The sequence below is a fragment of the Dendropsophus ebraccatus genome, chromosome 2 (assembly GCF_027789765.1).
Source record: "Dendropsophus ebraccatus isolate aDenEbr1 chromosome 2, aDenEbr1.pat, whole genome shotgun sequence".
In the NCBI taxonomy this organism is placed as follows: domain Eukaryota; kingdom Metazoa; phylum Chordata; class Amphibia; order Anura; family Hylidae; genus Dendropsophus; species Dendropsophus ebraccatus.
In genome coordinates, this window is record NC_091455.1 from 44676308 (window position 1) to 44748396 (window position 72089).

At 43.8% G+C, this 72089-nt stretch overlaps 1 protein-coding gene across 4 annotated transcripts; it reads left to right on the forward strand.

Moving 5' to 3' along the window:
• Positions 1-8515: 8515 nt before the first annotated feature.
• PEX2 (peroxisomal biogenesis factor 2) lies at positions 8516-29705 on the forward strand. Of its 4 annotated transcripts, XM_069957445.1 has the most exons (6): positions 8516-8607; positions 11562-11636; positions 11746-11833; positions 14470-14531; positions 23222-23288; positions 24492-29705. In XM_069957445.1, exon 6 carries the CDS (start codon positions 24497-24499, stop codon positions 25415-25417), a length of 921 nt encoding a protein of 306 aa, XP_069813546.1. In that variant the 5' UTR covers positions 8516-8607; positions 11562-11636; positions 11746-11833; positions 14470-14531; positions 23222-23288; positions 24492-24496; the 3' UTR covers positions 25418-29705. The 4 variants fall into 4 exon arrangements, with proteins under 4 accessions (XP_069813546.1, XP_069813545.1, XP_069813548.1 ...); XM_069957446.1 differs by lacking the exon at positions 11562-11636 and having other exon boundaries at positions 8533-8607; XM_069957444.1 differs by lacking the exons at positions 11562-11636; positions 11746-11833.
• Positions 29706-72089: the final 42384 nt, after the last annotated feature.

Here is a 72089-nt window from a genome sequence, read left to right on the forward strand (position 1 = left end):
GCCCGGACCGCCGGAAGTGTTGATGCTGACTTCCGCCCTATTCCTCTCCGGTCCCGGACACCCTGCCTATCGGTGCCTGCTGTTCCCGCAAGCTCTCCTCGCTCCTACTTTCTTCCAGGCGCCTTACACCAGAACCCCTCGTCATGTCCACCGGCCATCACAGTGACTCTGACGGGTCCGGCAGTTCGCCGACGGCCCGAAGAAGGCTTCCCGCGGCTCCCGTTGCTATGGCTACCGCAGCGGTCCCATTCTTCATTGGGCCCAACAATCTTCCCAGTTATAAAGGAGAACCCCACACGTTGGCTGATTTCAAGGAAAAAATTTCCCGCACCCTTGAACTTGTCTCACTCTCTCCCACTCAGCAGGTGCAGTTGCTGCTAGGACAACTTGAGGGTCCCGCTGCCGAGGAGGTGCGGTCATGGCCAGCTACGGAGAAAGCTAATGTACAACAGATCCTGACCCGGCTGAGTAAAGAATTTGAGGTACAGTCACCCACGGAGGTCCGCCTTAAGTTTTATGACCGACGACAAAGGCCAGGTGAGACCCTCAGAGACTATGCACTAGCACTCCAATCTGCCTACCGGGCCCTGAGACAGGTTGATACCATAGACCCCTCAGCTGTGGAGAGTATGATCACTGACCGCTTCATAGAGGGGGTGGACTCTAGACTCATCCAGAGCCAACTGCGTATGCTAGCTGCCCAAAACCCTACAATGCCTTTCCTGGACTTCAAGACTCTGGCTCTGAGGGTGGTTGGCATTGACAATCCCTGTGCCGGCTGTACTCCAGATTCGGATTGCCCGGATCCGGTGGGACCTATACCCCCACCTCCAGTGCCCACTATGGTTCCACCAGTTTCCGCTATACAAGCTGCCCAACAGTCTATCCCGGCTAATTCACCAGCGATCCCTGCTCTCCTTACGCAAGTGGTTGACTCTCTCTGCCAAGCCCTGAGGGGGCTACAAGGGGCCTATCCAACACCTCCACCACCACAGGACCCCTGCCCTGAGTATTCAGTTCCCGATCGGCCTCCTCCACCGAGACTTAGATCCCCTGAGCGCCCCTATTGCCGCCACTGTAGGCGACATGGACACTACCGCTCTCAGTGCTATCAGTTAAACGGGCTACCCCTGGGTCCGAGGGCCAACACCCAGGAGGTCGAGATCCAGGCCCGCAGGAAGCACAGTGGTTCTCAAGGTTCCTCTCACAATGCCCGCATGTGACTCTCTGGGTGGACGGAGTCCCCCTGGAGGCTCTGGTAGATACAGGTTCCCAGGTTACCACTATCCCGAGGCATGTGTTTGAAGAACATTGGGATCTGAGAACCCTAGGTCCAGTTGAGAAGTACCGTCTGAAACTTATTGCTAGTAATGGTCGTCCTATTGTGCAACTAGGTTACTGGGAACCCACTGTCTGCATAGGGAAGCGGGAGCTAGCGCGTCAGGGTATCATTGTTACTGAGGCTCAGGGAGATAGTGGGACCGTGGTATTAGGCATGAATATTATCCGCCATGTATTCACTGAAGTGTTGGATGCCTTGAATGCCTCTATGTCTTGTGCTATGTCTCCTCAGTACAGGCAAGCCGTTCAGAAGACCATAAAGGTGCTCGCCGCTCAGCGGAAATTTGCCAATCCTCGAGGAGAAATCTGCCGTGTCCGCACTAGAGATGCTCGTCCGATCACCATCCCAGCTAACAGTGAGTTCCTCATCTGGTGCAGGGTCCGTCCAGGCCTCAACAATGCTGATTATGTGGCCCTTCTGGATGCTATTGAAATTGAGGGGCAACCTCTTGTCAGGGCCGCTAGGAGCCTGGTGACCGTCTCCAATGGTCAGGTCCCTGTCCGTCTGGTGAACCTTGGAGACTCCTCAGCTGACCTACCCAAGTTCACCACCGTGGCCATGTTATACCAACTCGATCCTGAGGACATCATCTGTGAGGAGACCATCGCCTATCAGAGTTCCATCCGTGGCACTCAAAGGGACTCAAACAGGGCTCTCGCCCCTTGGTGGGATGAACTCCATATTGGCGATGCCAATACCCCACTTGAATACCTCCACGGCATCCTCAAGGTGGCCAAAAGGTATCACGAGGCCTTCAGCAAACACTCCCTCGATTTCGGGAAGACCAACCTGGTCCAGCATCGGATCAACACTGGGGACCATCTGCCTATCAAAGAGAAACATCGGCCAATCCCTCCTGCCAGCTATCAGCAGGTCAAGAAACTGCTCAAGGAGATGAAAGACTCTAACGTTATCCAAGAGAGTCAGAGTCCGTGGGCTGCCCCTATTGTCCTCGTGAGGAAGAAAGACGGTAACATCCGGTTCTGCGTGGATTATAGGAAGATAAACACAATCACCCACAAGGATGCCTATCCTTTGCCCCGGATCGAAGAGTCTATTGCTGCTTTGGGGTCAGCCGCCTACTTCTCCACCTTGGACCTCACCAGTGGGTACTGGCAGGTGCCCATGGCACCCGAAGACCGTGAGAAGACGGCCTTCACCACCCCCATGGGACTATTCGAATTCACCAGCATGCCCTTCGGTCTGTGCAACGCCCCCGCTACCTTCCAGCGGTTGATGGAAAGGTGTCTCGGCCATCTCAACTTTCAGAGTGTCCTGCTCTACCTAGATGATGTGATTGTCTATTCACGTACCTACGAAGATCATGTCCATCATCTGGCTGAAGTGTTCCAGGTCCTAATCGATCACGGCCTGAAAATCAAGCCTTCCAAGTGCCACCTTCTCAAACCCCAAGTGAACTATCTGGGGCACGTTGTGAGTGCTGAGGGGATACGACCCGATCCAGAGAAGATCTCGGCTGTGGAACACTGGGATACCCCTAAGACCGTCAAGGAGGTGAGAAGCTTTCTGGGATTTGCCGGCTATTACCGCCGCTTCATTCCCCACTTTGCCCAAGTGGCCGAGCCCCTCAATGAGTTACTCCGGGGTTGCCCTCGAGAAAGCTACAACCGACGACTCCCCGTCGAGTGGTCCGAACGGCAGGAGGTTGCTTTTCAAACCCTGAAACGCCTGTTGACCACGCCTCCTATCCTGGCCTACCCGGACTATAACCTTCCTTTCCGGCTTTACACAGACGCCAGCTTCCAAGGCCTGGGAGCTGTGCTGTCCCAGGTTCAAGATGGCCAAGAGAGAGTCGTAGCTTATGCCAGCCGGAGTCTTCGGGGTGCTGAAAAGAACGATAACAATTATAGCTCCTTCAAGTTGGAGTTACTAGCCCTAGTGTGGGCCGTCACTGAAAAGTTCAAGGACTACCTGGCTGCCACCCCTGTTACCATCTATACGGATAACAACCCGTTGGCGCATCTCAACACTGCTCGGCTGGGCGCCCTGGAGCAGCGGTGGGCTTCTCGACTGGCCAATTTCCAGTTTGAAATTAAGTACCGCAGTGGCAAGGCTAACGTCAATGCAGACCTTCTGTCCCGACTATCCAAGGGCGAAGAGGCCCCAGAGGACAGCGATTGGGAAGATGTAGAAATGCCTCCCTTCTACCAAAGGTTCGCTACCCAGAGTGCTATTGATGCAGCTAGGCCTGAAACGCCTTCGCCTCCACCTAGGGCCCCGCAAGACTTGGCCAGGTGGCAGACCATCCAGGAAGAGTCCCGCGTCCTGGGGGAGATCTTTGACTACCTCTCTACTGGTCGGGTCCCCATGCGGATAAAGAGGCCCTATCCTGATGTCGAGCTAAGGCGACTCTGGAGGCAAAGAAAGAGGCTCTTCCTACAGAAGGGACTGATCCTGCGGAACTCTCTTGACCCGGTCTCCGGGGAGAGGTGTCACCAGATCCTCATTCCCCGACGAGACGCTAAGATGGTGCTAGATGCCTACCATGACCGGTCCGGTCATTTCGGGGTACACAAGACGGAGGCCACTATCCGACAGCGGTTCTACTGGATCGGGATGAGGGCTGACATCGAGAACTGGTGTGCCGAGTGCCCTGCCTGTAATATCTCCAAAGCTGGGGGAAGAGAAGTCAGGGCCCCTTTGCATCCAATCACCTCCCACCGGCCGAATCAGCTAGTCGCCCTGGACCATGTGAAGCTAGCCCCTACAAGATGCGGGTATACCTACGCCCTCACCATGGTTGACCACTACTCCAAGTGGGTAGTCGTGGTACCTGTCAGGGACTTGACCGCCAAGACCACTGCTCTTACTTTTTACAAGGAGTATCTCAAGCACTATGGGTGCCCAGAGTCTCTGCTGACGGACCGGGGTCCGGCCTTCGAGTCGCAACTTTTCCAGGAGCTGTGTGCCTACCATGAATGTAAGAAGCTCCGCACCACGGCCTATCACCCTCAAGGGAATGGTCTGTGTGAAAAAGTTAACCAGGTCTTTATCAACATGCTCCGAACGGCTTCAGTGGCCAAGAGAGTAGAGTGGCCCCACTTGTTGGATGAACTAGTGGAGATCTATAACAATACCACTCATTGTTCCACTGGCTACTCCCCGTTCTACCTGATGTTCGGCCGCCAAGGCCAACTTCCTCAGGACCGTGCTCTTGGAGTCCAAGCTCCTGACACCTTCAACCCCCTACCTGAAACTGACTGAGTTCGGGAACATCAGAGGAGAATCCAGGATGCCCGGGAAATTGTTGACCGGAGGATGGGGGAGGCTCAGCAGCGCCAAGAGGATGCCTACAACCTAAGGGCGAATGCCACACCACTACAAGTGGGGGATAAAGTTTGGCTAAAGAAATATCATCGCTCTCACAAACTTGAAAGCCTTTGGGAACCTGAGCCCTATGTCATCTCCTCTATCCCTTACCCAGAGACTGATGTGTATGAAGTCAAAAAGCCTGGGCTAGCCCCACAGACGGTGCATCGGAATAGGATAAAACGTTGCACTAAGGAGGACCTACAGGGCCTTACAGCACCGTGTCCGGTACCTGCATCCACGCCTCCGGCTCCCCCAGCAGCTCCAGCTAAACCTCTCTCTCTGGAAGAAATGTTCCAAGTTGAACCGTTCCTCATGGCCGTAGGCTATCCAGCATTCCCTGTACCCGTTCCAGCGGTTTCTCCACTTCCAATTGTGCCTCCAACGACTCCATCTCTACAACCAGACACTGGGGGTGATCTTCCACCGGTACCTGCACCAATCACTGTTGAAGAGGATCCTCCGCTGAGACGGTCTGAGCGCTCTACCAGAGGAATTCCTCCACTTCGCTACAGAGACCAGAGCCCTTAAACTGTTTTTGTTGTTTAACTGTTTTGTTCCAGTTCCTGCAACGTTTAAGGTTCGTGCCTGGTCCTCCTGACCAAGTTCCCTGTACTTACCAGCCATGAGCTGATGGACACTTACAATAACAAAAGGTTCTCTAGTGCCTGTCCCAGAGCCTTTTACATGGACGATGTTCCAATTGCCTAAAAGAGACTCTACCTAACAGAGACACTTAACCCATTCCTTCCTAATGCACTTTCCTGTGATTGTGTGTTCCACACAGGGTATTATTGCATTTATTTCATTATTGCACTTTTCCTACTATTGTATTCCAGTGTTATCGGAGTCTTTGTATTTCCTCCTCTGAGTAAGCAAAAGGTTATTTAGATTGCCTCAGAGTAGAGCGCCTCTTTTGTAAAACAGTATATTTTCCAGTGTCTAAGTCAGATAGCTCCTCCTCTGAGTAAGAGAAGTCAGTTTACATATACCTCAGAGAAAGTCCAGTTTATGCAGGAGTGTATTTTCTCATCCAGTCTCATTATTGTGTATTATTATCATATCTATAGCTGGAAAGATTTAGTTGAGCCAGTTCGTATGCAGATTTTTCTTAGATTTTCATTCAGATTTCTCTCAGGTTTCATTCAGATTCATGTGAGCCAGTTCTCCTCAAGACCTCGCAGTATTTGTTGTCTGTTGTGTTTCCCTTCCTTTTGTTTCCAGTATTTGTTCGCCTCTGTCTTGTCCCAACACAGTAGTTATCACACATAGTCATACCTAACCTTCACACTTGTCCATTCATATCGCACCTTGGATACCTTTTCGTGTGTTTGGCCTGTGGAGTGCTTGTGTGTGTGATTGAGTGGTATGAAAGGGAGCTCCCCATGTATGTTTGCTTTTATTATTTTGTTCTTTTCTCTTCCAGGTATCCAAGACACTACTCAGACACGCCAAGGTAGTACACAGGTCTTCACGTTCTCCTCCAGTAGGGTAACACATTTAACAGAAAACCTACTGTCTAACTGGCTGGAATATTGAGGGTCACCCGCCAGCAGTTAAGTTGTCCTGGCTTACACGTCAGATGGTTCACGCACTAGCTACCTGGTCGCCAGAGTACGTTAGGCACCCCTAGGTGAAGTCCTGCCACTAGGGTTTCTCATCCTCTCTCTCTTCTCACCTGTGCCTTGGGCGTGGGAAACACACACCTCATCACACTCACTCTCATCATTCATTCCTGTTGTTTGATTGTCCAGTCTATTCATGTTTGCTGCCTTCTAGATTCGCCGAGGTCGGCTCAAATTTGCTAGGGAGGTATGCAGTGTCCCAGAACATGCAGACTACTACTCCTATTATGGCCATTTCTATTTCTGTGTCAATGCCTGTTCTGGTAAGTGTTTGCACTGCAACTGCTGCTGGTTTTCCCCTAGTATTCTCTGGTATGGTGCATTCTCATGTGTATTCTCATGTATTCCTGTGTATTATTACAGTGTACAGTGGTATGCAAGGCTGTTGATCACGTGACCTGTAACCATGGTTCCTCCAATGGCTGACTAGCTCTGGCCAGGAGCAACCATGTGACCTCCCACTTCCTGCTGACAAGTCAGTTCAGCCCCTGCTTCCAAGCAAGGAGGTTGTGTGGTTCTATCCTCTCCCACAGAAGAGTGACTAAGTCTGCTGCTATATACCAGTCTTCGGCTGTATCTGCCTGCTCAAGTGACCGGATTCTTCTCTCTCATCTGGGTGTCATTCCGTTATCTCTCCTCATCGCTGCAAGGATTCACAGCAAGTATTATTCTCAAGCTAATCCACCCAGCAACGCTATTCCTCTCATACTCCTACTCCCATCATCCGGCACGTATTCTCACAGCCTATGCAGCACCACTCCTGCTTTATTTGTCAAAGCCTGCTATATACCCGGTTGCATCCGGACAGAACTGTTGCTACTAGTTACTTCATCTATAATAAAACCGCTGTTACTGAACCCTGGCATTGGTGTCCACTAACTGGTGCCCTGACTAAGTGCAGCGAAGAATCGCATGCCCATCATCACCCGCAGATTCCTCAGACCGGCCCTACAGCTGTGCTGCCCTCAGGCCTATACCGTGACAAGTATACACCCTGCAGCTGCCCCGGTCATTGCCCGCTCATAACACCAGCACTGCGGAAGTGGCCCCCAGGGGCCAGGGCATCGCAGTAGTATGATGGGGGTCATCCCTCGCTGTGTGTTGGTAGTATGATGGGGGTCATCCTTTGCTGTGTGTTGGTAGTATGATATGGGTCGTCCCTCGCTGTGTGTTGGTAGTATGATGGGGGTCGTCCCTCGCTGTGTGTTGGTAGGATATGATGGGGGTCATCCCTTGCTGTGTGTTGGTAGTATATGATGGGGGTCATCCCTCGCTGTGTGTTGGTAGTATGATGGGGGACATCCTTTGCTGTGTGTTGATAGTATATGATGGGGGTCGTCCCTCGCTGTGTGTTGGTAGTATGATGGGGGTCATCCCTCGCTGTGTGTTGGTAGTATGATGGGGGTCGTCCCTCGCTGTGTGTTGGTAGTATGATGGGGGTCATCCTTTGCTGTGTGTTGGTAGTATGATGGGGGTCATCCTTTGCTGTGTGTTGGTAGTATGATGGGGGTCATCCTTCGCTGTGTGTTGGTAGTATGATGGGGGTCATCCCTCGCTGTGTGTTGGTAGTATGATGGGGGTCATCCTTTGCTGTGTGTTGGTAGTATGATATGGGTCGTCCCTCGCTGTGTGTTGGTAGTATGATGGGGGTCGTCCCTCGCTGTGTGTTGGTAGGATATGATGGGGGTCATCCCTTGCTGTGTGTTGGTAGTATATGATGGGGGTCATCCCTTGCTGTGTGTTGGTAATATGATGGGGATCATCCCTTGCTGTGTGTTGGTAATATGATGGGGGTCATCCCTCAATGTGTGTTGGTAGTATGATGGGGGTCATCCCTTGCTGTGTGTTGGTAGGATGATGGGGGTCATCCCTCGCTGTGTGTTGGTAATATGATGGGGGTCGTCCCTCGCTGTGTGTTGGCGGTGTAACATTACTGCCCCAAAGTACTTTTTTCTCTTCTAAATCACATTTATTGTGTTGTCACTTCAATGCCCACAGTTATGCCAAACACTGGGTATTTTAGCTGTTTTAACTGCTTCTCCTCAGGGCATTTTATTTAAGGCTAAATTTTAATTCATATACATTTTCTGTGAGAAGTAATGGATAAAAAAGGAATAAATCCTGTGACTAGGAAAACTGCTGAGTAAAGACACCAGCTTCAGCAATGTCAGGCTGTTGGTCTGTGTGAGCTTCCGTATTTAGCCTCCAGTCACGTGACCACAGAGATCCCGGAAGCAGCCGCGGCAGTGACAGCTGCAGAAGGAGACGTTGTTTACATGCCGTGGAGATGAGAGCGGCTGCTGCTGCCCTGTGAGTTGCTCCATGTCCTGCTATGGCGGCGCCTGTATTCTGCCTGCAGCAGCTTCTCCTTAACTGTGTCTCCAGTTCTTGTGTAATACCAGCCAGGTCGTCATTAGTAGGGCATTGTGGGACTTGTAGTTCCACAGATGTCGCTGAGGCACAGGTTCCCAGCCTGTTAGTGCTGGACATTAGTTGCGTGTATATAGTCAGTGCTGCCCACAGCGACCAATCAGATCTCTTATTTCATTTTTGCCCTACACTGAAATGATGAAAGCTGGAAACTAGTACAGCCACTAATGCTGCACTAAGGCTGTAAATCAGTGTTTCCCAACCCGTGGCATGATGGGAGTTGTAGTTTTTGCAACATCTGGAGAGCCACAGGGTGGGGAACACTATTCTATTTGCAATTCTGATCTCTCTCATAATAGATGACCAATACTTTTCTATTACATGCAATTGCTTAAAGGGGTATTCCAGCAATCAGCAAAGGTTTAACCCCTTAAGGACTAAAATACACAGAACCATATATATATATATATATATATATATATATATATATATATATATAATATATATATATATATATCACAACTTGTCCCCATAATATATTAGATTATATTATGTATTATTTTTTTTGCTGTTGCTGAACATTTAAAATATACTTTTTATCATTTGGAACATATCAAATTTACTGTATATAAATAAATATATGTATAATATATATTTTCTTCTCTCTTTTGGGTAAATAGAACTTCACTTTTTTAACATTTAACTCTTAACATTTGTAACATAAATCAGGTCTATTTTAGTGTCCGAATACACTGTCATACACTTTATTATGGGTTATGTATTGTTGTTCAGATCTCATCTGTTCTGTTGCTGCTTTCTAGCATTGTTGTATAGACCTGTTACCATTGGAGACGTCCAACCTACATGACCTGGTCTCTCACATTCACAGCACTAGACTTCCTTTACACATAGAGCCGTATGACTTGTATCACAGGGGGATAATATGGTAATATGAATGAAGACTGTGATCAGTGTCATATCAGAATATTAGTTGTTAGACTGAGCTGGGAGAAGCATGTGGCTTCACTTTCCGACCAAGGCCCCTACCACAAGCCACTTATTAGCGGACAGAATGCAGACCAATTCACTTTTGTGGCCCCATACACACATCCATACGTGTTAGGCCGTAATCACACGTTCCACCATGTTCCGCATGGAACACAGACAAGAAATGCCTGTAACGGACTTTCGCCCCACCTGGGCAGCATCTGTGATAAGATGCTGGGCACGGGGGAACTGTATAGATATGCGCCGCGCTGTAATGACGCAGCCGCGCAGCACTGTTATTATAGCGGGGAGTATATCCATACAGTTCCCCCCCTCCCAGCATCTTATTACAGATGCTGCCCGTGTTGGGGGGGGGGGAAGTCCGTTACAGGCATTCCTAATGGATCTGTGTTAAGGCCATGATCTGTGCCTCCAGAAACAGGCAAGCCATTGTGTGGCCCCTAGTTGTGTCACCAATCACCTATCATGAGTGAAGTGGGCCGGTGCAAATGCGGCTACAGGCCGGACTACAGATGTGTGAATTGTGTCTCGCTGAGATCTCCTTCTCCAGAACTGCAGGAGGCAGACTCTACTGTAAGTCTACAGAGCCCATGGAGAGAAACACACAGCCGGGCACTATTTAACCATCAGTGAGGGCCCCAGACCCCAAATGATGAAAACTCTAACCATGTCTCTGACATGACTGGGACACTTTAAACAAGGTTATACGTCGCTGAGGATAGCATGACAATACACCCGAAATCCTGTGTCCCCCACAGCTCCTACTGTGTCCCCTGCTTGTTACTTCCAAGACCGACTTCTCTCAGCAGTGACAGCCCACTCAGCCAATCCCTCACTGACTGAGGCGGGACACCATGGCGGCCATCATCTGATGAAAACAGATTGGTGGGGACTAGAGATTTGATTACCGGTGGATTAAGTTGGATGCAGTCCTGAAGAACATGATACAGCCTGTGGCGTATGGTCGCATCCATGTTTTCCAGGCAGCCCTAGGGCTGCATCCAACTTCTTCAGCCACCGGTAACCAAATGCTGCATGCTTACTCATTTCTAGTGAGGACCACTGGGGCACCAACCCTTCATTCACACAGAATTTAGAACGTATCTTCTGGAACCTTTTTATCATTGATTGCCTATTATGAATTCGGTGAGAACATATGAAAAAGTCACAAACCTTTCCGACCTAGGTCCCTGTGAGGTGACCACAGCTTACCGGGCGTCATAAGTTGCTAACAGTGTTATATGATGGGAAAACCGGGCTTCACCCAGTTTTTAAAAAGGGTTGTCCAGCTAAAATGTTTTTCTTTGAAATCAACTGGTTCCAGAAAGTTATATAGATTTGTAATTTATGTCTATTTAAAAATCTCAAGTCTCCCCATACTTATCAGCTGCTGTATGTCCTGCAGGATATTTTGTTTTCTTTGCAGTCTGACACAGTGCTCTCTGCTGCCACCTCTGTCCAAGACAAGAACTGTCCAGAGCAGTAGCAAATCCTCATAGAAAACCTCTTCTCAGTGGACAGTTCCTGACATGGACAGAGGTGGCAGCAGAGAGAACTGTGTCACACTGGAAAGAATACACCACTTCCTGCAGGACATACAGCAGCTGATTAGTATGGAAAGACTTGAGATTTTTTAAATAGACGTAAATTAGAAACCTATCTAACTTTCTGGAACCAGTTGATTTGAAAGAAAAAGATTTTCGCTGGATAACCCCTTTAAGGTAAATATTCATGGGTGGCAGATTAGCTAATAAACGCGGCACAGGCTTCGAGGGTCTCGTTTTCGGATTTCGCTGCACCATTTTTCTTTTATAGACAGGTGGAGATATAACTGGAACATTACAAATCTGTTGCCTGTAAACGTGTATAATTCTCCTTTTTCCTAGACAATGAAGCGATCACAGAGAATGGCTGATAGAAAGAGCAGCTGTTCTCATGCAGTTACTATAGGCTGCAGCTTGGTATGTGACACCTACTTAGGCGAGGAGGATGTGTTTACTTGATATGGGATCATGTCTAAAACTTAATACAACCCGAGCGCTTAGCCAAACTCTGCCTAATGTATTGCAGATCTGGGGAGCTGTAGAATTTGGACACAAGAGAGGAAGGGGGGAAAGTTGATGACTTGTGTATCTGAGGACGTACATCAGCTCGCTGGGTAGGTGCGATGAGTGTAAATGTATAGAACTGGAAGACCCTGGAGAGTCACGACTCATCTGTCAGATTGTTGTTGACTTGGAAATGGCCGATATAATATGTGACCCCACAAATGTGCAGAATACTCATTAAAGGGGTTGTTCACAATTTATTTTTCTTTCAAATCAACTCGTGCCAGAAAGTGCCAGATAATTTAGAGTAAATTGTAATTTACTTCTATGAAAAAAATCTCAATTATCCAGTACTTATCAGCTGCTTTATGTCCTGCAGGCAGTGGTGTATTCTTTCCAGTCTTTCAGTCACACAGTGCTCTCTGCTGCCTCTTCTGTCCATTTCAGGAACTGTCCAGAGCTGTAGCAAATTCCTATTGAAAAGCTCTCCTACGCTCCAGACTGGTAAGAATAGACCACTTCCTGCAGGTCTTACAGCAGCTGATAAGTACTGGAATTAGAATTAGCATTAGAAGTAAATTAAAAATCTCTAGCACTTTCTGGCACCAGTTTATTTGAAAGAAAAAAAAGTTTTGGTAAACTACCCCTTTAATGGGCTAGGTTATGTTCACACCAAATTTATAGTATGCATTGTCAAATATGCTGTGATATTTCCTGATGCTAAATCACTATGGGTTTCTGTGACCTTAAAAGTGTACTTTATGTATATTTTTTTTTTATAATGGGAGGCTCATAGAGTACCGTTTTATTGGTCTTATACTGTACCATTTGCTCCAGTAAATCTTAAAGGGGTACTCCAGAGGAACTGTCCAGAGCAGTAGCAAATCCCCATAGAAAACCTCTCTTTCTCCAGACCGGAAAGAATATACCACTTCCTGACGGTCAGACAGCAGCTGATAGGTATGGGAAGGCTTGAGATTTTTTAATTATAAATACATTTAAAAAAAATTATAAATCTTTGGCACTTGATTTGTAAGAATTTTCTTTTTTTGCTGGAGAACCCCTTTAAGACCCTTTTACACGGTCCGATTATCGGCAAGGAGTGTTGCAAGGAGCGGAAAAACGCCTGATAGTTGGCTAATCGCATCTTTTGTGTGCCATCAAAATTTATCTCTATCGGTGACACATCTACCTGTATAAACAGGAGATTTGCGACCGATAACAATATATTTAGACGTGATTAATCGTTTTTTGCACAACCCCATATTGGGTTTTGTAAAAGGACCCTTGAAGGGGTACTCCGGCGAAATAAGGATTTCTTTCAGAAAGTGCCAGAGATTTGTAATTTACTTCTAATTAAAACTTTCCAGTCTTCCAGTACTTATCAGCTGCTGTATGTCCTGCAGGAATGGATGTATTCTTTCCAGCCTGGAGAGCAGTAGAGATTTTCTATGGAGATTTGTTACTGCTCCGGACAGTTCCTGACATGGACAGAGATGGCAGCAAAGAGCACTGTGTCAGACTGGAAAGAATACACCACTTTATGCAAGACATACAGCAGCTGATAAGTACTGGATATTTTTAAACAGAAGTAAATTTCAAATCTCTTGCACTTTCTGGCACCAGTTGATTTGAAAGAAAACTAATTTCACTGGAGTACCCCTTTAGAGAATACTTAGAATTTTTACAAACTTTTGACTTCAGTTTAGTTTATTTGAAAGGATCTGAGTGCTAAGGCCACCGATGGCTAAAAAAGGGACTGGACGTAGAGACTTGTGAAAAGTTTTGATCTGTCATTCAGGCCCTTACCGATTGCTAGAATGAGAGGTAAGAGAGTTATGTGGCTAAGTATTCTTCTCCCCACACAACCATCTCAGTCTCATTACACAGAGCTGGGAGAGAACACGCACTGTGTAAGGGTAGGTTCACACTATGGAGTCTGCGCGGATTAGTTCCGGCGGTTTCTGCCACTCGTACCCGCTCACGGTGGCGCGTATCTCTGCCCGTCTCATAGACTCAATTCTACGCGCGGGTGGATTCCACCTTCCGCCAAAAGAATTGACTTGTCAATTCTTTTGGTGGACAGCGGAAACCACCTGGCCATAGAATGGTGTCCAAGGGACGGGTGGAGAGGTGCGCCGCTGCAAACAGGAACGAGCGACGAAATCTGCCGAATTCCATATTGTGAACCCACCCTAATTCTTGCGGATAACTTGTCATGGATTCCGCTGCCCGCTCCCGCTTGACTCACCTCCCTTTCCATGTCAATTCTTTGGGCGGAGGGCGGAATCTGCCCGAGCATAGAATAGAGTCTATGGCACGGGTAAGAAGTCAATCGGGGGCGAGCGGCATAATCCACATCAAGTTATCCGCGAGAATTCCTCAGTGTGCACATACCCTTATTGCGCACTTCCCCCGGCTCATTTTAGTCAGCTGTTTGGGTCTAAAGACCACAACTGATGAAAACTTTTGACATGCCAATTTTTTTTTGTTTTTTTAAAGTGACAGTACTAGTTAAACTTACCATTTGCACTTCTCTCTTCCATCACCTTGGGATGCACTTTCTTATAACCTTGCCTCCTGTAAGATAGTACTGACCCATTTTTTTTTATATGGAGTTGTCTGTATCTCTCACTACTTTTAACTCTCGCATTGGTTGTAAATGTGTGACACAAGCCTATTGTCTATAGATAAAAATGACACCCTGTCAGATATCCTACTTATCACCCATACTTTTATTTTTCAGGCTGTTTTTTTAAAGAAGACGCCATTGTATCTTTACAGTCTCGTCCCACGCTGTCAGCAAAGGTATGAAATGTATTCTTCTTTGAGATATATATATATATATATAAAATCCAATTTTCATTTACACTTCAGGTAGCATGGCTAAGGCTGGGTTCACACTACATTTTTAAAATCTGTTTTTGAAAAAAAAAAAAAACAACGTGCGTGCATCCATTTTTCCATTGACTTCCAAAAAAAAGGATCAAAATGCATCCGTTTTTTTTAACATACACAAGAATAAGGTCAGCTACGTTTTTGAGTACGTTAAAAAAAAAGGATGCGTTTTGATCCTTTTTTTTTTTTTATAATGGAAGTCAATGGAAAAACGGATCAAAACGGATGTACGTAAATGCATCTGTTTTTCATCTTTTTTTTTTTTTTTGTTGCAACAACCGATGAAAAAACGTAGTGTAAACCCAGCCTAACCAGACATGCAGCTTCTTAACTGCATTATGTGTTACACCCTATCGGACCATTACATTAAAGTGTCACTGTCGTTAAATTTTATTTTTCAGAAATCAATAGTCCAGGCGATTTTAAGAAACTTTGCAATTGGGTTTATTAGCCAAATCTGCCATTATCTGCATGTAAAAAGCCTTTTCCCAGGTCCCCCCTCCTCTCCTTTCTGCTGTCCACTCCTCAGAATCAGGAAATCTCGACTTTTTTTTTTTTTTTTTTATCTCTTTCATCAGTCGGATCCTGTCTGGTCTATGAAGAGGGGAGGGGGAAGGAGTGAGATTAGCGGGCAGCTGAGAGCCGAGAACAAAGGATTGCTCAGCAGGGGAGCTATTCAGAGCCCTAATTAGAGGTCAGAGAGGTCCATGGTGCCTGTCAGAGGAGAGAGCACGGGATGTGAGTGCAGGGCCGCCATCAGAAATTTTGGGCCCCATACAGCCAAAATGTCAGGGCCCCCCATAAGCAAAAGCAATAATCCCATAAATTGAAGTGGCATGTAGACACAGTTGCTTTGACAGGTCGGTGCTCGTTTTCTGTGAAGATCGGGCCTTTTAATAGGGGCTTAGTGCATTAGGCTTACGCTTTACGAAACATCAGACAGACCGGGAACAAAACAGGCAGGACAGGGACAAAAGCAGAAACCGCACAATAGTCTAAGGTACAAGCCGAATCAGAACCAGAGACAAGTACGCATAACAAGCCAAGGTCAAGCCAGGAGAGTAAAGTGACGTCCAAAACAGTAGGCAAAGGGAACAGGGCAGACAGTCAGAATCAAGGAAAAGCAGAGTATTTAAAGCGACTCCGTACCCACAATCTGACCCCCCCCAAAACCCATTGCACCTTTGGATAGCTGCTTTTAATCCAAGATCTGTCCTGGGGTCCGTTCGGCAGGGGATGCAGTTATTGTCATAAAAACAACTTTTAATCCTGCAGCGCTGTGTCTAACGGTCGGGACTTACATTTGTATATGAATTAGGCTGGCACCACCTCTCCGTCCTTCCTCCCCACCCTCCTCATCATTAGGAATGATCCAGGAACATTTACTGCTGTTTGAGCTTTGCACAGGTGTATTAACAATCCAGCCCATGTTCATTATACACACAGGTGGGGAATAGGAAGCAATCTTCCTGGGGTATTCCTAATGATGAGGAGGGTGGGGAGGAAGGACAGAGAGGGTGTGCCAGCCTAATGCATATACAAATGTAAGCCCCGGCCGTTAGACACAGCGCTGCCGGATTAAAACTTGTTTTTAAGACAATAACTGCATCCCCTGCCGAACGGACCCCAGGACAGATCTTGGATTAAAAGCAGCTATCCGAAGGTACAAGGGGTTTGGGGGGTCAGATTGTGGGTACAGAGTCACTTTAAAAACACTAAATTGCTAAAGAGGGACCAATCACAGGCGGCTATGGTCAGCAGCTGTCTGTTTAAATAGAGCACCCAAAACAGCCTGATTGGCCCAGTATTCCTGCCTTTTCATTGGCGGCTTGTTCCCCTCTTGCCCTGATGCTCGACCCTGATGTCGCCTGGGCTGGTCGCTTGGGAATCAGAAAGCCACACAAAGTATGGATTTGCTGTGGGAGTGGACGCAGTGACAGATCACTGCTTACTATAACAGAGCAGAACACCTATCAAAATAACTTACTGCACCTACTCCTTACTGCTCCTAGCTTTGTCTTTGGCTATACTGCAGTCTTTAGTAACCGTCATATGATCACTTGAGACTGCGGTGCAGAGGAAGATGCCATACAAAGAGGAGTGGGGAGTGGCTGTATTCCCACATTGTGTTTGTTAAAAACTGTGAACTTTCAGCACTTTGTGAACGTACTTCCCCACTGTGCTAGCCATCTCTGCTAGTATATGCGCTTGTAAACTGCAGGGAGACCTAGACTTGCAGGTCAAGGTCTCAACTGCATTTCACAATTGCATGCATTCTATACAGAGGTGCAACAATCTATACACATTGCTGCTTAGTGTCTTGCCCCCAAAATTTTTTAAAAAGTAGTCCAGGTTTTTTTATTTTTTTATTCTTCCCCCTGCTGCAGACACTGGCACATATACTTAGCAATGATGATCCGGTCCTACGACGCCACTCGGATCCCGCTGGCGCCCACGTGACCTCTTCAGCTTCAGTTCTGCAGCTGAGGAGGTTGGAAGTCAGGTCGCCAATGCATCACTATGAGAGCGCTGTCATTAAGATGCATTGGAGACTCTGACTTCCGGCCTTCAATAGACCTGTAGAAAGAAGAGTGGTCAGAAGAGCGGTGATGTCACCACCAGCGGGATCCAAGCTGCATTGTGGGACCAGAGCGAAGCCGCGCCACAGGACACCGATCACTGGTAAGTATATGTGCCAGCGAGCAGTGGGGGAAAAAGAAAAAAGCTGAACTGCTACATTAAGTGACAACACACAGCATCACTACTTTCCTGGCAGGCTATGCTGTAGGCAAGTAAATCCCACCTGCTCTGTTCTAGTAATAGTCGTGTCCCTGCTCAGGAGCAGAAGCCTATTGCTCTAGAGAGGGAACCCTGGTTCAGGGGCTCTAGTACAGTAAGCTTCAGGGCTCTATACATCATCTCTCCTTACACTCCATGGGCACCCTGCACCCAACTCATGGAGTGTAAAACCATCATCTTTCCTGAGAGTTGTGCTACCCAGTGCAATGGCTAATAAATTCCCTGCAGGTTTCAGAGTGTGTGAAATCTGCAGTAGGATCCGCCTGTGTGACTGTACTCTTATTGTAAATCCATAATGCAGAAAACCATTAGACTACATGGCAGTTTTTAAGCCACGGCCAGAAGTGGATCCAGCAGGAAGCAGAAGTACATGTATTTCCTTTATATTCCTCATTCCTTTCTAATCCACATTTGGCTTTGGAACAAAAACTACCGTGTGTCACCAGCCTCACCGTGACCGCAATAATGTCTTGTATTATAGATCTACAATAAAACTGTGAATTTTAAAGGAAAACTATCAGCAGGTTCATCCATATGACCATCCTGCTGATCTATCACTGTAGCCGCCTCGCTCCTCATTCCGGCGCAGTCTCCTTTTTTTTCTAGGTTCTGCTATTTTGAAGCCAAAATAAATTCAAAATAAAAATGCAAATGAGTTCCTTTAATGCACTGGGGAAGTTCCTCGACCCCTCAGTGCACCGTCCCACCTGCACGCTGGTTGTGAAATGCACGCTTACTTATACATGCACAATTATGCAAAAGCAGACACGTCTCGTTCTCACGCATGAGCTGTTCAAACTGCGTAGTCTGGATGGCGCAGGGACAAGACGTGTCTGCTTATGGATAACTGAGTATGTATAAGGCCCGATTCACACGTCCGTGTCAGTTTGTACTGTCAGGAAATCCTGATCAGGAGGCCTCAAATGGCATCAGGAAAGTATCAGGATTTCCTGATCAGAAGAAAAAATAGGACATGATGGGAGATGTAGTTCTGCAAACTGTATTGTCACAGCTTGCAGAACTACAACTCCCATCATGCTTGGCTGACAGGTCAGGATGGGAGTTGTATATCTGCAGCCTGGATGAGCAAAGGCTGCAGAAGTACAACTCCCATCATGACCTTTCAGCAGGACAGTATATCGGTTGTTCCAGCGCTGAATTTGCAGATCGGGCGGCGCTGCTCAGGTCCGGGGAGGAGGAGGCAGCAGGAGTCCGGGACACACCGGGAGCAGCGGCAGAAGGAGGCCTGGGGGAGCCCGGGTGAGTGGAACTCCGGACGCTTTCCTGATGTGCATCAGGAAAGTGTCCAGGACTTCAAGGCTCCCATAGACACCTATCTGGATGTTTGGGACGGAAATCCGGACAAAAATAGGACCGGTTCTATTTTCCAGAACGGACACCCTTCCGGAAAAATCCGTAAGGGTGTCCGTGCCTAATGAAAGTCTATGGGTCCATAAATCCAGATTTTCCGGACATGTGAAGGGGGCCTAAGTAAGTGTGCACTCTACAACCAGCTTGCAGGTGGGACGGTGCACTGAGGGGCCGAGGAACTTCCCCAGTGCATTAAAGGAACTCATTTGCATTTTTATTTTGGATTTATTTTGGCTTCAAAACAGCAGAACCTAGAAAAATAAGCAGACTGCGCCGGAATGAGGAGCGAGGAGTGAGGCGGCTACAGTGATAGATCAGCAGGACGGCCATATGGAACTTGCTGAGCTTCATCTACACTACATAATCCTACATATACCAAATCCTACAATCATACACACAGGTTATATACTTGTACACACACACACACACACACACACACGAATATATATATATATTTATATATATATATATATATATATATATATCAGTTACACATAACAGACATACCTATATACATTACATACGGTCACACTTTAAATTTAGTCCAGGAGGAATAACAGAGCAGGGGCAGAACACCAGTATAAGAGATGAAAGCTTCCTAATACTGGTGTACAAGAAGTCCTAGGTAAGTATGTATATTATACAGTAAACCCGAATGTTTAATAATCCAGGAGACATATTTCATAGTCAGGCTGCATTAGCTAATCTACAGAATCCTGAACATATTGCCAGTCACACACACATGATATACTGTATACTTGTCTTGTACACACACATATACACACACACACACACACACACACACAGGATATATACTTGTACACACATGTGCACTTTACATACCATACATCATATGCACACCAGACATACTTGTATACATTACATACGGTCACACACACATGATATATACTTGTACACACACATATACACACACACACACAGGATATATACTTGTACACACACACACACACACACACACACACACAGGATATATACTTGTACACACACATATATACACACACACAGGATATATACTTGTACACACACATATATATACACACACACACACACACACACAGGATATATACTTGTACACACACATATATATATATATATATATATATATATATATATATATATATATATATACACACACACACAGGATATATACTTGTACACACACACACACATATATACACACACACACACACACACAGGATATATACTTGTGTACACACACACACACACAGGATATATACTTGTACACACACACACACACACACACACACACACAGGATATATACTTGTACACACCATACATCATATGAACAGCAGACATACAGTATACATTACACACAGTCACACTTTACACAGATATACACACAGGTTACATATTAACATCCATGATAACACACACACAAACTCTTACTCTGTGTGCAGGGAAGCACAGGGGGCCATGCTCTGGAGTCCTCAGCTTCCTGTCTTCTCCTCCTCACAGGCGGCTCTGTCCCCTCCCCCCCTCTTTCTCTAATGTCGGGACTTTAGAAGAGAGGAGGAAGCAGCCAGTAAGGGTAATGGAGGGCGGGAGAGGGGCCCGGGATAGCGAGGAGGGGGCCCTGCTTGTGTAGACACCCTCCTGTCTGTCTATAGTGTATAGACACTGACAGGCAGGAGGGAACTGTGTGCAGTACAGCTGTCAGGTGGCCGGGCCCCTCTGAGCTTAGTCTGAGCCCGGGCCCCTGACAACTGTACCGCCAATACTGCCCTGATGGCGGCCCTGTGTGAGTGTAATTTAACTCTTTGTTGTCCTGTTTTGCTGCTTTTACTTTCTCTCTCCATAGGAAAACCATGAAGACAGGGGGGAGACCTTCAAACTGCTTTTTTATGATAAAAATTCATTTTTCGTCTAATAAACCCAATTACAAAGTTTCTTAAAATCGCCTGTACTATTGATTTCTGCAATAAAAATTTTAACGGCAGTGACACTTTGAAACCACTGGCAGATGAAGAAATAACATTGACTATCTTATAACAATGGCCCCTGTCTCTGGGTGGGATATATTAAGCAGCAAGTGGACAGTCAGTCTAAGTCATAGGTCTAAAGTCGCTGTGTACCCCAGCCTTCACCGCTGAACTTAATACTGGTTGTAATAGAAAGAAAGATGTCAATACTAGTAGAGCATCCTAGATTGCAGTGTATAGGGGCTGCATAGATGCAGACCAGTTATATATATATGTATATATATATATATATATATATATATATATATATATATATATATATACATAGAATAGTACCATGGCAGGAAGGACCCAGAAAGCAAACATTCTTTTGTTCCATTCGTATTACTACACAGGAACTAATGTAGCGAGTGCTTATTTATTTACTTCAGCCACAGAAGGGAAAATCCAATGCAGCATTCTTGCACATATCATTTGCCTGGAAGGTGCTCACTTAAATTGGCCAACAGGGAATATAAGCCGGCAAATGGCTGCGGTGGGCTCGCCTCCACGTTTTATGCATGTGCACAATTTGGCTTCAGTAGTTTGACTTTTCTTTTTGTTAGTGCAGTGACCTCAAGAGAGAGAACCTCCCTTTGTTCTCAGGTTTTGTCTGCAGATCTGGGGTCATTCTTTGTTACAACATGATATTCATGTGACGTTGAGAGAATGTCAATAGGTAGCAGAGTCGAGTATTCCATGAATAGTCTCCGGACTGCGGTGCATTTAGTTTTCCTTTTTCTCCCCACATACAATTTTATTCTTTCATCAGATAATCACAATACAATAGTCGGGCCCACCTGCAGAAGCTGAGCTTTTGTTCCTTGTTACTGCTGTACGCTTCAAGCATGGGGTCAACTATCTATGTATGTTTTGACCATGGGTGGACGAAATAATGCGAAATTCAGGAAGCAGTCAGTCAAACTCAAGCTGGACATTTAGGAGATCTACACCTGCTGAGGGCTATAGAACTCGCCCCAAGTTTTGGTGAATCCTATTCTTCACATGTGAACAATGCAGTACCGTATCATTTCATTTCTTAACCGTGTTGCTATTTACCTATTTTTATCTTTTGAGTCACATCTTATTTTACCTTTTCTTTTTTTACATTTAGTTTTAGGAAATCACGTCCTACATGTTAAGTGGAAGGGAGAGTCTAAATTTGTAAAACAATCGATAGGACAAATAATGTCAATTTTAATAATTCCCCATTGGCTTTCCCTCCACCTGCTCCTTTGTCTAGCAAGATTTTATTTTTTATTATTTTGGTAACTAAATAAGAGAATTAATCTTATTAGTTACCATGGCCACCTGAGCACTTATTTTTTAATAGATCTGCATTTAAAGAACTATTATAGGGATGGTGAATAAGGAACAAAGGAATAATAAATAAAATTCAGTGCATTCTGATGTGCAGATGTAACAATGGAGTCACACTGTAGCTGACTGTATAGAGGGGGCATGCTGTGGCTAGCACAATATGGATGGCACACTTTTGCTTGTACTGTATTATATACCTTATCTGCAACAGACACTCAAAAAAAAAAAGATAACTTCTCATAGTTTCTTATTTCATAAAGTTATGCAAAAAAGTCTGCGAAACCTCAATTATGAGTCTCAAAACACAGGACTAGACATTTATCCCTCCAGGGAAGGACCCAGCAAAGGGATGGCTCCTGTAAGGAGACCACCAAAACCTCCATATAAAGTGGTCCCATCAGTCAATATCTGACTAAATTGTGAGGGAAATACCAAGGCCAGTTATCCATCCTCAGACAGCTGTTTCGGGGTGTTGCCCCTCATCAGTGTAGAGCAGGATTCTGGCTAGGTGGGAGAAATCCCTAGTACACCAATATGGTAAACAGATTACTGATCTCAGAGACATCAGCCAAAGAAGACACTGTCGGTTTCTGGCCAAAGCGCTCAATACAGTGAAATCCTAGGTGCATTGCCCTTTGGGAAACATCAGTATGCAAAAAAATCAGCAGATTTTTTTGCATATTGATGTTTCCCAGAGGGCAATGCACCTAGGATTTCACTGTATTGAGCTCTTTGACCAGCAGCCGACAGTGTTATCTTTGGCTGGTGTCCCTGAGATCAGCGGTCTGTTTACCATATTGGTGTACTAGGCATTGCTCCCACCTAGCCAGAATCTGCTGTTTGCCGTACTCATAAACTTGTGGCATATGGCAGATTTATCATCTTTGGAGTCTTTCCTCCTGGATTTCCATTGACTGAGAGTTGAGGAGATGCAGCTCTGGTCTAGCTCTGCATCCCCTTATTGATTTATACCTTCTAAAAATCCCATGAACCCCCCCATATTCACTAAAACCACAAACACCTGTGTATTTACCTTCCAAACTCATCCAGCGACGCATCTATAATATTTTCTGGTCACCACTTCTGTGTTTTTTTGTTGGTTTGTTTAGCCAATCGCAGAGAGGGGAACAGAACAATACTGGAGGCGCGACAGGAAGATAACACAGAGTTTAGGAGGTAAGTATACAAGTGTTGTTATAGTGAATGGGGAGGCATGTTGTTGTTTTCCTGGAAAACCTCCTTAAGATGAAGTGCTGCTGTGCAGGAGAAATAGTGAAGGAAATGTGCAACACCACCATTACCCTTTACTCCTCACAGTTGGTGGTGGTCTCATAGGTCAGATCATAAGGATGCCTTCACATATCTTCATTTTCTGCCAGAAATTGCGGATAGACTGTGCATCCATTCATTTCTATGGCCCCGTTTACGTGTTCGTAGGTGCTATAGGTCTGTGCCAGGGCCAGGATCCGTGCCACAGAAAATGCTGGCAGGCCCTAGTACGGACCACAGTTGCGGCAGGGATAGCCATTCAACTATGAATGGGTCTGTGCAATTGTGGATGACTGTGGATGCACATCTATGTGCTGTTCATAGCCGTGGATCTGCAGCAAAGGTCAGCAGTACGGCCATGAGAACCATGCCTATACTATTATCAACTTGCTATAAACATTTTGACATGGGAATACACCTATAAAGGGGTAGTCTCAGTACAGATGTTGATGACGTGACCAATGTTAGTATCTGGTCAGAGAGTGGTCTGACCTCTGGGGCCCCCATCAATTGGTGGAATGAAAAACTAGCATAGCACCAAGCTACTCTTTTTTTTATTAGCAATGCACAACTTTACTTCAAGTTTGCATGGTGGGTTGTTGACTACTTTGGCCTGTCAACATTGATGACCTAGCACACTAGTCTGCCCTGAAACCCCTTTGATATAATCTGTGTGTGTCTTTTTTTTCCTTTTGATACAGGTATCTATATTTTTATAAAATCTGCTATTTAGCGTTGCTTCTCTACAAAGGAATTTAGTTTTTTCCACAATTTGTATTTTGACTGCCGATATTATTTCCTACAGCTCTGTTCATTGAATGACTCAGTTTAATCATGGTGCCATCATCAAGGCTAATTATTCTGTGATTTTTCGTCAGAAATGTACAGAATTGAATGTACTTGGAGTTATTATTCTGGTGGGAACCAAACTATGGCCCAAGTGCTATAAGACCATAATACTAACCATGCCCAGATCTCCAATAAACAGAATTTGCCCTCTTAAAGCTTTTATTATTGACCTTGATGATAATATATGTTCTGAATTAGAACTAGAACTTTCATTTAGATAATTATTCTGCATGTTAAATAACCAGATTTATTTCCCTGCAGTTGGAATGACCATGGCTAAAAACAATATGGAAGACATGAATCCTGTTTTGAGGATTAGTCAACTGGATGCTATTGAATTAAACAAGGCATTGGAGCAATTAATCTGGACGCAGTTCAACACTTGTTTTCAAGGCTTCAAACCGGGACTTCTGAGCCGTTATGAACCAGAGATTAAAGCTTTTTTATGGCTGTTTTTGTGGCGATACACCGTCTACTCCAAGAATGCCACCGTGGGCCAGGCAATTTTAAATATTCATTACAAAAATGACTTGTCTCAAACTCCGACCTACCGACCACTAAATAAACAGCAGAAAGTTTGGTTTGCGCTGTTATCGGTTGGAGGCAAATGGTTGGAGGAAAGGTCCTATGACTTATTCAGTAATAACCCTTTTGGGTCATCGTTTCAGAGGATGAGGCACGCGATTCATGTTGCTTCTGGGCTTATCAAGGTTTTTGGACTCTTGAATTTCCTAGTTTTTCTTCAGCAAGGAAAGTTTGCAACATTGACTGAACGATTGCTAGGGATCCGGTCTGTTTTCAACAAACCCCAAGGTGTGCGGCAAGTTAGCTTTGATTATATGAACAGGGAAATTCTGTGGCACGGCTTTGCTGAATTCTTGATTTTTCTTCTGCCCCTTATTAATATCCAAAAGCTAAAAGCAAAGCTTTTCTCCTGGTGTAAACCAGTCCAAGGGTTGCAACTTACTGACCTATCCCTAGCCAACATCTGCAAGGAATGCTGTCTGTGCGGAGAATGGCCAACGATGCCTCACACCATCGGGTGCACCCACGTCTTTTGCTACTACTGCATTAAAAGTCATCACATAGCCGACATGTATTTCTCCTGCCCCAAATGTAATACCCAGGTGCACAGCCTGCAACCGCTGGAATTCAAGGTTGAAATCTCTGAGATTCACACTTTGTAAGCTGAAATGTGGAAGTCGATCTTACGGTAAATTCCATCTACAGTTGTGAACATTTTATGGATATTACCATCTTTAATTAAGATCTAATATCAATCCATTGAGACCAGGAATGAACAGCACATGTCTATAGCCATATCCCGCCACTGAGTATTAACAGATGTTTTCTGTTGGATCCTTCTAATTAATACGATGGCAGGGGCACATTGCCAAATGACAAAGTGCCAGCATTCTCATCAGGGCATCCTGGATTTGTTGCATAGAAGAGATGCAGATACCTCGTGGTTGCATGGAATGGTTGACAGAATGTTATATGGGGAAGAAAGAGTTTTTTATAGGGATGACTCTTTTGGTTCAGAACCTCTGCCTAATTAATATTCACATACTTAAAGGGATTTTTTGTTTTAACTAAATGAAGAGTTCTGCTTGCTTATAATAAATGGTAATATTGTTTTTTTACATTCGGAGGCTAAAATCTGACCGACACAAGTGCGCTTATATGGTGATAAGTTTTCGTGTATAACAAGTTGTAAAACTCATGTGTATTGCATATCTGACAATCAGAGGCCTTCAATAATTCAGCTTTGCGTCCTCGGTCACATATTTCATTCCATATATCTGGAGATCGGAAGGTCCGCCTTTTTTACAGTGGCATTCAACTAAAGAGCTGTAAGAAGTACAAGCCACATTTACTGTACTGCTTTGTCTATATTGGCATTGGGTTGCAATCTGTCTTTTTCTCTTTTTTTTTTTCTTTTTTATGGGAAGAGTAGTTATATGTAATATTTAAAGAACATCTGTCTAGTCCCTACCAGGTACAGAGCGGCAGATAGGTGTGGCATTCATCTTCCAAGGAAAACTGCAATAGCCTTCAGCAAAGACAAAGGCTTCCCTCCAGAATCTTTGTTTACTGTTCTGCTACAACCCACATGAGCGCTGTAGCCAGTCGCTAGTCCCAGTGGGGTGTATGGCACAAGACTTCCGAAGCCAGTGATTGGACTCGGCAGTCATGTGGATAGTTGGTCATGTCATTGTAGCAGCCCAGCAGACAAAGACTGATGGGAAGTACTGGTGCTGAAGTGGCAGGGGATGGATCTTTTGTTGTACTGTAGCTTTTCCAAAATTTACCATAAACACCAAAAAGCCAATCACTCAAATTAAAAAGACCAGGGTTAAAAGTGCCACTAATATTGTTTGGGTCCATTGTCCAATTCTAAATTTCTAACAGTGATATCAAGTGCTTGTTCTTTAAACATTAGCATCTACTATATACAGTAGTTCTCAGGCTAGGTCTTTCTTCATAGTACCAACATAACGCTATTAATGTTGGTATACTATGCTCACTCGTGTACTAATTTTCAGTAATTCTGTCTAATTCTGGTGACAAGTGTCAGTGACCATATTTACTGCCCCAAAAAAGTGATTTAAGTATATACCAGGTCCGTATCATTGATCTTATCCACAGGTTATAGAGATGAGGGAAATAAACCTACTAACCTTAATGCTTGTGGAGCTGATAAATGACGCCTTTTGCAGTGTGTTCAACCGGCTTCAGATTAGTAAGAAGTTAGAGCTTTTCCCTCCTGATGCTCGTAGCTGACCTTATCTCCCTGACTACTGTATATCATGTTGTAGAACCTCATGCTCCTGTAGTGTCTCAGAAAAGGAGTTTGGAGGCTAAGAACCATATAACCTACATTTTTCTCAAGTAAAACTACTGTTGGCAACGTAAAATTGGAGTATGCACAATATCACTGGACTTTTATCTTAAATTATTTCATTCATTTGTAGGTATTAATAGATATAATGTTTAGGTCATTGGGATTTTGACCTATCCCTGAGACTTGTTGTGCGTGGTCGTCCATTGGTCAACAATTGGTCACGCGCATGTAGTTACGTTCTATTCTGTTCTATGGAGATATGGAAGCAGTGGGGCATTGGCACTTCATACTCGTAATTCTCCCAATAAAGAGTGATCAGGATTAATGGGGACTCCTAGCTGTTGAACATCTACCACTCCAGCATTTATAGGATATCCAGTCAGCATTACATGAATGGTATTAGTGAATGGCTTTACTATATTTTAACCCCATGCTATGAGCATGTATCATTTACGGAGAGCTACATATACAAGCGGAGATATTGCAACAATTAAAAAATTATCCTCAAGATTATAGAATCCCTCTTGTTTTCACAGCACAGAAGGTCCGTGGGAAGGAATACTAGGAATTGCCTTACCAATAAATTTTATTTGATGTAATTGCGCCTAGGCTGTAATTTGCACAAACATTTATATGCCTGCTTAGTTACCTGATTAGAAAGTTACAATAAACTATTATGAGTTTTAGAAAGAGAAAAACCTCTACACATCATGTGGTTACCCTCTAAAATATTAAGCTTGCTTAACATTACAGACATACGTTTATAGCTGTCATCCTCACATAGTATATTTTGGTTTTGAGCTCAGGGCTGTAGGTATCTAAAGTTGGCTATGCAGCTTAGAGTATTGTCAACCTGCAAATTTTGTCAGGATCGGGCAACCTTCTAGAATATGGTGGCCTCCCTGCTTTCCATGATGACAGAGGTTTTGATGGAGAAGAATCGGGGAGGTGGATTTCAACATGCTCCATCCTACTTTTTGTCAAGAAAGATACGCTGCTGCTGGAGGAGTCTGACAGTGGGTAAGGGCCCTATTACACGCATCAATTATTTGCTGAATTTGTCTGATTCAGGCAGATTTCACTCCATGTAATAAAGACAACGATCAGCCAAGGAAACAATTATCGGCTAATCGTCCTTCAATTTTTTTTTTTACAAATCATTGGCCGCCAAACCATGCATCAATACATGTAATAATGATGCATGGCTGATGACAGTGTAAATGAAATAATACTTACCTGTATACTTACCTGTCCAGGCTCCACTGGTGTCCTGTTTTCCCTCGCTCACTGCAGCCGCGCTGAAGCTTCTGAAGCTATCTCTGAAGTGACAGTCCACTCAGCCGATCACTGGCTGCAGTGCTGTCCTGTATCAGTCAGTGATTGGCTGAGCGGCCTGTTACTGCACAGATGGCTTCAGAAGCTTCAGCGGCAGCTGCGGTGAGTGGGGAGAAGCCAGCAAGACACCAGGTAACGTGTAGAGGTAACTAAAACTTTATTATTTTCTATATAGACAGCAAGGGCGGCACCGACATAGCTAACGTTGTCCATGCAGCCCTCGCTGCAGATCATTGAGCCGTGTAATAAGCTTTGTAAGCAAGTCCTAGCAGATCGGCGCTCCTTTACAGAAAATGTCTGGCCGTTTAATACGGCTCTTACTGTCCTCATGTTATCAGAGAATTAAGAGAGGTTGCTGTCAGCTGGCTGAACAGAGCTATGTTAGGTGTGTGGTCTGCTTAAAGGGTTCTTGAATGTTCATAGCATATCACCTCGTTGTCTGGAATATAAATATTATATATGCATGCCACGTCTGGGGCCTGCAGCTATCTCAAGAACAAAGCCCATGTCTGCCCTCATTTTTCATCACACAGGTGCCTGGGATTCCCAAATTATTTGAGCTGTTTTTAGATTGTGGTGCTACACAGTTTACACAACTCCCTTTAGGATCTATGGGAGCTACAGATACTGCCTAAAACAGTCCACTCTGCAGTTTCGAGGCCGGGTAAAGGGGTTCATGTTCTTGACATAGGTGTGGGTTTCAGACAGTTATGTCAGAGATAGGAATATGCCTTTTATCTGCTCGCCTATGACCTCAGACAGAGATTAGTAATGCAGTACACAGGTACAGTATGGTGACCTGTCACAGTGATTTTGCATTCTATTGAGCAATAATATCAGTTTAACCCTAACTTGACATATACTTTACCCTACCTTACATTTACAATTATTTCTATGCACTAATTGGGGTATGTTCACACAAAAACAGTTAAACTGCTTACATGTGATTATGTTGCTTATGAATAAAAATAGTATTTCTAAGGAACGCTACATTTTACCTGTACTTTTGTAAGCTTTGTTTTTTTCCCCCCAATGACTCCATGGGGACAAAACTGCTAAAAACCATATAGGATAAGCCAAGCTGAGAAATACTACTAAACCAAAAAGCATTAAAAACATTATGTGTGAAATACTTTTTGTGTGTTTTTATTAGTTTTTTTTTATGTTGGTAAATTGTAAAACCAGATACTGGTTTGATCTAATGATTAGATTGAAAAATATTTTTTCTCAAATACATGTTGATTTATGTGATTGATAGTATGTAACGTTGCAATTAAAGTATTGATATGAAAATATGAGTTTGTGTTCTTTTCTGGATTTCAAATTGTAAATGGATTCAACTAAAAGAGTGTATGAGGATAGCGGCCACATTTCTCAGGTGAAAGTGAAAAGGCTGGGGCTGTAGGTGTTTTCACTTACGTCCACACTACGGAATTCTCGCAGAGAACACCCCATGCATTCCTCCGCTCGTCCCTGTGCACTCCCACTTCACTTTCCGCCCGTCCCATAGACTTCATTTTATGGTCAGGCAGATTCCACCGCCCACCGGAAGAATGAACAGGTTCATTCTTCAGGCGGACAGCGGAATCTGCCTGACCATAGAATAGAGTCTATGGGACCAGAAGAAAATTCATGTGGGAGGGCGGGAGGCGAGCGGTGGAATCTGCTTGACCATAGAATGGAGTCTACGGGACCAGCGGAAATTCATGTGGCAGGGGGGGGGTTCTGGGTGGTGAGACACCCGGGACTAGTCATGGCTCTCTGTCTGTAAGCGGGGATGATTGACAGGCAACATGGTTTTGAATTCCTACAATTTTAGCACGGTACGTTAACACTCACTACTCATTGATAACCTGCAGCCCACCCTCCAAATGACTTCTATTGTGAAAAACAGATTGGACAGGTTTAAGTTCAACCGTTCTGATGCTATCTTCCAGAGATGTTTTGCCATTTTTCAGCGCATCTACCACTATGTTTATGATGGAGACAGCAGAGCTGTTTGGCCAAGAGTCATGTTGTGTCTGTTCATTGCGTAATAACATGTAGATTTTGTGTCATTATAAGATTTCCACCCGATAATAGACTCTAATCCAAAGTTCCCCTTTACAATTAACTGTGTCAGAAGCATCCTGGTGTAGGCTAGACCGTGAAGGGTTATGGTCTCTGAATTCATATGCTTGTTGGGTAAATAACTAGCCGTCTCCTTTGTGACTAGCTCTGCCAGGCTTCAAAGCTGTATGCTTTTTTAAGGCACCTTTGTATAAAGTATGTATGTTCATTAACACGTTTGGTTGTGCTTGCCTCTTTGAATTGTGAGGGCTTTTTAAGTCTAGAAAAACTAATCAGACCCTGACTTTGATCTTTCTTATGCAAAACAAGGTAGTTGTCTGATAAATATATTGAACTGTATGTAAAGGCCTTTCACCGGTTTTAATCCAAAAAGTGTAAATCAGATTTTCTATATTCCAGCCCTCAGGTCATGTTTTGAGTATAGCAGTATTGCAGCACCTTCTATATAGTCAGTAAAGATAGCCGATAGATCAGACTTCTGACGACTGTTCCTTTATACACTTGCATCCTTATTATGGCCGAGCGTGCTGTATTCGCAATGGGGAAAGATAAAGTATTGCCAGAGACCTCTAATGACAACTTATATGCTATAGGAACAAAGGATTGGGTGTTACCATGTCCAAGTAGTTGGCCTCATTTATTGCCAAGACCAGTGTCCAGTTGCTAGAGACGCTCTCCCGACACGGACGAGTCACGGAATGGCCGGTCTCTGCAAAGATCCATAATCTTTATGGCCACCCTCATCAGAACTTCCCATAGCACTCTATGAAGCAAGCTGCTGCAGCCACTCGCTCCACAGTGTGCACTGACATGGTTTTCTATGGCGGCTATTCAATAAATAGCGGCCGCAGAAAACTGACATGGCAGTTCTTTGTGGCGCCACTTGGGATCCTGGCCGGAGTGTATACTATGTGTTTATGCTCGGGCCAGGATCTCATAGAAAAACATGCAGCGTTGCTATTCGTACAAAGTACGATTGTAGCGGGATGTAAATCTCACTGCGAGTATGTATTCTAATTGAAAGTCATCGCATAGGATCGGATCCGTTCAGTGGTATTATAACCTAAGGCCCTATTACATGGGCCAATCTGGAGGAGCATGCGAGAACAGACCTGTCAGATCAGGGCTCGCATGCTCCTCGTTCCCCGATAAGGGCGGGGAGCTGTGGGAGGGCTCCCTTGATGATCTAAAGATAGGAGATAGCGGGGGCCAACAGACCGTCGCTATTGTTATATTTCTTTCAACCTGTTGGAAGACAAGGATTACCAAGATTGTGCAAGTCGGCTGATTGTTGCGTTTTAACAGGAGCCATTACGCCAAGAAATTATTGGCCGTAAAGGCCGATAATCAGCCAAATACGGCTGCTTGATGTAATAGAGTCTTTAGATTGACGGCTGAATCTGCCACGAGCGGACTAAAGTTTAAGGTATATGGGGACCTTAGCACACAGTGAGGTTCATCCTTTATGTAATCCCAGACAGACTGGATGATGATCAGGGCTCTGTGGCGGCCATATCATCACTACCCGGACACTTGAAGATAGTTCGTAATGACATTCACTGTATGCTGTTGTGCTGCAAAATAAGAATTTGGACTGAATCAGATGTGTTCTTGATTCTTGACGGCATATTCTTTTTCACACCTGCCGAAAATTTTTGCGCAGTATTCTAAAAGCAATGGCGAATAATGCAGCTCCCTAATACATATTAGCCAGCCTAGCTCCATAGCGTCGGGATGATTGGTGATAATTGTAACCATAACACTCTCATACCCTATACCCAGTTCTCCCTAGGCCTATAGATTTACAGTATTTGTCTTGTTCTTCAAGTGTCTCCGAATTCTCTTCCACATTCTTTTACCGTTTCCCCTTTGTTTTGCCTACACTTACCGGAGCATTTTTAATTTTATCATTATAACAGCCATAATGTTCTTTATACAATGAATTCTTCTTCCTCCACCTGTGTAATTCCGGTACGGTATTCAGAATTCTATTACCTTATATTTTCTAGAAGCTTTAAGTGTGCAGCGAGGTTTTTTTTTTTTTTTCTATAAACAGCAAACTGTACCTCATAAAAATTCATTACAGAAGGGCATAAACAAGTACTTTTTCCTTCCAGTCATTGGCAGTAAGTGATTCATCTGTTTTCCACAGAAAACCAATTTCATTGCAGATGCCCTGTAATTTCCAATCTCCCCGAATTGTGGAACCGTATCACACCATCCTGATGTGAGGAATGTGAGGATTTTTTTGTGAGGGAGCAGGAGAGAGAGAGGGAAAAAAAAAAAGCCGTGCTTAGTCTTGTTAATGGGATTGAATAGCATTTGCTGTCTCATCAGTTTTGCAAAAGAACCGTAAAGTAATCAGACTGCCTTCTTTTCTTCCCTCGGCCGGCTATCAATTTAACCATGTGGCTGATTTTGTTGCATATATGTGCGGGGACAAAAGTGGAATTGGGAAGACCATTCACATACGTTTTTCTCTATCAAAAGAACCTTTAATATGAAGCATTACGTTGCTCGTGGCTTTATCCAAAAAAAGGTGGGCTGCGCGACTTAAAGGTATTGTTACCCCCAAGGAAATGTGAATATTCAGAACCAACATATGCATTGGCCTTAAAACGGGTCTTTTCATCCCAGATTCCTTTCTTCCTATATCTTCCAGCACAGTTAGTTTGTCATCCTATTTTCTGCTCTGTTCCCCTGGCGGTTTGCCTCCCGGTTCCTGTCCTGACACCGGCACAAGCACGGCAGTAGTACCAGGCAGAGGCATGGGTAGTACACTGTACAAAATAACTAATTACTTATGGTTTTTAAATGCACTTTTCCAAGTGTAAATTGCAAAGGAGGTTATTGTGGTTTATTAACAGTTTGGCACTAGTATATTGGGATTAGCACAAATACTGATGCACACCATGGGGGAGATTTATCAAACATGGTGTAAAGTTAAACTGGCTCAGTTGCCCCTAGCAACCAATCAGATTCCACCTTTAATTTTCCAAAGAGTCTGTGAGGAATGAAAGGTGGAATCTGATTGGTTGCTAGGGGCAACTGAGCCAGTTTAACTTTACACCATGTTTGATAAATCTCCCCCCCCCCCATATCTCTGTTTCAGTTTGCAACTTTTCACTCCTCTTATCACGTTTGCAAAAATTGCAAGAAAAATGGATGGAGTTAGCCAGGAGAGACAGGGCCACCAAACTGCAACAGAGTTTTCAACATTAATATCAATACAAGAATTAAAATAGTGCAAATTCAGAATCAAATCCAGGAAAGCCTATTCATATCATGCATAAATACCATGTTTGTCTTTAGACTTGCCCACACTTACTATGACTGCTGCCGACCGACAGTCGGAGAAAGTGTGCAGTTTTCTGGGGTGGGGGCCCCCTGAAACCAGTGGGCCCAGTGCAAATGCACCATCTGGCCTATGGTTAAAGCGGCCCTGTGCTAATGTACAGTATACTTCTTTGTATCCATCTTTTGGGCCCATTGAGCTTATTAATAACCCTATGATAGTGCCTGACCTATCTGACTTAGTAAATACCGTATTTTCTGACGTATAAGATGACTTTTAAAACCCTAAAAAATCTTCTTAGAAGTCGGAGGTCGTCTTATACACCGCGTATGGTCACCCCATATGGTGGTGGTGGTGGTGGTGGGGGGGCTCAAAAATGGCCCCATCCCCACTGTATGGAGCAACCATTATAAAAGGAAAAAAAAAACTGTTAACTCACCTGGGGCCCACTCCCGGCATCCTTGCCCGTTCCCGGCGCAGGCAGTGTGACGTACACTGCTTGCGCCGGGGATACCCCGAAGCTCTCCCGAGCAGCCGAGCGTCTCATTGGAGATGCACGGCTGCTCGGGAGTGCTTTGGGGGATCCCTGTCGCTGTCAGTGTACGTCACACTGCCTGCGCAGGGAACGGGCCCCAGGTGGGTTTAGCTGCAGTTAACCCCTGCCTGACCGCATTACATTTTCCTGCTTATAAGGCGAACCCCTGACAATCTTCTTAACAGTCAGGGGTCGTCTTATACGCCCAGTTACCTTATACGCCGGAAAATACGGTACATTCTTAATAAAGTAACAGTTCTGGAACATCTTTTCTTATAGCTCTATGTTGTGCTGTTCCTCTATAATTCTTACTGGAAATGTAGAAATGTATGAGTGAATTGCTAACTGTATGTTACCAGTTAAAGGCGTGTCCATACAGTCTGACACTGTCAGCTCTTATTGGACAGTGCCAGAAAATATATGGAACCCCCCCTCCAGTTGGTAACACCCAGTTGGTTATTAACCTCCTCCCGCCGCTGCATCGCTGCAAGATGTCTAGAGCTGACAATTAACCCTGTAGATACTGTGGTTGGCATCTATAGGGCTTCAGACAGAGGGAGAATTCTCTCTCTGGTAACCACTGGGGCTTTGCGATCGCATAGCCCCCACGGTAGCCATGGTCACTGGAAGCCATGGTCCTGGCTACCAAGGCCCAGAAGGAATGGGAGGGAGGTAAGTCTGGCACGCGGCCGCGAGCTCTGCCCCCTCCCCTCTCTCCCCTGCCACTTCTAACAGCGGCAGGGGACAGAGGAGAGGGGGCAGAGCTAGGAACTTCAGCTTATGGGATCATTATAATCCTTGGTCATTAAAGGGTTAATTGTAGTATGAATAACAGGATCAGCACAAAACAGATCTATAGGAATAGCTGATCTAAAATTGTTATTTCATGGGCATTGCATTTATTTTCAAAAACTGACAGGTCAGGTATGGTGACAGGAGTCAAGCATTGGTGGTATAGTGGTGAGCATAGCTGCCTTCCAATTGAATGGAGCACACTGTGCATGTGCAGCCAGCATTCCCTTTATTCCTTCTTCCAAACATTGCCAAACTGAGCATCCTCTAAAAAAGAAAATAACTTTTATAGATAGTAATACCCCTTTAAGGCCTCATAAGCAAATCAATGTGTACATATGGATTCCCTACATGTCCCGCTATATGAAAGTTTGTAGGGGGGAATACCTTTCGTAATGTGATATGCAATGGAACATGTGTTTTGTTTTTTGTTTTTTTCTTTGGGATTCCATATGAACCCATGAGAAAAGCCTTGAATTGCCTCTGTATATGATTGTATAGAGATGCAATTATAGCATGTACTGTTCTCATGGGCTTCACTGTGGATCCATGCAAGACAGATCTGCGAAATGGCCATGTATGTGAGCCTTAATAGTCTTGGACAGGCGGGACGAGACATAGTTGCTGTGGCCAATATTTCTAAGGTTGAGGCTCTGCTCTATACAATTCACTGTCATTCTAACAAACACCCTTCTTTGTCCTTCATTTCCTTGTGCTTGAGATTTCCTGTACGGCTGTCAGTGGTCGGAGATTCATTGGAGTCCTGTACGGCTCCAGCCGTCTGGGTTGGTGGAACATTTGTGTGTCTTACTTTCAGTAATCATACTAATTACGCTAATTTATTATGGATACACTTAAGGATAAATGTACGAGATCAGCAATGTGAGATGTAGTTAGCAATATGGAGCCAAAACAAACCAGAGCAAACCTCTGAGGCAGCCTACAGCTTCTTACTATTAAAGAAGCACTCACCGCAGTAGTCACAATTTTCGTCTGCCTTTGCACCATTAGAAGTTTGACTTTTTTTTTCAATGTCTTATTATTTAAGAAGAATGAAAAGTTGGAAAGTGGAAATTACTGTGATTTACCTCTGGAGACTTTAACTTCTTCAGTGCCAGGGTTTTGGGTTACGTTACTTATTCAGGAGGGCCAGACCAAAGTTCTTTATTCTGCATTGTGTTAGTTTTGCCAGAAATGATTTTTTTTCCTTCTAATTATTATTATTTTCTTCCTAAATGGATGTTATGAAGTGTCTGAAGACACGCTGCATTATTTTGGCAAGTATGTTTTCCATTTATAACCATTTAAGAAGAATGGACAGAAATGTTCTATGTGAAATGAAACACAATGGGCGGAAAAACACACAGTACCGATATATATGTGGAGGGCACAACTATCTCAGATACATCTAATAAATACACTGCAAGAAAAGACTAAGAAAGAAAAAATTTACATATACCAATGTGCATAAGAAGAATCTTTTTTAGACGTACAAGTAGAGATGAGTGAAGAGTCCTGCACCCGCTACAGTTGGAGAATGATTTAAGGCCTGTATATACCACATAGCCCTATTCAGATATCCTATGGAGAATGACTTCTAAAGGAGAAGTCCAGCAAATACGTTTATTAAAGTATTGTATTGCCCCCCAAACGTTATACAAATCACCAATATACACTTATTACGGGAAATGCACATAAAGTGATTTTTTTTGCCTGCACTTACTACTGCATCAAGGCTTCACTTCCTGGATAACATGGTGATGTCACTTCCTGGATAAAATGGTGATGTCACGACCCGACTCCCAGAGCTGTGCGGGCTGTGGCTGCTGGAGAGGATGATGGCAGAGGGACACTGAGGGACACAGGGCACTGGAGGGACACTGAGCATCCCTCTGCTATCATCCTCTCCAGCAGCCACAGCCCGCACAGCTTTGGGAGTCGGGTCGTGACATCACCATGTTATCCAGGAAGTGACATCACCATGTTATCCAGGAAGTGAAATCACCATGTTATCCATGAAGTGAAGCCTTGATGCAGTAGTAAGTGTAGGGAGAAAAGCACTATATAAGCATTTCCCGTTATAAGTGTATATTGGTGATTTTTATAACTTCTAGGGGGCAATACAATATTTTAATGAAAATTCTCGCTGGACTTCTCCTTTAATTCATCTGTGGTTTATATACCAGACCCACAACGTTTCGTTCCTCTCACAGTAAAATGGAACGTCGTGGTACTGCATCGGGTCATGTGAGTATAGGGGGCCCGTATAGGATTCATGGGGCCCTGTACAGTTTCTCGCTATGGGGCCTCGTGAATCCCACCCACGCCCCTGACACAAATATAGGGATTGATGATGTAATTGGTCAGCTTCAGACCCAGGCACTTCATGGTACAATGTCATAACTACTGAACCACTGGGTAGTTGGGGCCCGTAGTTGTATGCAGTAATGTATTCTTAACCTTTATGATGCAACTTGCTTCCATTTATTTAACCTTCCTAACAATATATACAAATCCATAAACTGTGCCACCTTCCGCTTACTATGTGAGACTTCAGGCAACCTTAGATCAGTGATCCCTACTGGAAATTCTCTCTTGATATCTATTACTGCATAGAGTAGGTAGTAGGAAATACATGAGAGCCCATTTCAAAGTGCATCTCAAACGTACGCAATTATTTTTATGATGATGATTTTGGACACGATGTGCGTCGCTTTTTGATTATCATTTTATTTAGCCACGCATTACAGAGTGAGGAGTCTCTATAGGATACTTTTGAAGAAAATCTCTTTTGGATTATAGAGGTTAAAGTCTGTAGCTCAGTCACAGGACTTAACATCTCTTATCTGCAAAATGAACCCAAAATCCAGTCATCCGTAAACCATTTGCCATCCTTTGAGATATCAGAGAGCTACAGCTTTCTGACTGCAATGATGCTTTTAACTGGCCGCCATCAGACCCCAGATGCTTTATTAACACTATATTGTTGCCTCAACATGCAGCATTGCTGTGAAGTCCCTTTCAAGAACACAGTTCAGACTCACATATTATATTGTCTATTTGAATTTTATTCATTTGGAATTTGTACTGATCTACCATGACTGTGTAAAATATAAGTTACAATTTTTTTCCTAAGACCCAAAGCAGAATCCCTGCGCTCCAAATCTTACATTTTTATGAACAGCTACTTTAGGTTCCATTCATGCAGGCATCCTGCTTTTACTTTTTCATTGAATATGCAGAGTATTTGAAATTAATCCTGATGGATCATGTTGACATATAAAGAGAATAGATAGAAGCTTTGCCTAGTAGTAGGAAACTGGTAGGACTGTGGTGCTTGCTTGAAAGCAGCGGACGTTCAATCAGCTGGACTGAGGAGGTCCAGGGAGACCCCAATGGAATATTGATGGACCATCAACACTAAAGGGGACCTGTTGGCTGGAAAACAGGTGTAAAAAGATAAGGCTAGTCATGATTTGGAGCCTACCCTTTTAAAAAAAAATCTCAATAGTCTACTCTATCGGCAAGTTAAAAGCTTTTTTGTTGCAAATTATGTTCAAGTGTCCAGTGGGTGTTCCCCAAATATGGCAAGAGCCTAGATAAGTCCACAGCCCATGTCCTCTTTAACTAGTGGCTGTCAATGAAACTGGGTAGGTGGATTTGAGCGTGATAAAGAGGATATGGACTTACCTGGGCACCTACCCTGCTGGGGAAAACCCTCTGGGCACTTTCATTTAAAGAATAACAAAAAGGCTTATGTATGATGAAGAACACTATCAAAATAAAAAAAAGGTTGGTATAGCAAGGAGAAGCTCTGGTCCTGCAGTAAGTCATAAAAGGGTGGTGAAACAGCAATAAAAGCACATGGATGTGCGCTTCTCCTGGCTCTATCTAGAGATTGGTGGAGTTTTGCTTATACAACTTTGGAAATACCCAAATAGCTAAGAATAAGTTCGGCTGCTTTAGTACGGACCTCGTACACATAGCAGAATTTGTGCCATTTCTGTAAAGAATTCCAAAATTGAGGAGTAATTCTACGCCCTTACCATCTCCCATTATGTTTATGGAGACTTTGTACCTGATGTATGCAATGCAATTTTTTTTACAAAGTATTAAAAATCTGCATGCAGAAAAAAAATAAGGACATGTCACTTCAGCATTTCAGCATGGACACTGTGTCAGGTTGCCAGGACATGGATTTAAACCAAATCGTAGAGCATAAGAATCTGCAGTGTAGATCTTCATGTATGCATGGAATTACTGTGGATTCTGATGGACACTGTGGACACTGTGTGAACTTGAATGCTGGTACGGCATGCATGCTTAGGGTCCTATTAGACGAAGCAATTTTTTACGATTAACTATAAATGATCACAAATTAGATCTTTTATAGTTAACCTGAAATCGTTTACCATATTACACAGAGCATTCGTATTTAGTAAAGATCATTACTATGATCATTAGTGGATAAGGAACAGATGAACGGCACTCACCAATCAGTAAAATGGTCATTTATTCATGAAGCACATGACACCGGTAGCAGACAACAGTAGACAAAGATCAGTAGGGGTGTCCCAGTGGGCAACGACTGTTCTGCGCACACGCAGTTCCTCTGGCCTTTCTGCGTGCACAAAACGGCTGTTGCCCATTGGGACACCCCTGCTGATTTTTGTCTACCGTTGTCTGCTACTGGTGTCATGGGCTTCACGAGTAAATGACCATTATACTGATTGGTGAGTGCCGTTCATCTGTTCCTTATCCACTAATGTGAATAGATGCCTGCTGTAGTGTAACTGAGCACCACAAAAAGGTCCACCAATGTATCCATCTACAGCTGCATTCAACAATGCTGATTGCTCGCCCTGCCTCACGGTATCAGCAGTGCTGGGATTTCTCCTATTTGATCGTTACTATAATCGTTTACTCCCTCTGATCCCAGCAAAAGAATGAACGATGTGGAATTAAACTGAACGATTAGTGATCGATTATCAATGATTTTCCGGTCAGATTTAAATGAACGATCAATGACACACAAACGATTTTTTGTTTGTTGCCTGCAATTACACGGAACAATTATCGTTTGAATTTGATATAAAGATTCTCCGCACGGTAATCGACCCGTGGAATAGGGCCCTTAGTCTTAGGCATGTCTGGGGATCCCTATTTTTGTGAATAGTCTATGGGTACCTGTGTAATACAAATGCAAGATTTATTTTCTAACAGTGTTTCCCATCTTGCATGTTCCCAAACTTGCAATACAGCTTGAAATTTCTACTGTAAATGCTTGTTTAATACTTGCGTCAGTGTATGTTCCTAGTTCTTTTCAGCGTGTATACTTTTTGTAGAAATATTATTTATTGCATTTCTTGATGATATAGCTCTAAAAACGAGGAAGTCTAAGTTTGTCGAATAACCACTTACAACACGATTACAATGTTAGAAATGGTATTCTGTGTGTTCATTTGGGTTTTGTAAAGGAATGTGAGATCTGGTATAATGGTTACTGGAATATGTGCTGCACTACTGAAATTTCATAACACTTAATTATGCTCTCCCACCTGCACTAAGCATTTCCAAGCGATATATGATATCCATTTTTCCTACCAGATAAAACAAGAAAAAATATAGAATTCATCCACTGAAAACCATTTATTCATTAGCGAAGGGGAAACATATTAATATTACTTAAAGTAGCAACCCACTCAGAAACTATTTTTCTTTTACTTTACAATTTCATGTTTAATGAATGCTTCCTTTTAATGTATAATAGTCAGGCCAAGAGGAAATATAGTAGGTGCCATGCCACCAATAAGCTGAAAATGAATGTCCATCCTTGAACACCTTTTTCTTTCTTCGAGCTTTAATGGCTTTCAAAATTCTCTGCTGATTCATTTCTTTTAAATATCTTTTTAGCTGCCGGATTAAATGAAAGGGTATAGAAGGTTGATGTATTAAAGGTTGGTCTTAAAGGGGTTATCCAGGCTTAGAAAACCATGGTCGCTTTCTTCCGAAAACAGCACTTTTCCTGTCCTTAGATTGGGTGCGGTTTTGCGGCTCAGTTCTATTTAAGTGAAACTGGTAGTAGCGCACACAACCTGAGGACAGGGGTGGTGCTGTTTTTCCAAGAAATCAGCCGTTCTTTATTAATCTTGGATAACTATTTTAATAGAAAGCTGCACTGGAGTAAGATGCCCCAAATTTTCTACAGGGCTTTATAAATTAGGCACATCTTTTGGCCATTTACCCTCCACAATTTGAAATGTAAGACAGCCACAAGTTGGTATAGACTTCCACTATTTAAAGCGCATCTGTATCCATCAAACCGCTAGTACCATCCTTTTGATGAGAGTAAATCCTTACTGGTCGTGTCTTTTAAAATGTGTCCGGGTTAGAGCAAAAAATGATCTTTTAAACTTGCAGCACTGTGTCATACTGGCGTGGCCTGGAGTGTCTGTGCCCCAGGTCTGCAACGCCTCTCCTTTCTTGGTCTCCACCCGCTTCATCATTAGGAACACCCCCAGGCAGGATTTCTATTCATCACCTGTTTAAACAGTGCACATGCCATAATGACACAGGTGCACTGTTTAGACAGGTGATGAATAGAAATCCTGCTTGGGGGCCTTGCTAGTGATGAAGAGGGTGGGGAGGTAGTAAGGGGAGGTGTCACAGATCCAGAACACAGGCCACGCCAGTATGACAGCGCTGCAAGTTTAAATGATCATTTTTTTTGCTCTAACCAAGCCATTGAACACATTTTAAAAGACACGACTGGTAAGGATTTACTCTCATCAAACGAATGGTACTAGCAGTTTTGTGGGTTGGTGGATACAGAGTCGCTTTGAAGTGACACTGTCACCCCCTTTCTGTATAAGGACCTTTTACACAGCTGTAAAGCCTTCTACAATTTTTATACCTTTTTAATAATAGATTTCATGGTGCTTGGTCCAATAAAAAATGCTTTTTATCATTGGTGGATTGTGCCACCTGGGCAGGGCTTCACAGCCGCAGCGCCACTTAACCCCCCCCCCCCCCACACACACACACACACATTGACTTTGTAGGCCCCTTTGTGATGTCATCGCCATCTAGGCCCTGACCACTCAGTGGCCATCGGCATGGTCTGGCCTAGATGGGGTCGGGGCCAAGTGGTGCTGCCGCCGTGAACCCCCGTCCAGGTGACACAATCCACCAACAATAAAAATAATTTTTTCACTGGACCAAGCCAAGCACCAAGAAATCTATTATAAAGTGATGTCTAAAAACTGCATATTTTAGGCTTTACAGTTGTGTAGAGAAGTCCTCATACAGAAACGGGTTGACAGTGTCACTTTAAGTAGCCAGGTCCTAATCAATTTGCGTTAAAATCTCACATGGTATTAACGTTTGCTTAGAATCAGATCTCTGGTATTTTTCTACTTTAAAGGGTGAAACTGAGTAGTAGCCTCTATGCAGGATATTGCTGATCATCTGGGTGCTGACACCTACCGATCGGCTGTTTCATGGTCACACTACTCAGCGAAAGGATGCAGTTGGTGCCATTCCCTGGCCAAGCCGGATTACTGCAGCTCAGCTCCTGTTCAATCGAATGGGAGCCTAAAAGCAAATAGAGTAAATGGCGCCAGCTGCTTTCAGGCACGCTCAATGAGTAGTCCAGACGTTGAATAGATAATTGGTGAAAGTATCCGGTTTGTTGGCAACCAACTGATCAGCAATTAACGGTTTATGTTGTAGATAGGCCTTCAGTAAGTTTTACCTGGATAACCCCTCTAAGAAGTCATGGTATCTTCCCTTATACCACTGTATTGTATATAATAAATAAAGGATCGCATGCCTGTTGCTGAATACGGAGATATTGGCATGTAGTAATCCTGTGGTTGGAGTCCTGTACTCAACTGAACTTCTACTGAACAAACGGATAAATGAATGAATGAGGTTTCTTTGAATAGGAGCTGCTAGAGTGAATCAATGCAGTCAAGTAGCGAACAGTCTTAGTACCAACTATTACATGACCTGCTAAGCCCCAACCTCTTTTCAAAACAGCAAAATGTCACATATAAAGCTCGCATTAAATGTTCAACTTTGAATGCCAGAACGCTAATGTACAGAGCATATTAAATATATTATTTTTAAGATCATAAAAGTAATAAAAAACTATTCATCTTTTGTGTTTCATTATAAGGCTATGTTCACACGCTGTATAAATAACAGACATTATTTGACTCTCAAAACAACAGCCGTATAAAACAACGGACATTATTTTAAATGCAAATTGCATTGAAGTCTATTAAGTCTATAGACATAATCATTATTTCGAGGGCCGTAGCAAACAACAGTTCAATACATTTGGGGACATTTATTAAGGCCTGTTTTAAATTAGGCCCCATCCCCTTTTCCCCTTCCAAATTCACTAAAAGGCACACTCCTCTTACTAAATCCAGATGGCCCATTGTACCAAATCTACACCTGGAAGAGGCCACAACTCCGACGCGCCATGCCCTCACCCCGAGTCTCCCCTGTCCGAGGGGCGAGCAGAGGATATGGTAGGCATGCGCCAAGAAGAAAGGACGAATCTGCGTTGGGGCAAATGCCCATTGGGATTAATATCATTCTTCCTTTTTTTATGGTCACTATAGTAAACAAGGTAGGATGTTATCCAAATGCTTCAAAATGTGTATGTGTACAGCTGTTTTGGTAGTCTTCTCCCTTTGAGGCCATATCTCCCTTTGAGGCTGCCCGTAAGTATTAGGATGTTCCAACTACAGGAGCTGGCTGTCATTTATCGGCAAAATGTGGACATCTAACAGCCCAAATAATGATCATTGGCATTATTTGCAGCCATCATAGAAGGCCGTCTTTTCCCGCTAAAATCCCATAATGGAAACATAGTCTTATGGTGATTTAATAAGCATCATGGGGGTGAAGTTTAAGACTGCCGTTTTGCTACATTATATTTTTTGTTATATTACATTATAAATTATGTTATATATTAATGCATTTTTGAGAAAAAAATTCATAAAAAAAAGTTAATTGTGAAAAAAAATAAAAATACTGACAGTTCAAATTCTGGTTTTAAGTCCTCAAGAGTGAGATGTCCCAGATATATTAAGTGGTCCAAGCCTCTTAAAGGGAGCCTGTCATCGCTTTCATACTGCCTGAACTACAAGTCGTTGAGGTGGTCCCCAGTGACTTTTGCCCGCCCGTGCCACTGATCTTGATAAATAGATCTTCCTCTATACCCACACTTGCAGAAATCTAGCAATCAAGGCTGGTTTGGCAAGATGAAGCCACTGGGGACCACCTCGATGACTCGTGGTTTGGACAGCATGAAAGTGATGACAGCTTCCCTTTGGCACATCTTTTTCACTCTCCGAGCACCAGACTCAAATCTACATCTTCAGCTATAAGCAGCTAAAATGGTGAAAAAAATCCTTATTTGTGGGGGTCTTAATCAAACCCTTTGACATATTCACATGTTATGATATATTCTGAAATAGAGGTGTTTAACAGCACCAAAATAGAGTCCATAAGGCAAAAGAGGGAGGATGCACACCAGAAGGCCAACAACACCAGATGAAGACCTGGTCAGTTCCCAAATGGAAAGTCAATAGCACCCAAATATAGTCCAATCCAAGTGATTTATTTAATGGCCAAGTGCATACCAGCAATGTTTCGAACCATGCTTTTAAAAGAACCTGCTGGGTCGAAACATTGCTGTTAAGTACTTGGCTACTTAATAAACCACTTAAAGATTTGCACTCTTTTTGAATGTTGTTGGACTTTACTTTCATGCCCTTGTGAAAAAATAATGATAAATATTGTTGTGTTCTGCCTCTGCTGCTGAAAGGCTGAGCAGGCCTAAGTGTCTAAGTCTAAGTGGATGTCCTTTTTTTTCTTCCACCCCCCTTCCTGGCAATACTGAAAAAAGGCTTCCTGCCCAGAGTACCCCTTTAAAGGGGTAGTTCACAAAAAAAAATTCTTTCAAATGAACTAGTCCCAGCAAGTGCCAGATATTTGTAGTTTACTCAAGTCTTCCAGTACTTAGCTGCTGTATGTCCTGCAGGAAGTGTTATTCTTTCCAGTCTGTAGAGCAGGAGAAGTTACTGCTAGTTACTACTACTACTAGAGGTTTCAGCAGAGAGCACTGTATCAGACTGGAAAGAATACACCACTTCCTGCAGGACATACAGCAGCTGATAAGTACTGGAAGACTTGAGATTTTTTTTTTCTTTTTATAGAAGTAGATTACAAATCTCTGGCACTTGCTGGGGCCAGTTGATTTGAAATAAATTTATTTTGGTGAACTATCCCTTTGAGAATACCAAGTTCATAAGTCGGGTCTACCATTTCAGGATAAAAAGGTAGTTTACATGTATTTTTTTTTTTTTTTAATACCAGTTCCAATATTACCTCCTTTCATATATATATATATATATATATATATATATATATATATGTACACATACATATATGGAAGCATCTTGCCTTCCATTTTTTTCCCTATTGTAATTTTCCTATCAAGTAAGGTAACTTCTAATATCTGCCTAATAATTTTGTCTTCTATTATAATATAATCTCAGCATAGTGACCCCAATGGTTCCACCATCTGTCATGGCATATATTCTGACCATTGTACGAAGGTTGTCCAATCTCTGAGGAGAATTTCTAAAAGAGTCTCTTGTCGGTCAGTTGCTAGAAATGTCTCTACCAAGGAATAAAATATCAGGACTAAGGTAGAGGATTGCGATTTGCATTTTTTCGTTAAAGTTATATGACTGTTACATTATTACTCACAGAGGAATGTTCCTTGATAACTATTTCCACAGGTTTCAGAACAAAAGGTCAAAAGCTAAGTTGTACATACTTTAAGTTATTGCTTTGTAGCTGTGAAAGTACAAGAGCACTTCCAGGTGGATATATAAAATGTATTATGCCTGCAGTTCTGCTCGTCTTTCTTCCTTATACCTGGCTGAATTATGTATTGTAGTCGCCTATTTTATATCACCGAAACTTTGAACTGTTTGCATATGTATTTTAATGAAAGGGATGATGATAAATTCTTTTTGATAAAACATTTCACAAGACTTCATTATGCAGTCACTACTCATGATCTATAAAGAAACACCACTATCTAGTTTTCGTCATCTGGAATGGAAGCTTTCCTTTATCCGTACGATTTAGTCTAAGATGATGACTCTGCCATATGGGTGCAGCGTTATTACAAAAACTTGCTGGGTTGCATAAGGGTTGCTTGCCTCGGCTGAGGTCAGGTGTCAGGCCTATTAAATAGACAGCTGAATTGTCTTCTTTTTGAGGGGGGATTCAAATACATTTTTGTAAAAGATTTACCTGTCAGAAGTACACCCAGAATGAGTCATTGTGGGATAATACATTAAGGCATTGTAATAAAGGGTAAAGTCACATGCAAAAATATCAAATATATGTTCTGATAAGAATCTTAGATTTGTGGAAAGCATTCATTTACATAGACCAGGAGGTCAACCCTACATGAGAAAAACGTAAAGGGGCATTGCAGTATCAGAAAATCTTATCTAAAGGGGTATTCCAGGGGTCCGACTTCTGTACCCCCCACCCATGTTGGTATCGAGCCCTGTCGGCTCTGTTATGAATAAAGATGCCGTAATGGCACATGACCTGCGGCTATATTCATTCCAATCAAGCCAACAGAAAGAGACAAGTACATTGCTCTTTCCATTGTTCCCAAGAATGAATAACAGAGCCATCGGGGTCCAATATGGAGATCAGCAGGGGTACAGAGGTTGGACCCCTCACAACCTCCTACTTGTATGCTCCAGGGATTCCCCGGACCTGAGCATACATTACCTGCTCGGCGCCGCGGCTGTGTGAAGCTCCCGGCTCCCCTCGCTCCTCATCAGCCATTCAGTGCACAGCAGCACTGATTGGCTGATGAGGAGAGAAGGGAGCCAGGAGCTTCACACAGCTGCTGTGCCAAGCAGGTAATGTATGCTCAGGGCCGGGGCTGCGGGTGGGTGGGGGTTAAAGGGGCCGGGTCCCATATCTGCAGCGGAATGAAAATTATGCTGCGGGTATGGGACCCCATAGAACCTCACTATACCGGGATGCGCAGCAAATTTCTTTGCAAATCGCAGTGTGAAATCTACTGCGGATCCGGTACGTTTGAAGGCACTCTAAGGGTGCCTTCACACGTACAGAATCTGCAGCAGATTTGATGGCCTATATTCCATTTGCTTTGAATCTGCAACTTCAAATCTGCACCATCAAATCTGCTGCAGATCTGCTGCAGATCCTGTACGTGTAAATGCACCCCAAAAGGGAATAGAGGCTAATGACAAAGTGGTCTTGTTAACTACTAAAATTTGCTAAGGGTGCGTTCACACGTACAGGATCCGCAGCACATTTGATGGCACAGATTTGAAATCGCAGATTCAAAGCAAATCATATCTGGGCCATCAAATCTGCTGCGGATCTGTTGCGGATCTGCTGCAGATTCAAATCTGCGCCATCAAATCTGCTGCAGATCCTGTATGTGTGAACGCACCCTAAGGCCATGTTCAGATGACGTAAGACACCGACCATTCCATGACCTGGATGATCTTCACTGCAGTTGAATTTGGATGCGGGCGCATCCGTGCACATCCGCATCCAAATTTGCCTCTGCACTCAATGGAGCATGCTGCCAGAGCCACTTTCCTGTGGCTGCAGAAAACTGACATGTCAGCCGATGGCGCTAGGGGTCCTGGCCGGAGTGTATACTATGTGTATACACTTCGGCCGGGGTTCCCTTGGCCTGCAGCACAATGTGGGTAAAGGATTAATCATGGCCGTGTTGCAAATCAGCTACAATGGCCGTGATTAATAATTTATTTACGTTGTGTGAACATAATTTCATAATATGAACCATATCAATCTCCTATAAAATCTTGCCAAATATTTCCATAAAGAAAACACTTCTGCAAATAAATCCATTCACAATCAGTTTTCTATAAAGAAGACATTTTTGGTGTATAACATTTAAGGCATACCATAATAGATTGTAGTTTAGAGAGTGAGCGTAGTTACAATTCGAGCCAATAAAAATTGGTTTTACTGTTTGTAATGAGGATCAAGTCTTTATATTCCAGATTTTATTTTTTGATTAGACTCAGTGGGGAGAATTTATTAAGAGCATTGTGTCAAATGCTATCCTTATCCAAATTTCACCTAGGTGCATGCCTAACGATAAATCCAACGTATCTGAGGCTGACATCGAATTTTAAAATAATTTATGTCTTTGTGAGGCTATCTTCACACAACGTTTTTTCAGCTCAGTTTAAAATGACGTCCGTTATTTTGAGTCTAATATAACGGACGTTTTTTATCAGCCTGTCCTCCCCTTAGTGCAATGACTGGTGTTTGCACATTATTTTAGTTTGGGATTACTTATTGGACTTTGGGTGTGTCTTAATTTAAAAGTCCATTAAATTTAATAGTAAAAACGGAGAAAGAACGGTGCAAAAGACGTCTGAAAATAATGTTCATGTTCATTATTTTGACGTCCACAGCAAAAACGTCCGTTATTCAATGCATTGGACGTCCGTCTTCCCATTGACTTCAATGCATTGCCATTGTAGTCAGTTAAATCGCGGCAAAAACGGCCGCCTTTTTAAGATTTTTAAAGTTGTGTGAACATAGCCTGAGGGTGCCTTCACACCTACCGTATTGCAGCAGAAAATCCGCTGCGGATCTGCAGCAGATCCGCAGCAGATTTGATTAAATGAATGAACACAGCATCAAATACACACTGTCAAATCGGCTGCGGATCCGCAGCAGATCCGCAGCAGATTTGATTAAATGAATGAACACAGCATCAAATACGCACTGTCAAATCCGCTGCGGATCCGCAGCAGATCCGCAGCGGATTTGACAGTGCGTATTTGATGCTGTGTTCATTCATTTAGTTAAATCTGCTGCGGATCCACAGCGGATTTTCTGCTGCGATACGGTAGGTGTGAAGGCACCCCGTGGCTATGTTCACACTACGTATATTTCAGGCTGTATATTTGAGGCTGTATAGCAACCAAAACAAGGAGTGGATTGAAAACACAGAAAGGCTATGTTCACATAATGTTGAAATTGAGTGGATGGACGTCATTTAATGGCAAATATTTGCTGTTATCTTAAAACAACGGCTGTTATATTGAAATAATGGCCATTATTTACCATTAAATGGCGGCCATCCACTCAATTACAACATTGTGTGAACAGATCCTTCCTGTGTTTTCAATCCACTCCTGGTTTTGGTTGCTATGAGGACCTGACATGAGGACCAAATACAGCCTCAAATATACTTAGTGTGAACCCAGCCTGAAGGTGTAAATTATAATAAATCAATATCCCCCATCTGCCCACTTTAAGATGGGGAAAGTTGAAACCCAAGATTTTGCACAAAAATGTATGACTTTTCCCCATTCTGCAGTAGGCAGAACCATTGAAAAATTCCCCAAAAGAAGGTCAGAAGTCTTTTTACGGTGAAGTGTATTCTTAAAAAAAACCCAAACATTTACATTTAGTCATGTAAATTAGTACTAACAACTTTTTGGGACAAACTAGTTTGCAAATGAGATTACAACCACATAGAAGAAAACTGACCATGGTATGGACATATCGTAAAATGGTAAATGACATACATTTAGAACATAATGGATATATTACAGGAAGAGCGCTGTCCACTTATTCCATAAATTGTCTATACAAAGGGGAAATAAAAACAAAGACCACAATCACATTTTGAGATGTTTATGTTAACTAAGGTAAGGCAGATGTAATCACTTCTGAGAACAATTAAGAAACTTGCTATAAAAAGGTTTTCACTGTAAACAAAATCAAGTTGTTGGTCTGGAGTCGACGTCAAAACATGTTTAACTGAAACAATCTGAGACCGGTGTCCGCGATCGTTCATCTGCCTTTGTTATCTAAATATCCAATTACTATTATACATGTAGTTACTAGATGATTGGGGGCAGACTCCTTAAACACGGGATCTTTTTACTATTCTTCTTTTTGGACCAAATCCTAAATTATTTGGAATAATCATTTAAAGGGGAACACATCTAACCTGCTGATAGCTCCCTATTGCTGAGGATGAAGGTAAGTCTCTTGCCCTTGTCCTTCGTGTTGTTCCCATGCAGTTTTAGGCTATGTTCACACTTTGTAAGAGACCGGCCGTTCCTGCTAAGATCATCCCGGCCGGTACTAAAGTAGCGGCCGGATGATCTTTATGGCCATAGTGTTCTGATGCAGGCGCATCAGCGCGCTCCCACATCAGAACTCCCCATAGGACACAATGAAGCTAGCGGCCGGAGTCACTCGCTTCATTGTGTAAACTGACAGGGTTTCCTACGCCCGCAATTCATTGAATTGCGGCCGCAGAAAACTTACATGTCAGTTCTTTGGGGCCCGACATGGGATCCTGTCCGGAGCGTATACAATGTGTATACGCTCCGGCCTGGATCCCATAGAGGAATAGGCAGTGTTCCACGCTACATTAAGTACGGCAACATTAAGTACGGCTACATTAAGATGGCAACAACGGCTGTACTTTTACGTAGTGTGAACATAGCCTTAGGCTATGTTCACACTATGTAAAAAACACGGGCGTATTTCATAACAACGGACGTATTTGCTCTAACAACGGGGCCGCACAGAATGAGGCCGCACAGAAAACTCATATGTCTATTTTGAGTGGCCGCTAGTCAGTGAATAGCGTCCGCACAAAATAGACTGTGCAGACAATGTAAAGTGCGGCTCTGGCCATACTTTACATTGTCTGCTATGGCTAATATGAACGCTGGCACACCCGAATGTGTCCGCATTCCAATTCAAAAGAAGTGATGTTGAACATCTCAGACAGCGGCCGTTTTGTGACAGGGCCATCCCACAGAATGGCTGCTGATTTGCCATGTGTGTACATGGCATAACAAATAATATGGGTGTTGATATGCAACCAACCCTAAAAAATACCCAAAACAATATCTTGGGATAGATCCATTTAAAGCAACCCCAATGGCAATAGTTAACTACCAACACTGGTGCATAAAGTAAGATAAAACTATGAGAGGCATCGGTTGTAGCTTTGGTTCTTCATCCTCCGCTTCCCTGCCAATCATCTCAAACCATATCTGAGACAGACACTTGGAGCAGGTTCTTCTTGCTCAGCCAGTCACTGGTCACAGCCGTTTCCTGACCAAAGGGAGAAGCAGGGGTAGTCATATTTTTTTTTCTATTTCCCCAAGTCCCCAACACTATATTTAAAGGAATACCCTTTAACACCACAATAACCTTACAGTAGCCAGCCACAATCTGACAGTGGTTGCAGATGGTCCACTACCCAACAGACACCTTTGAAAATAAAATTGGTAAATCCTACAATATTATGATAATTGGTTGACTGTAAAATGTCTAAACTGAACTAATACATTGTTATAGCAACTGTTCAGCATTTATGCAGTCAGAGTAATTTGCAATATAAGTCGGACTTCAAGAAAGGTCACGGGTTCTGCAAAATATGAACTTTGTATAGTTTTTATATTCAAGTACTTTGCTTTTCTTCATTTAGTAGAATTAGCCCAGTGATCCTCTTGGTATTTGGAGATAATAATATCTAGATGGCTTTCTCTAATGGTGTCATAGAGGGACATAAGAAGATAATTCTCCTTTGGTTTCAGCCGGATTCAACCATTTGGGGGGGGGGGGGGGGTAAATAGGAGTTTGCTGCATATTTGCATCCGTTCTCATTTAATAAAAATGTAGATGTCCATAACTGTCTCTGACTGCCTACTTACTTTAATAGCATTAAATTCTGTAACCTCACAAAGGATAATACCATGTGTCTGAAAATACAAATTGTAATCTCGAAAATGTCATTCTCCAAAGCAGTGTTTTTGCATCTTTGTGAAGTTCGCTTTGCTTGCCTGATGTTCTTATTCTCTGTCATTGTTTTTTAATCCCTTGGCACAGCCTATGCCGACCTCCCGCTACTATGTGCTGAGACATTTTTCATAATGCCGGATATTCTGCTGCTCATTCTTAGGTAATGAAAATATTTTAGATATTGTAGCATAATCTTAAAGACTGCATTCCCAAGATCATTTCAACTCATATGTGGATTGAATTTCTAAATGCTTAATAGTTTTATGCCTGCTGCTGTTTAACTCGCTTCACTGCTGGAAATGCTCGCATGGTCTTTGTCACGGACACTTTTCAAAGCTTGACTGATATAGAGTCAAAGATGTGAAAAAGCATGTATGGTATAGGTAAGTGAATAACCCTAATTACTTACAGCCTGTAATCAAGTATCTTACAATATACAGGTTCACACACAGTATTAAAAAGTCCATTGAAATTTCAGATACGGAGCAGTACATGAAACATTACGTTGAATATGGCCTTCATACCTGTCATTAGGACACGTTTGGTAATATTTCATAACTTTCTATCTAGTAATGTGTGTGTGTGGGGTGGGGGGGGGAGGCTCTATAAGCTGTACAATATGTCACCGGTTTAGTTTTCAAAAAATAGATTTTTGGCTCAACCTTGACTTTTTAGCAGGAAAAACAGCAAAAAAACATAAACCCACAAAAAAGCACACGCGCTATAAGGACCTTATATAAATATATATTTATTAATTTTTTTTTGCACAACAGTATAATGTAGTGAGGACTTTTACGGATAATGTAGGCAACTTTTTTACTAAAACGTACTATGTGTTGAGTTTTTCTCATCTTGGTAAGTTGTGCCCTTTTCACAGTATCCATGGTACAGGGTATAGCTAAAAGATGACAGGGGTCGTACTAGCCTCCCCCTCACTCGAAAATGGAGACCACGAAATCCACTTTATCGTTCCCTACAGAGCCACCAAAAATAGCCGAAAGCTGCATAAGTCTATCTCTGACAACTCAATAAAGAATGAATGTAGTGGCAACGCACATGCAAAAAAGTGCCACTCCATCCAGCAGTTGGACCCCCTGATATTCTGTAGATAGTCATAGTTATCTAGCCAAGAGAAAAGTGTATAAAAAATGAGCACGCTTGGCACCAATGGATCACCCAGCCTTTCTATTTCTATGGTAGTGCGTGGGAGAGAATCCCAGGATTCAAGGGTAATCGAATAGTAACTCGAGAGTTAAAACCGACAGATTTCCGGCACAAGTGTCCTTACTCATGGTTCTGGATAAATGTAAGGCCATGCATACAAATAAATAGACAATAGGTGCACCTGCATTGGGATCCAATCGGTCCAAGCTTGGCCTTCAAACAGGAATCCTTGGGTTCCAGAGCTGTGTGGTTGCACATGTCCTGTGTAGTTACATAGCCGCCAGTTAGTACGGCTGAAAATTTTTCTATATTATCCCTGAACAATCTCTTTAAAGGAGACCTGTCACCCCCCCGTGCCGGGGTGACAGGCTCCCGACCCCCCGTTAGAGCCCCCTATACTCACGTGATCCCGCAGGGTCCCGCTTCCTGAGCCGGTCGGGTCACGGAGATATCAGCGCCCGAAGCCCGGGGTGCGCGCTGACAGCAGACGCCCATAGAGAATGAATGGGGAGTCCGATGCTCCGTCATTCTCTATGGGCACTGGACTCTCCTGTCAGCGCGCGCCGGGCTTCGGGCGCTGAAATCTCTGTGACCCGACCGGCTCAGGAGTATAGGGGGCTCTAACGGGGGGTCGGGAGCCTGTCACCCCGGCAAGGGGGGGGGGGGATGGCAGGTCCTCTTTAATGTATTCGTGTATCATAAAATAAGATAACATCAGTTACATTTCTTTCTATTGAAAGGAGTCTGGTATTTTACTGAATCTAAATATTCTCCATGCAAAAAATGGAAATGCTTAAAATTATTACAGCATTGCAATGAAATAATGTGACATAACTTGTATCAAGCTGATTTCCTACTTGAGGATGTAGAAGGTGACCCTGAGAGATAAAGGAGGTTTATGATGACCTAGAATAGGGGTTTACGCTGTCATGTGACTACTAAGGAGAGCTGGAAGGCCCTGATTTACCTACTAGGCAAAGAAACTGAGGAAAGGTGGCTATCTGCTGTTATTATTTTTTAAGTCAAAGCCAGGAATGGATTTGAAAAGACAAGGAATCTCAGTCTTTCCTTGATTACCTGTTCTCTGTTTATAATCCGTTCCTGGCTTTGGCTCAAAAAATCTGTCCGATAATCTGTTGGTGTAATAGGGCCCTATGGGTTGCATATCTTCTAGAAACCACTGTTCACTTGGAGGTGAGCCTGTATATCCAAAAATCCTTTTGGCTTCATCTCAGTGTGGAACTGATACCTCATCTTAGCTGTAACCATAGAAGTTTTTGGTGTACCACAAACCCAAACACAACTGTGATGATCTTCAAAGGAGGTGGTCTTCCCAAAGACGTGCAAGCTCATAAATGATGTTACTGTATATATTAAGTGGTAGTGCAGATATGGGCCTATGTCCCAGATCATCTGAAACTAGAATTCAGTCAATCTCTTTTGGAGGAAAAAACATGTCATGTTCTTACACCAGAGGGTTCCACCAGAGAAGAAGGAGGTCACTGCATTGAAGATCCTCAATAAACCAAGGCTTATGTTATCTGTTTTTTGTTATGTGGCTTTGGTGCTTCTAGTAATTGCAGTGAAACACAAAAAGGGTATTTACTAGGGATGGTCCGAACCTGCTTCGGTTTGGGTTCGTACGAACCCTAACTCTTGGAAATCATTCCCTCTGTCTGCCCGCTCCGTGGAGAGGGTGGATACAGCGGGAGGACCGCCTGGAAAACTGGGATACAGCCATAGCCATAGGCTGTATCCCAGTTTTCCAGGCGGTCCTCCCGCTGTATCCACCCGCTGCACGGAGCGGGCCGACAGCGGGAATCTGATGCCGAGCGTTCGGGTTCATACGAACCCGAACCCCGGCAGGTTCGGACTATCCCTAGTATTTACAGTGTTCTTAAAGGGAAACTAACAACAGGTTAGAAGATTCTGACCTGCTGTAATGTTTTGCTTAGGGCAGAGGGCACTGAGGATGAAGGTAGTTTTCTCACCCTTGTCCTCGGTGCCGTAAATCTTCACTGTATTCAGTATACAAAAAAAAGGTTTGGTGCTCTGGGACAGGATTACCACCATCAATGCACTGATATGCCCTGCCACCCCAGCCCGCCCCTCCTCTTTATATCCATCCAGTGTTCTACAGCAATGAACCCTGGAGGAAAGTCATTGCAGAAACGATGCCTCTATATGGCCCCCAGTGCACCAAACCACCCTAAAATTGGTACATAACAGCAGGTTAGAGTCTCCTACTGTTGGTTCCCTTTAAGTAACTGTTCAACCCTAGTAATATTTATAACCTTGAGAAGAAAGCTAGGAGAACTGAAAATTAGTGTTGAAGCGACATGTCAAACTTTTCGGGATGAGCAACATTCTCGGTTCCCGAGCTCTTTGCATTTATTTCCTCCTGGCTGTAGAAGGTGGATGCTGCCCCAGGGCTGCCAGGAAAACATGTATATAACCTATGGCTGTATCTATGTTTTCCAGGACTCCCTAGGGCAGCATCCAACTTCTACAGCTAAAGGGTTCTTCTGAAGAGATTTCACTGTAGTTCGGGTTTTATATCACTCACATGTGTATTTTTTTCTTCCTCTTTTGTTGCTCAAGAGTAAACAATTTACTTTTCTTTTTCAAGTCTCTAGTATGTCAGCAAAAAGTGTGAAAGAATGGCTGTAAGTGAGACTGTGGTCTACATGGCTCTCCTCTCTTTGAACTGTACATATTATATCGCACCATCTCCGAGCATTCGGCAGCCGTTCTTGTGCAGCACCTGGTGTGCGGACAGAAATGGGAAAGTGAGAATCAGTAAAACTCTTTTCCTGAATCACTTGATCATGCTTGACTAAACTGTGATTTGTCTACTAGATTATAGACTTCTACAAATGGGCTAAGCAGCTTGAGCACTTGTAACGTATTGATTGGTTTATTGACACAGAAAATGATCCAAGGTTACTTGTTCCTGAAAACAATACATGGCAAGCTGTAAATGGGTGGTGTGTTTCAAGCAAAATTGCTTTCACTGAGTTTAGTGATGGGCATCAGCAGCAATAACTTAGCCCAGAAAGCAAAGAGAATATAAAAGAGACATGGGGCCACATGCGTGTGCATATGTTTCCATGTTAAAGCAGAAAATACAAGGCTGATAAATGTAAAAGGATCAATTAAAAAATAACTTATATACCTAGGAAATGTCAATTTGATAAAATCTACAAGGGTATTTAGCAGGAAAACCATCACATTAACTCATTATATAGCTGTAGATGTATGTTCAACGTAGTAGCGAGATATATAATGTATAGTCTGCATGTGTGTCTTTCCTTCTCTCTGAATAGGTGGGTTCTGCTTGTTTTGATGTGAACCAATCAGATTTCTCCTCTTTGCATCTTTCTTCCTCTACAGGATACTTGAAGGGAAGGAGGAAATTAGTCCTAAAACACATAGGGGGACATTTATCAAACATTGTGTAAAGTACAGTTGTCTTAGTTGACCCTAGCAACCAATCAGATTCCACCTTTTATGAATGAAAACTGGAATCTGATTGGTTGCTAGGGGCAACTAAAGCAGTTCTACTTCACACCAGTGTCATAAATTCCCCCCCCCCCCATACTGCAAAGTTTCATATATTATTTACAGGTACCACTGATTTATGAAAAGGTTAAATTGATAGATAAGCTTTACCTCTTTATTTTATGGACAACCATTCATTAGAAAGGCCAAGCACGTGTAGCGTCAGAGGTGCGTCATACTCCTTTTTTTTTTTTTTTAAATAATATTTTATTCAAAGTTTACAACGATACAGTTATACAGGTTAGAAGACAGGCTGGGCCTATACCCTTGGAGTAGCTTTCAAGTGCGAAATCCTAATAGCATTTAGGTACACAATGTATTGAGTATGCATTCACGCGGCAGGTCATACAAAAATGCCCGTATTAATCATGAAATATATCTTAGCCCCGCCGGAGCTTCCCAGTCACCTGCCGATATCAAGCAAACATTGGAGTGTCTTTAGCAAAAACAAACAAGATCAAAATAGTCATAAAAAGAAAAGAAAAACATATCAAACAATACAAATCCCACATGAAACCGTGGCATTCCCATGTGCGAGTCTCCAGGACGAACACTGATATAAAACGTATACAGTCAAGGCAAGAGAGTTGTTATATAGACAGTCAAGTCACCCTCTATTAAACATGAGTAGACACCTGCCCCTTTATTACGATAGGTAAGTAACCAGTAGATAATATGGCGCACTAGAGGGAGGGAGAAGGTGAGGTCGTAATGGGAAAGCAATTAGGGTTCACTTCCTGGTCGGTGGACTTTAAGGATACCTAGTGATCCTTTTATATCTTCTGTAAGGTACCAGGTAGATTGTGTGAAGGCTTGCATTATGGAGTGGATCTCAGTGTGAGAGAAGTATGCCTCAATGAAACGCCTCCATCTGCAGAAGAGCGGTTCAGTCAGTTTATCTTTTTCTCTCAGGGCAAGTCTGCGTTCCACATAAAAGAGATGTTGTAATCTCTCTATCACTGTTGTGAGAGTTGGTAAGTTAGGTTTTATCCACTCCTTGAGAAGGCTCAGTTTGGCCACCATTACTATGTAATGGGCTAAAGTAGGGAGATAGGAGTAGGGTTCTCCCGAGTCCACCGGATTTAGACTAATGTGGAACAATGCTTCCATTGGAGTTAACCTGGACGTAAATGAAGTGACCCTGTGGATAAGGTGTGATACCTCCCTCCAGTACACCTCTAGGCGGGGGCAGTTCCAAATACCGTGGAACAAGTCAGTTTTAGGGGTATCACATTTTGGACAGGCTGGTCTGCGCTCCGGAAGCGATATAGATGGAGGAAACGTAAATGCATAGATGGCATTGTGAATAAGCTTCAACTGCGTTTCCCTCCATTTCTCGTTTACAATACGCTTACGGAAGGCAGTCATCCCAGTCTGAATATGTTTAACCATATCAGGGGTATTCAGCACTGTGCCCCAGTATTTACCCGGGGGTACACTTGAGGATGGTAGTAACCGCGGGAGCAGTGTCTTATACAGCAGAGAGATGGAGTTACCAGGGGGGTGTAGTAGCAAGGAATCAAAGTCATTTGGACATGCCTCTGATGCCACATCTCGTAATCTGGAAGTGAAGTAGGACTTGATCTGGTAGTATGAGAGGAAGTCGGTGGATGATGTTTGGAATGCAGTTCCTATCTCTGGCAATGTGAGCCAGCGACGTTCAGCTGGGTGGAGAAGGTCTCCCAGGACCTTAATCCCCCTATTCCTCCATCTAGAAAGAAGCCCGCTATTATCCCCTGGAGGGAAGTCTGGCACGTTCCACAATGGGTAGTGTTTGGAACACTGGAAAGGCCTATTGTAGGACCGCCTGACTTGTTTCCAAGCCAATATAGTATCTCGGATGACAATGGAGTGTTTCACATCCGGGGGGAGCACAGAGAGAGGACCATGTAGAACAGCCATGAGATCCCAAGGTCTTGATAACTGTCTCTCCAAACGTGTGTTGGAGTGGACGGTAGTGTTATGCTGCCAATCCAATATATGTCTGAAAAGGCATGCTAAGTTATATCCACGGATGTTGGGGAAATTAACCCCCCCTTCGCCCCTGGATAGCATAAGTTTTGAGAGAGCGATCCTCGGCTTCTTGCCAGCCCAAATGAACCTAGTGAAAGTGGATTGTAAGGAAAGAACGTCTGAATGTTTGAGCAGCATGGGTATAGTTTGGAGTGGGTATAGGAGTTTGGAAAAGCCTGACATTTTAACTAAATGACACCTACCCAACAGAGAGAGGGGGAGTGAGTGCCACCTATATAGGTCGGAGCGGATTTTAGCAAATAAAGGGGGGTAGTTCAGGTCGTATAGAGAGTGGGACGTTTTACCTATCTTTATTCCTAAATATGTTATGGCGGATTTTGCCAGGGTAAGACCCAGGCTGGACAAAGCATGAGCCTGCATTCTCGGAGGTTGGAAAAGAGGGAGCAATTCCGACTTGCCTGTATTTACCCTGTAACCAGAATAGCTACCAAAATCTCTTAGCACCTGTACGATGTTGGGGACGTCAGTTATTGGATCGTTAGAAAAAAGGATGATATCATCTGCGAACAGGGCTGCACGTACCGCCACCTCACCGACCGGGATTTCGGAGAACACCGCCCCAGAAGTAAGATATCTGGACAGCGGTTCTAGGGCTAGGTTGAAGAGAAGGGGCGATAACGGGCAGCCCTGGCGCGTTCCCTTTTGTAGATGAATGACTGGGGAAAGGAATCCTGGCGTGTAAATTCGTGCTGTTGGTGAGGAGTAGATGTGGGATAACAAAGTTCTAAAGGCTCCCGAGAACCCAAATGCATCTAGCACCGCCCCCAGCCAGGGCCATCGGACGTTGTCAAAAGCCTTTTCGGCATCGAGTGTGACAAGGGTAGGATGGGCCCCTGGCTGAGGGCGGAGCCGTACTCTATTCAGCACTGCGATCACCGTCCGGATATTAGTGACGGCAGATCTATTTTTGATAAACCCTACTTGTTCTGCGGATATCAGGTCTGGCATAATAGTGGAGAGGCGGTCGGCCATAATTTTAGTCAAGATTTTAGTGTCCACGTTGATGAGGGATATGGGCCGATATGAACCTGGTTGTAAGGGGTCCTTACCTGGTTTGGGCAAAAGTTTTATATATGACATGTCTGCCGAGGGGGGCAGGCCCTTGTCGGATAGAGCTCCATTATATAATTCGGATAGGGGGGTGGAAATTTGGTCGCCTAAAATTTTAAAGAATTCCCCCGAGTATCCATCAGGTCCCGGGGCCCTAGAGGGTTTAAGGTGTTTAATGGTGTCTAGAACTGACTGAGGTGAAATAGGGGCATTCAGAAGGTCTAAGTGGTCAGGTGTCACTCTAGGAAGGGGAATTTTTCGGAGGAGAGTGTCTGGTAGCTGAGTTGTGTCGGAGTCAGTGTATATCTGTGAATAATATTGGGCTAGGTAGTCGCTAATGGCTTTTGGGCTGGCGAGAAGTCTATCATGGGAATCGCGGAGGGTAGTGATATGATGAACCGCCCTAGGACCTCTAGCAAGGTTGGCAAGTAGCTTACCCGCCTTGTTGCCAAATTTATGTAGAGTGGCTTCAAATTCCGATCTATAAAGGTCCTCCCTCTGTGCTGCCCAGTCGTCGAATTGACGTTTAGCTTGGGTCCAGGCTTCCTTGTTCAGTGGGGTGGGTGTCTGTAGAAAAAGATCATAGCAGTTACGCAGATGTTCACTAGCCGTTTTAAATTTTTCCAGTGCTTCCTTCTTTTTTGCTGTAGTATATGCAATGATATGACCCCGTAGTACGGCTTTTGCCGTATCCCAAAAAAGTGTTATATTGTCCCTATGAGCTGCATTATCTGTACTGTATGTGAGCCACCATCCCTTTAGGAGGGAGGTGAAGTTATCATCCTTGCTAAAGGATTGCGGAAAGCGCCATAGAATATCAGTTCCCCTGGGGAATGTCTCAGCCAGGGAAATCGATATCGGGGAATGATCCGATATTACCATTTGTTCAATTGATGCTTGTACAACTTTAGGGAACAAGGATTGGGAGGTGAAAAGGTAATCTATACGCGACCAGGTAGACCTCGGGGCCGAATAGAAAGTGTATTCTCGCTCTACCGGATTGTGTGCCCTCCAGGAGTCCACCAGGTCGGCATGCGACAATAGTGAGGGTAGTGCTTTATCTCTGGCGGATATTACCGGGACACCTGTAGAGGAAGTTCCCGAAGACCTATCCGCTTGAGGGCGAACCACCGAGTTAAAATCGCCACCCACAATTTTGTAAGGGGCGGGATCCGACAATATTTGTGACTCCAAGGATGAAAAAAAGGTTGCATTGCCGTCATTAGGGGCATATACATTGTATATACTCAGGGTCCCACAAGGTGTTTCCAAAACCAAGTTATTAATCCGTCCTGCCTTGTCGTGAGATGATTGGAGGACCTTATAGGATAGGTTCCTATGCAATAAAGTAATCACCCCCGCCTTCCCCTCCACTGAAGGGGACCCATATATCTCCCCCACCCACAGTTTTTTCATTCTGAAGAAATCGTCCTGGGTCAGGTGAGATTCCTGGAGCAGGACAACATCCCCTTTCAGCTTTTTGAGATGACGTAGGACCATTGAGCGCTTATTCGGGGAGCGCAGCCCCTTCGTATTCCATGAAATTATACGCATGAAAATATGAAAGAGAAATATTTTGGCAATGCCAATGACTACTCACTGTACTTAATTCAGTGTTCCTCACTGCCTTGTGGTTGTTTTCGGGCTCGCACATGGGAGATGCGTCAACAAACATAAACATGAAATGAATAGAAAGAACATGCAACAACAACATTATAACCAACTAAAATAAAGTAACAGCGCCAACAGGTGGCGAAATGGCTAGTGCAGGACTACTAGCCAAGTAGTGAGGCGCTCTCGACTTCCTTTTTTCAGGGGGAGAAGCAAACCTCCAAACCAAATATCCTCATAATCATGGGATTAGCCTGGGAGAGTGAGGGGAGTAGAGGCGAGGGGGAGGAAGAATCGGGGGGAAGAAGGGGTGACACAAGGAAGGGAGGGGGTAAGGAAGTGGGGGGGGGGGAGTGGGAATGATAGGGGAGGGATGGTCAGGGTAGGGAGGGGGGAAACAGGGAATACACGGTGTATCAGGAGACTAAGGAGAGGATTAACCCTCAGTGCACCATCTTATATAAGCCTCCCCGTGAAAAAGGAGGGATGAAAGAGGAAATGTGAGTCAAGTGGAGGCCTGAAAAAATATAACAGGGCCTCGGAAAAGAAAAACAAGTTTAACCGGACCAAAAAGAAATCTAAAACCTGTTCATCCCATTAAATTTGGAGGGGGGGGGGGAGGGGGGGGCAGTAGACAAATCCGAAGGTCACAATGGTTCCCCCTTTATCCTGTTGTAATCCATCTTGAGCAGAAGAATCAATCATGGGGGGGCCAGTCCCTCCTCCGGTGCAGGCAAGTGGTTCTGTTTGCGGCGTTTCTTGCCCGGGCTTATTAGAAATAAATCCGCTGACGACTCCTGGATCATGTCTTCCTGAAGGGGGGAAGATGTCGAGACAGGACGTAAGAGAGGGCAGTGGGCCGCTTCCTCAGCTGAGGTGTATGATTGCAGGCTGCCATCACTGTATATTATCTTCAGGGTCGCAGGGTACTGCAGGCGAAACTTTATGCCTTTCCTGTACAGTTCAGAGCATACTGTACTGAACGCTCTGCGCTTGCGTGTGGTCTCTGCTGAATAATCTGCAAATAGGATTACTTTGGTCTCATTAAGCAGAAGGGGAGTATTTCTGGATCTAAAGGCTTTGAGGATATCCTCTTTATCATTGAAATCCAGGTATCTCATGATGACTTGTCGCGGGCGCGTTTTCCCGATACCGTTATTGTCATCAAGATTTGCAATGCCAGGCCCGACTCGGTGCGCGCGCTCTACTTTCTTGGGGAAGGGCAGCCCCAGGGCCTCTGGCAATATAGTCTCACATACATGCTTAAGTTGCTGCGGTTTGACGGACTCCGGGAGGCCAATTAGTCGCAGGTTATTGCGACGCGCCCGGTTCTCTTGATCCTCAAGGCGGTCCCTAAGTATGGCGGTTTCTCTTGTGAGGTAGCGGACCTGGGCGACTGTGAAAGAGGAAACGTTTTCCGCCTGGTGCACTCTGTGCTCAATTTCATCTATGCGAACTGCATGTTTTTGTACTTCTAGTTGTAAGGCTTGCAGCGATGCCCCTATAGTAGTGACCAGAGTCTCTCTCAGGTCAGGCGCCAGGCGGTCCGCCACCGCTATAGCCAGGTGCTTGTAGTTGATAGGGATCATGGGTGACTGTGGCGCAGCTGCTAGATCGTGCGGGAGAGAGATCTGGGAGTCCTGAGACAATAATATATAATCCGAGTCGGGTGTACTTATCTGTTCTGGTAAGCTCGCCGGGTCGTCATGAGCCCTAGCGCCCGCTCTGGTTTGTGGTGGCGCGGCTGTACATGTGGCGTCCGCCATCTTGGGAGCAGGAGAGGCTGCCTCCGTGCTGGTGCCGGCCGGGCCGGCGGGGACTCTCAACACAAACCGGTCCATGCGAGGGTGATCCGGAGCAGATGAGGGGTCTCACAGCAATGTCCGTCCCCAACTGCAGCCAGTATCGTCGCTGTATATGCGGGTATAGTGAGGTGGTCTGGAGGAGCTGCGTCCCGCACGTCCTCACATCCCTGCGCCGGAAACGGAAGTATCCATACTCCTTTTTATGGCAGACATGGCTGCCGAGTTACCGTCATCAGTTACCTACACCTCAGCCCATGCTCTTTTTCGATGCCATCTCCATACACTTTGTGCTCTTGTTCCTGGTATTGCCCATAGGGTAAAAGTGCACTGTCCAATTACCTTCTATCACCGAACATTAGAGGCAGTATTACCTTGCCCACTTTGCCTAAGCAAAACAAACCCTACATTTCGAGTGCCTCTATTTGAACTGTGCTACAGATCAATAAGGCACCAGCTTATAAGTGTTTTTTAAGGTTTACAATGGTGTAAAGATATAGGGAAACAGTATGTTGTGATGTCTGTGGCATTGATGCAATATTATGTATAAAAGGTCTTAAGATTTTGTGCCAGTGTCTTCGACCAACACCATGGGGAAGATTCATCAAACATGGTGTAAAGTAAAACTGGCTCAGTCGCCCCTAGCAACCAATCAGATTCCACCTTTCATTTTCCAAAGAGTCTGAGTGGAATAAAAAAATGGAATCTGACTGGTTGCTAGGGGCAACTGAGCCAGTTTCACTTTACACCATGTTTGATATATCTCCCCCAATGAGTCTATTTCCAATACGTCTTGATGGCTGATACATACTGTACTCTAACATAGAACAGCGCGTTGTGATGAGACACCATGTATGAAGACGCCATGGCTGTGGAGCATGTTTGATAATTGAATGTTATGGCCTCATAGCATCTGCACATCTTAGAAAGCAAATTAGTAATAGTATCCTCTTCTCTGTGATCCAGGGGTCTCAGTTCCATTAACACTTTGCTTAATATAGCCACTAGAGATGAGCGCAACTCGAGCATACTCGAGTCTGATCGCTCAGCATTTAGCTTATGGCTGTATCCATGTTTTCCCGAACTCCCTAGTGCTGCATCCAACTTTAGCCACCAATATTCGGATGTTGAACCATTGGACTTACTCAAGTTCCACATATCTGTAATAGCCACCTTTTGGTTCCTAAAAGGAAAATGAACAAACCTAATACAAATGCAAATCGACAAGTTTACAGCCATTGTGATGATAATAATACATTTCTCAAAGTATTTTGTTTAGGGAATCATTTGCTATGGTAAAACGTTATTTAATCAATCAATGGAGAATAGAAGATGGAGCCAAATTGAAGCTTGTATAGTATTAAACGATCATCACTCTGTCTTTCACTTATCCATTGTACATATGTCTACTCGTATGATGGAACTAAGCCAGACTTAAAGAAGTCCGGCGAAAATTTTTATTAAAGTATTGTATTGCCCCCCCAAAAGTTATACAAACTACCAATATACACTTATTATGGGAAATGCTTATAAAGTGTTTTTTTCCCTGCACTTACTACTGCCTCAAGGCTTCAGTTCCTGGATAACATGATGATGTCACTTCCTGGATAACATGGTGATGTCACGACCCGACTCCCAGAGCTGTGCGGGCTGTGGCTGCTGGAGAGAATGATGGCAGGGGGATGCTCAGTGTTCCTCCAGTGCCCTGTGTCCCTCAGTGTCCCCCTACCATTATCCTCTCCAGCAGCCACAGCCCGCACAGCTCTGGGAGTCGGGTCGTGACATCACCATTTTATCCAGGAAGTGAAGCCTTGATGAGGAAGTAAGTGCAGGGGAAAAAAGCACTTTATAAGCATTTCCCATAATAAGTGTATATTGGTAATTTGTATAACTTTTGGAGACCAATACAATACTTGAATAAAAACCAGCCTGACAGCTGGTTCCCATGCTCTTTGACAGTATTTAGATATGCAAATGAGGTCCGTTGTGCACTGGAGGCAGGCCCGCCCCCCCCCCCCCCCCCCCCAGTGCAAAGATATCTCCTCCCTCCAGGTGACGCATGTTTTCTCTTCTTACTAAGCCCCGCCTTCAGTCTCTTGCCCCACCTGGCTCTAGGGCCTGCTCTCGTGCACCTTCATCAGAGTGGGGTATGAGTCTTAATGCGCAGGCTCATACCCCTCTGTATGCAACGTTGTGACAGACTGTGGATGTAAATGAGCAGTTTGACAGTCAGATCAGGCCACAGAATCTGGCCGAGCTGGGACGAGCAAGAAAATGTCAACGAGGCTTAGTAAGAAGAGAAAGCGTGCGTCACCTGAGGAGAGGAGATATCTTTGTACAGGATGTACCAGGCCTGCCTCCAGACCTTCAGACCTCATTTGTATTTCTGAATACCAGCAAAGATCACACGAGAATCAGCCGGCCGATCCAAAAAAATACTACATCAGGTGATTTAGCACAGCAGCGTCGATAAGGTGGTATGTACAACTTATTATTGTCATTAAGGTGGTACATTCGCCTTAACTCATTGGATGAATGCTGGGTAGTATAAGAAGGTTTTAGCTATTAATCGACCCTAGACAGAGACCAACAAGTTGTTGTTTGATTTCATAGGGATAAATGGACAAGCTCTCTATATGTGTTCAAATATACTGAAATAAAGCATTAATTTAGATGGGATTGGCTAGTAAGGCTTACTCCTCTTTTGCTATTAACTGTTAGTGAAGGATATGTATCCCATATGACCGTGCAAGGAAGATTAGAAAGGTTGTTTTCATTAACAAAGGGTTTTTTTCCTCAAAAGCTTCAGATCAAATGGACTTTCTTAATTTAAACTCCTTAAAGCCTTTTGTTTGTCTAGTGGGTGGTATAAGAGAAGAATTAATTGTCACTGCCTGTGGCCTAATCTCTATTGTAGACCAGTATTCCGCCACCACAATGCAATTCGGGATACAGCAGGAGGTAAAATTGGAACAAGCAATACCTTTATTAAGCAAGCCCTGCCCCCATCCTAACTAAGATGCTGGGACCTCGATATAAAACAGGAGCCACAGACTGAAAGGGTGGAAGGTTTCTTGCTAGTTGTTGTCAGATGCTGTGGCTGAGTGATAATGAATAGTAGCCAAAAAAAATAAAAAAATCTTAGAACATGTCTAGTACAGTTTTTTTTGTAATTACACACTTTATTTTACTGTAAAAATATAATAATTGCCAATAATATGCAAGAAAAAGCATAGATCTCTTCTTGCGAAACCAGCACCACCCCCGTCCCCAGGTTGTGTGTGGTATTGCAGTTCAGCTCCATTCATATCAATAGAACTGAGCAGCAAAACCCACACCTAAACTGGAGACGAGAGTCCTGTTGTTCCTTGAAGAAAGTGGCCATGTTTAGCTAAGCCAGGATAACCCCCAGGCAGGGGCGTAGCTAGGGGTTCAGCCTAGGGGGGGCGAGTGAGTCTGAGTGGGCCCCCAACCAAGGTTACCCATAGGAAACCTCAGCAGGTGACAAGGATTTCTGAATAATAAAGGGAATATTGTTCTACATTTCTGATAGTGAATAAGAATAAAGAGCTGTGTAAGAGGCTTCTACATCTGGAATATAGAACCGCAAAAAAGTAAAAGGGCTTAAGATTAGAAAAATATAGCTACCTTCTTCCACAGACAGCACCACTCTTGTCCTCAGTTTGTGTGTGGTATTCGACTAAAGTGAATGGAGCCAAGTTGTGATACCACACACAACCTAAGAGCAGGGGTGGCGCTGTTTTTGGAAGAAAACAATTATGCTGTTTTTCTTTTAATTCTGGAGAACCCTTTTAACCAGATTATCTTTGCCTAAAAATAATAGTGGTATAGGTAATAGGCTTTTAGACATCTATCTATCTATCTATCTATCTATCTATCTCCTGTCTGTCTGTCTGTCTATCTATCTATCTATCTATCCATCTATCTCCTGTCTGTCTGTCTATTTATCTATCTATCTATCCGTCTATCTGTCTATCTATCTATCTCCTGTCTGTCTATCTATCTATCTATCTATCTATCTCCTGTCTGTCTATCTATCTATCTATCTATCTATCTATCTATCTATCTATCTATCTATCTATCTATCTATCTATCTATCCGTCTATCTATCTATCTATCTATCTATCTATCTATCTATCTATCTATCTATCTATCCATCTATCTCCTATCTATCTATCTATCTATCTATCTATCTATCTATCTATCTATCTATCTATCTATCTATCACTCCATCTGTCTGTCTGTCTACCTCTCTGTCTGTCTATCTATCTCCTATCTATCTATCTATCTATCTATCTATCTATCTATCTATCTATCTATCTATCTGTCTATCTCCTATCTATCTATCTCCTATCTATCATCTATCTATCTCCTGTCTGTCTGTCTGTCTGTATGTATGTCTGTCTGTCTATCTATCTATCTATCCATCATACTGAGTACAAATGCTGGAAAAGCTGGGTGACCTCCATTATACTGACTACAGGATACTGGAAAAGCTTGGTGACCTCCATTATACTGACTACAGGATACTGGGAAAGCTGGGTGACCTCCATTATACTGACTACAGGATACTGGGAAAGCTGGGTGACCTCCATTATACTGACTACAGGATACTGGGAAAGCTGGGTGACCTCCATTATACTGACTACAGGATACTGGGAAAGCTGGGTGACCTCCATTACACTGACTACAGGATACTGGGAAAGCTGGGTGACCTCCATTATACTGACTACAGGATACTGGGAAAGCTGGGTGACCTCCATTATACTGACTACAGGATACTGGAAAAGCTGGGTGACCTCCATTACACTGACTACAGGATACTGGGAAAGCTGGGTGACCTCCATTATACTGACTACAGGATACTGGGAAAGCTGGGTGACCTCCATTATACTGACTACAGGATACTGGAAAAGCTGGGTGACCTCCATTACACTGACTACAGGATACTGGGAAAGCTGGGTGACCTCCATTATACTGACTACAGGATACTGGGAAAGCTGGGTGACCTCCATTATACTGACTACAGGATACTGGGAAAGCTGGGTGACCTCCATTATACTGAATAGAAGATTCTGGAAAGCTGTGTGACCTCCATCATACTGAGTACAAGATGGTCCCAGAGCTGTATATATATATATATATATATATATATATATATATATATATATATATATATATATATATGGCTCCTCCTGATTATTTGGTCATATATATACTGTATATAGCTGCTGTGTCTGGTCAGTGGTGTGGGTGGGTGGTTGTGTGTCTGTGTCTGTCTGTTGTCACTCCTCTCACAGTACCTGACACCTTCCAGCGCTCAGCAGCCTCACTTACTGTCAGAGCTGCTGCTGGATGACTTTAGTCCCTCTCTGGCAGCCATGGACGGCAGGATCCCTCCAGCTGCTGGTCCCTCCCCACACATGTCTGTAGTGGCCGGGGCCTCCAAGAAGCCAACAGCACCTGGCAATAGCGGGCCCCCTCAGCTGTCGGATGCCGTGCCCGGCCAGGGCTGGATGTTTTTCCTGCTTCTTCCTCACACGCTGCTGCTTCTCCCCTCCCCCTCACTGTCCTACAGAGTGTGGTATGAGGGGGAGGGGCCAGCAGCAGCTTGTGAGGAAGAAGCAGGGAGAAGATCCAGCCCTGGCCGGGCACGGCATCCGACAGCTGAGGGGGCCCGCTATTGCCAGGTGCTGTTGGCTTCTTGGGGGCCCCGGCCAGGACAGACATGTGTTAATGCTGTCTGCAAAAGCAATAGCTTTTGCAGACAGCATTAACTGTCTGAGACCTTAGTGGGCCCCTGCCTGAGTGGGCCCGGGGGCGACCGCCCCCTTTGCCCCCGCCTATTTTCGCTACTGCCCCCAGGATAACTAACAATTTTCTATTATTATTCCCCTTTTCAGGACAATATATCCCCCCACAATCTGATACTGCAAGCTGTGAATTAACCCTGCTCAAGAACAATGGTAACACCCAGTTATCAATTTAGTCATACAGACAAAACAAGAGGCTTAGGGTCCTATTACACAAATCGATTTTTAACGATTAACGACGAAGGCTAAACTATCGCAAACAAGATTGTTTATCGTTAACCTGAAATCATTCACCATATTACACAAAACGATAACCGTTAGTTACGATCCTTACTACGATCGTTATTGCGATCGTTACTATGATCGTTTATTCCTTCTGATCCCAGCAAAACAATGAACAATGTGCAATTATACTGACCGATTAGTGCACAAACGTGGAACTTGAGTGAACGAATGTGGAATTACAGCAAACGATTAACAATAATTTTAGGTTCAGATCTAAATCAACGATCAACGACATACGAACGATTTTTCGATTGTTGCCTGCAATTACACAGAACGATTATCGTTTAAATTCGAACAATTTAATGATTTTTCGCACGATAATCGTCCTGTGTAACAGGGCCCTTACTTTTTAACCAGACACGTTGTAGCAGGGCTGTGGTGGGAAACGGGCCCTTATCTTAAGTTTAGGTTACTCTGTATATACTATATACACTGTATAAAAATACTCAGGCATTATAAACCGTTAGTCACAGCTTCTAGCCATCCAACTATATCAGCCATAATGAGGCCAAGTAATGCACAGCATTATAAAATAAATGCCAACGTTTGTGAAATTGCGGCCGTTATTTCGTGGCAAAATGATTGCTGTCCTAAAAGAACCCTGTCAAATGGGCAAATAAAGACGGTGCGTGAACAAAGCTCAGTGAAGGCCTGCTCAGCCAATCACTGGCTGTGGCAGGACAGCATAGTGATTAGTTGATCGGATGCCGATGCCGGTGGGCATTACTAGAGCGCGGACATGTAACCATTGCTTCTTTATTGTTTTTATACTATAGCAGCAGCACAATTACTTAGGGTGCTATTACACTGAGCTATAATTTGCCGAATCAGGCCGATCATCAGCTGATTGTGTCGTTTCATCCTGTCTAAAAGACACCAGGTGTTATAACAATGCATGCAATGAATTTGTAAAAAAAAAAATAATTATACATACCTATCCTCGCTCCCCGCTGTTGTTCTAGCTTCTGCTCACTCCCTGCAGCCAACCCAGGCACTTCTAAAGTTCTCTGAAGTGACAGGCCGCTCAGCCAGTCATTGGCCAAGACGGGACAGCGCCGCTGCCAGTGATTGGTTGAACGTCCTGTCACAGCAGAGACCAGCTCAGAAGTTTCAGCAGTGGCTGCTGGAGCGGGCAGAAAATAAAAGAACACTGGGAGCTACAGGTATGTACTGTATAAAATTTATTATTTGACACTTGGCAAGGGCTGCACGGACATCGCTAACTATGTCCTTGCACTCCTTGCTGCATGATTATCAAACCATGTAATAGGCTCAGTAAGCAAGCGCCAATCTAGCAGATCGGTGCTCGCTTATTCGTCAAATTTGAAAGTCTAATATGGTTTTACTAGGCTATGGTCTTCATTCTCGCAGTGGACTGAAAATCAATAGTAAGCAATATCTCAGCGGATTTCACTGCAAAACTCTGGGTGTGAAATCCACTGCCATGTGTTAAGTGTGAAAAGTTGTACTAGGTATTGCCGTTTTTTTAAATTTTAATGACCAAGAGATGTTACATGTTACAATTTACAATTCATCCAAATAACATCAATATTAACCCCTTAACGACGCATGACGGGTATACCCGTCATGCGGCCGTTAAGGGGGATCAGAGAGGGCTCCCGGCGTCAGCCCACGGTCACCGGTTGCTATGTGCAGCCAGGAAGCGCAGGTCTTAGCCGCCGCATCCGATCGCCTCGACTGGCTAATTAACTATTTAAATGAAGCTGTCAAAGCTGACAGCTGCATTTGGATAGTATCTGTGCCCCCTGTCCCTGGTGTCTAGTGGGGGATCTCCCCCCCCCCCCCCCCCGCGCGATGCGATTGCGGAGGGGAGATCTGTTCTAATGAGCCGGCCGGCAATCTATGTAGATGGTCTGCTGCAGACCAGTATAATAGAGCACCGATCTGATGGATCGGTGCTCTGTTATATACACAGCATTGATCTTAATGGGAGATCAGTGCTGTGTATATAGAAGTCCCCCAGGGGGCTTCTAATAACTATGTAAAAACAAAATAAAGTGTTTTTATTAATAAAAAGCCCCCTCCCCTAATAAAAGTCCAAATCACCCCCCCTTTTCCCATTTTATAAATAAAAATAAATAAATAAACAAACATGTTTGCCGCGTGTGTAATCACCCGAAATATTAATTTATTTAATTCATGGTCCCTCACGGTAAAGGGCGTAAGTGCAAAAAAATTCCAAAGTGCAAAATTGCGCATTTTTGGTCGCATCAAATCCAGAAAAATGGTAATAAAAAGCGATCAAAAAGTTGCATACGCAATCAAGGTACCAATAGGAAGTACAGATCATGGCGCAAAAATGGCACCTCACTCAGCCCCATAGACCAAAGGATAAAAGAGTTATAAGCATGGGAATACAGCAATTTTATGTTTATTTTCTGTAAAAGGTTTTATTTTTTTTTAGCCATCAATTAACAAAAAAGTTATACATGTTACATATCATTTTAATAGTACCGACTTGAGGAACATATATAACATGTCTGTTTTTCCATAGGACACATGGCGTAAGAACGAAGCCCCCCCAAAGTAAAAGAATTGCGTTGTTTTTTTTCAATTTCACTGCCCATATAATTTTTTTCTGGTTTCGTAGCATATTTTATGCAACAATTCAGCCTGTCATTGCAAAGTACAATTAGTGACGCAAAGAATACGGGCTCATGTGGGTCTGTAGGTGTAAAAATGCAACCGCTATGGCCTTATATACACAAGGAGGGAAA

Bases quoted from the DNA above. Each gene is read 5' to 3' on its own strand.
- PEX2 (XM_069957445.1), top strand. From the start codon at position 24,497: ATGACCATGGCTAAAAACAATATGGAAGACATGAATCCTGTTTTGAGG.